General features: G+C 34.6%; 1 long non-coding RNA gene across 1 annotated transcript; it reads right to left on the bottom strand.

Moving 5' to 3' along the window:
- Positions 1 to 54,738: 54,738 nt before the first annotated feature.
- LOC149537571 (uncharacterized) lies at positions 54,739 to 62,152 on the bottom strand. The gene is made up of 3 exons (XR_016356351.1): positions 62,038 to 62,152; positions 55,922 to 56,012; positions 54,739 to 55,828 (listed from the first exon to the last, which is right to left on the bottom strand). It is a non-coding gene; the product is annotated as an uncharacterized LOC149537571 (long non-coding RNA).
- Between the last annotated feature and the right edge of the window lie 9,937 nt (positions 62,153 to 72,089).

Raw genomic sequence — 72,089 nt, 5'->3', positions numbered from 1 at the left:
TATGAAGACATGAGAAAATTGCAAAGCTTGAAAGTAAACTCAGAAAACTACACATAAGAATGGACCGACTATACTCTTGAACAAAGAAAAATTGCAAAATTCTTGGACCTTTTCTCTAACCTTGGGATCTCACTTATATAGGGTGAGGTGGAACAAGCTTCAGGAATAGAGAATTGACAACTATCTTGAAGACAAAATATTTACATCATTACTATAATAAAGGAAAAAAAAATGTGCAAAAAAATGTCTTTCATTATGACTATTCTCTGGTGGGACCACTTTCTATTACATCTTTCGTAGCCAAGAAGATTTCATGATTGGCCTTGCTATTGTTGTTCACCCTCAGGATGTGTGATCACTGATTCAGCATGTGAGGGGCCTTGCTTTGGTACTTATAGGTTGAGCTAGACTTGAGATATTCCATTTGTGCCCTCTTGAACTAACAGATTGACAATCACCATTGGTTTCTCTATTTCCAAGTCATCAATTCGGGATTCTATTCTGGTAACTACAATTGGTTGATTTTCCTTGTCCTCTTCTACTTTTCGTACTGATAAGTCAATAATTTGTACTTCATCTTGTTCCATATCTTCATCATCAGTTTCAAGATCTTCTAACTACTTTGCATCAACAAATTCTACCATCCACTTGTCAAAATGTGTGTCATGTGGCCAATTAAATTGTAGAATATCATACTGCCTTCTCATAACATATTCTACAACTTTTTCAATTTTAACAAAATCTTGTCTTAAAGAATAAAAGAATAATTAAACCTTTACAATTTCTTTAGTTGTAATAGACCACCATGCATTTCCATTCTTTTTTATGACTCTATTCATCCTTATGAAAAATATGTCATCTAGTTCTTGGGCCCATTCCTCCTTATTTTTGAATATATTCTTTTTATCTAAAGCGTGTGGGAACAAATCAATTTTAACACCCTTGTATTTGTCTAGATAACTGACAATTCTCCTTTCTAGCTCAACTCTTTTATTATCAAATTTTGAAAGATCATTGGCAATATCATAATTCTTTCCTATATGTTCATGTAATAAACTAATGACATAAGTTGACAATTGGCTTCAAGGCTTCATCACTTGTCTTTTTCTCATCCCATATATTTATCATCTTTTTTAGTTACTCATAAAATGAGGCCAATCAATTTTATCAACTAGAAACATGAGGGCTTTTCTTATCTTATCCTCACATTGTACATTTAGTTCCAGATGTAATGCCCACAATTTGATCTTTTCTTCTTCAAAATCTTCTGTAGTATAATACACTGGCAATTTTGGTGTTTCTGGGATCTCAATGAGGGGAGTGGATTTCAAAGGCTCCATTAGTGGGCGAGGGTAGGTGATTCTTGACCTGGTGGATCACCCCATCAATTTATTTTCCAGTTCAATCCTCTTTTGAACTTCTTTATTTCATGCATCCAAAAGCTTCTCATACCTATCTTGTATTTCTATCCTTTCTCTTTTGTCTCTCTAGACTATAGATAAGGTGAAGTTGGCTGATTCAACACCTAGCTCTGCGGCCTCTTTAGTGGTGGTCTCTTCAACTCTTTTTACAATTAGGTTGTCTATCAAGCCAATATCATCACGTTGGGAAGAAGCAGTCCTGGATCCTTTCCTCACTAACCAAATGACCAATGTAGCATGGTCCTCATTAAATTTAGTGTCTTTGATTTCTTTATTCCCCTTTTCTTCTACACTCATTTTATGTGTAACAAAATTAAAAACCAAAGTGTCTACAATATCCCAATTAGGTAGTAACAAAACCCCTAATTCTTTTATCATTTGTCTCCCTTCTTCAAGGGTCAAACTCTTGAATTCTTGCATCATCTCTTCCTTTATTTGATTTTGCACATCTGCTTCTTCTATTTCTCGATGATCTGTTTTCAATTTATTGCATCTTTCTTCAAACATTCCAATGTTTGTCATCCAAGAAAATTGGTAAAAGGCTCTAGATTTAACAAAATTATAATCAAACATAATTTCATGGCTTGCTTGTTCCATTATAGGGTCCAACTCTCTTCCTTTTTACTTTGCCACTATTAATTAAAGGCTTGCCATTGGAGGTTCCTGAGGAGTTCCCTCTTCTAACTCTACTTGAGTAATGAACACTACCCCTTGGGATCCTAATTGTTCCACTTTCTCGCTAGTGAGCTTCTCATCTCCTATTTGTAATGGGGACTGTCTAGGTGAATATTCCTCAACTTGAGGTGTTCGTTCCTTTTCAACTCTTTGCCTCTTGGGAGTGGGCTCATCTGGTCTTTCCTCAAGAACAACACTGGTTGATCCCATTATCTATCTTCCTTTATCTATAGTCATCTTCCTATTTTGAATCACATTGTAACTAGGTCTCTTTTGAATAATTAACTACCCTAATCCCACTATAGGAGTAAATGATAACCCCCTCATAACTTCTTTGGCCTTCTTAGGAAAAGAATCAATAAAGAACAACTTCTTTTCATTCATGACCTCCATAATTTTAGGAAAAGTAGTCATTAGTTTATTCAACCTATATGCCTTTGTTTTGGCATCCTTTACAAGCTTATAGCTATTATCAAAACAATGAATGAATTCTAAAACCCTAGAATAAACCCTCGATTTCCCCTTTTTGATCTCCTACTCTTGCAAAGAGAACTCATTCCTTATTATGTCTCCAGGAAAATAAAATTGGTGGTCTTTTGCACCAACTTTCACCCTTTTTATGAACACAACAAAAAATCCTTCAGTATCAAAAAAATAGGGATGAGACATGGCCATCTTATATTGGTCCAAGAATTTATATAAGAATAACCAAACACCCTTTATGATTATGAAATGATGGGCCACAATATAGGTGCGGAAAATTGAGCCTCTGCCTCTTCTAGCCAATTGTGCTTCCTCCAATCCTCCTAGCTATGACAACATCTCAGCTATTCCTACGTTCAAAGGCACCTCGTAGGGCAGTACATTGGGAGTCCCTTGGAAATCATAAAACCAATAAACTATTGAAATAAGGTATGGTATGATATCAACCCAATTATGTGATACTTTTAAATCAGAAGGATTATGCATGGGTCTGATAAAATCCATTAGTGCCTTGGAGATTCTTGGATTGTTCCTTAATAGGAGGCATCTTAATCTAAATGCAAAATATCTATCAAACCTAAGAAAAACTTGCCTCCTTTTCATCCCAAGTCATGTCTGCACTCCACAAGTTGAGTGACAAAGCATCTTCTTCATATTTTTAGTTCAAGACCATCTCCTTTTCAAAATATGTAACCCCTTTAAAAAGGAACATATGCATTAACAATGAATAATAACCAAAAGTCTTTTCCACCTTAATCTTTACAATTCCAACTAACTCTATATGGATTTCCTTTGCTATATATGATGCAAAATCAAAAATAGTATCAACACTAAAAGAGGAGATCTAAGTCATCATATACATAAATTTTATTGGCATAAAATTATGTTCATCCACACCAAAAACCCTTCAAAGAGTCATGTATACTTCTATGGCTCTATAAGTAAAAAATTCCCTTTTAAAGGTCTCTTCAATAGATGTTGTATCCACTAAAAAATCTCCAATTGAACCCAAGTCTACCCTTAATGCACCCTGCCTAATCTTACCCCTCTTAGACAAGTATTCTTTCTCTAGTCCTGATAGGTCAATGGTTACATGATAATCTAAAAATGGTTCTAGACCAAAATTTTTTTGAATTTTTTCAACATTTATTCACACCAGGCATTCCCCATCTATTCTTCTCACTATCCTAGTTGTTGGGTCATAATTTTGGACGACAGCCATGAGTAGGTTAGAATCCATAAAGACACCAGGGACCACTAGTTTTCCTAGGTCAAAGTTCAAAAAAAAATTATGGGGAGCAAACAAATTTTTATCTAAGAACCACTTCTTAAAAAGATGGAGCCCTAGTTTAGTAGTAGTAGCATCCCTAACCCAATTCCCTCTATCATATAAGCCATTCACAATCTTGAACCTAGGGTTCATAAAAATTAGCTTTTTCATCTTTGTAGACTCATTTGTAGATTCAAGCAATAATTCAAGAAGGTCACCATGTATATTTCTACTTGCATAATCTACCTTTCCTGAGAAAACTTTCTTTGGAGGCACATTTACAAGTGACACAAAACACTAGAATTCTTTACTATCTAAAGGATTCAGATACTTGTTTGTTTATTAATCTTTCACTACAATTCTACAACACACTATGGATACTGGAAATTCTTTTACACTTTAATCACATAAGGAACAATTCTTCAATAGCTCTTAGTTCTCTGAAGTTCTAAAAATTTCTTGCATAGAGAAGAAATGGCAAAATTTTTCAATATATCTCTAGTTCTAGATTTCATAGGGAGCTTACAATTTTCATAAATAAACTCTAAGGAGAAACAAGGTGGCATCACCTTCTAATTTTGAAAACATTGGATGGCAGTCAACCCAATCAAGTTTCTCCACATAAGCTTTTCCATCCACTATTGGCAACTTATTCTGGACCCACTGACACTCATGGACATGTGTCACACTCTCGCTATGTTGCCATGCATAAATATTGAGCAACTTTTGCATGTGACATAGTGACCATTGTTGATGCATCTTTGATCAAATGATGTATATTTTTGAAGTGTTTTAATGCAACTATGGTGGTTCCCTTCCTTTGGTCGTCATGTCATGTACACTAAAGGTTAGGTAAGTTTCTATAATGACATAGCACCCACCATCGATCTAAGAAGATATGACAACGTCAATCAACATGGATCTTCTTCTGAGTGTGAATCCCATGTGGCATGTGACATTAGACCACCTTGACACACCAGCATAATCATTTGTTACAACTAGCCCTTTTGTTGCTACTTTTTGAAAATAGGTACCACTGTGTTTTTCCTTTCAGAGGAGGTCACTATGTCGCTACCAGTGAAGTTCTCACAAGTTCAAGTGGCAGCATAGTGACCACCATGATTCTGCAAAGATCTGGCATCATGAAAAGAAAAAATGGCATGTTCCTTCCTTGGTACCTCTACTACTACACCTGAAATATTTGACAATTCATCGTGTTGACAAGGCTTATGTTTGATAGAAACAATTTGCGGTGCCATATTTTAGAAATAGGTCACAACATTTTTCCCTTTTGCAAGAGGTCACCATGTCATGATTGATAAAAACATTGCATTTTCTAGTAGTGAAATAGCAACCACCGTTGATCTGGGAAGATCCAACGGTGCAGGTGCAACTCATTGAAACCATATCCAATATCAACTGGGTCCTAGGTGTAATACATACTTGGTTGCTATGTTACATGAGATAAATTGAATGCACATTTTTATAGTGACAAGATGACCACGATAGATCTCAAAAAGATCTGACAGTAAGAAACATTCCAGGGAATTATGAAGTTAAAATAAAAAATCTTTTAAAAGTTCCCAAAAAAGTATATACCTTTTCTAAATGATTTTTCCCACTTGATTTATAAAGTAAAGGCATATGACCTAAAGAGCTCACTTAGGGCATGGATTTGGTTTAATTAGGGTTTTTGTTAGGGCTAATCATTTGAAAAGGAACCAAACCCTAATTTTCTCATAAAAACCAAGAAAATTCATAAAATGACATAATCATAAAACATGAAGTAAAAACATGACCAAAAACTTAAACACCAAAAACATATTGTTCAAACATGTTTGAATGCCCCAATGGTATATTTATAATAAATTTTGATTGGGTATTTCTATGGATACTATCAATCTCCAACACTACAAGTCATCATGATCCTTCAAGTGTCCATCTCTCCTCCTTTGTTGTTGAATTACACTTCAGCTAACTACTCCAATTTGGATATGACTTTCATATTATCATTGGCTTTTGTACATTTATTTGTTGTCTTGTCCTCTAATTACCCAATGGTACCTTGACATGGCTCATGCTAATAATCAATGTAAACCTTGTAAAGCTTCCTCATTATTATTAGTAGAGAACTTTTTATTTTAATTATAGTTGTTGTCTATTTCTATGGTTGAGGACTTCATCACATCATCCCATTTTCATTTATTCATTGATTTCATATTATATGTATCTCCAAATATATCTAGCACTAGAACCTTATTTATAATTATTAGCTTATAAACTTTATTGACGCAACTCCATAGATTTCTTTGAATAGTTTATTTGTCTTTTGATTCACAATATATCTCTAACCCATATTCATTTCTTAACAAACGATATGTGTTTGTTGACCGTCAATGCATTTACACTAATAGATATTTTTCCATCATTTCTTACACACATATTCAACTCAAAAATATGTCTTTCTGAATGCTTGTTAACACCCATCTCACTTCAACCTTCCACTATATCAGATGAAATAGTAACCTTTGGGGTATGTTGTCTTCTTATTTTGAAAATCCAAGTATATAATCACATATTACCAAGTTTTAACATTGCCTCATTTGTTCCATATATCACAATGTCACATAGTCTATTCCAAATACGATGATGTTGTATGTTTCACTACAACTTTACCATTGTATATTGTTTTAGCATGTAGATTCTATTTGCTACATTCAGTGTTCAAATAAAGTTTATTGGGATTCTCTATAACATTAATCCATGTTGTTGACTCATTATCCTCATTCCATGGTCTTCTTCCATGTTATTTAATTTGAGTATTATATTTGTGTATGCTGAGAGATGTGTATCATTTGTCTATTGCTGATTTCAAATGACTAGTTGCTAGAAATGATATAAATCACAAACTAATACCATGCATTCATATGATTAGAAATGATTTCATAGATTCTATCATGTGCAAGATCAATATTGGAGTTAATTCTTATTTTAAATTTGTACTCATTTTAAATCTGCAACCTAGCTCTAATACCATGTCAAGTAACATGGATCATTTCTGCAAATGTAGAATCATAGCCATTATTATTGATGATTTCCAAATCTAGAATTGGATCTCATATAAATATGACAAGAGGATACATGTCTCATGAAGGGACATATCTCTATGGTGTAATCATCATTTAAATAATATTATGTTAACATGAATAATAGTAATTTGTATAACAATATATATATATATATATATATATATATAATATAATATACATATTATATACTATCATATATATATTATATACAATAATATATGTATGTATTATATACAATAATATATATTATTAACATGAATAAGTATATATAGGAAATGATGATTACCAATAACAATAATGTATATCAGATCAAATCAATTTGACTAAAGCTATAACTTCAACAAAGTAGACTTGTTTTGTATGAGATGCAAACTATTTGGGCATGTGGAATTTTCATTTATTTTCTCTTCAGATAAGAAGGCGGTTCTCAAAAAATTTCCAGAAAGTAAGGTTGGGATCCATGCTCTCAGTTCTTTGAAGAAGGTGGATTTCCTGTGTGAGGATCCTATGGTGGATGGGGAGATTGGGATTCCCTAGGATCCAAGTTCCAATATTTTAGTTCATGTTCTTCCTCAAGGAATATCTAGTATTGAGGCCAATTCCAATATGATTGGGGTATCCCAAGTTATATGTATATCCTTCAAATGTGGAAGGTGGAACATTGTTAACCTCAGCACAACAAAAGATTTTTAATAAGTTGGCTGGTGGTATTCATCATGTTACTTCAAACGTGTAGGGTTTATGAGCCCCTCACCCCCTCTTCTAGTCCTTGAAGAAAACTCTTGTATTTATGTAGTTATTCCTAGGATTTCTTCTTCTATAAGTGGGTCCATTGTAGGACTAGGACCCTTCTATAACCTCTCTAAGAGGTATGTTTCCTTTGGTCCTAATTTTGACCCATTTGGGGATTCTGGCAGTGATTTGTTTGAAGAGGTCAAATGGACTATGGTATACAAGAAAAACAAGAAGAAAGATAAGATAAACATTGGAAAGGACAACAAAGTGGGCATTTCCTCAGGTATTTCCATAGAATCTAAGAGAAACAAAGGCCCTCAGAAGCTTTCTGTGGGTGTTAGTGCCCCACAAGTACAATCGGCATGTTGTTATCATGTATAGGATTTTGTTTGGTCTTGAAACTAAAGTAGCTTCCCTCTTTTACCATGGTTAGAATCCTTTCTTGGAATGCCAGAGGTCTTAATTCTTTTGAAGAAACATATGCTAAAATGTGTTTTACTAGAATCTAGGGTTGATTTGGTGCTCATTCAAGAAACCAAGATGAGTAAGGAAAATCTAGACAAGCAAATGAACCACATTTGGCTAGAGTCTTCTAGAGTTTCTAAGGAGTCCTAAGGAGCTTCAAAAGGGCTAGACATAGTGTGGACTACAAATAAAATTTCAATTACTCCCCTACACTCCAATGATAACTCTAGTATTTTAACTTGTCATAATGTTATTGCTAGATTGTATTGGAATGTGGTGAATGTCTATGCTTTGAACTCTAGAGGAAAAAGGAAGCAAAAATAGGACTACTTAGAGAATACTAAATGGATAATAGATGGGGATTTCAAAACCCTCTATGATACCGAATGTCTATGGTATTATAATGGATAGAATACTAAATGGATAATAGATGGGGATTTCAACACCCTCTTCATCTATCAAAGAAATTGGAGGTCTCTAAAGATTTCTTGGATAGTATGGTTGATCTAGGTGAGTTCTTTCAATCTACTGGTGTGATAGATTTAGATGTTAATGGAGCTACGATTACTTGGTCAAATAAAAGACAAGGAATGAGGTGCATTTAGGTTAGATTGGACAAGCTTGCTCTCTTGTCTAACTAGAGTGATATTGATGACTTCTACTTGGAAGCTAAGCCTCCTACTAGGTCTAACCATAGTGTTATTCTCCTTGAAAGGAAGGTAGGAAAAGAATCTTCAGACCTGTTAGATTTCAAATTATGTGGCAATCCAATTTTAAGTTAAAGGACTTGATCTATGATTGGTTGAAATCCCCTTATAGGTCCTATCCTATGATTAATTCAAGCCTAAAGCTGGGAGTGACAAAAAAAACAAGGATAAAAAGTGGAACAAAGTTTCCTTTGGTAACATTTTTTATAGGAAAAAGGAACTTGAAGAAAAAATTGATACCTCCCAGAAGAACCTCACATTAAAACTAGATGATAGGGATACACAAAAACTTGATAGGACTTATAGAGACCAATGGCTTTCTATCTCAACTAAAGAAGAAACCTTTTGGAAGCAAAAATCAAGGGTTAAATGGGTGAAAGAAGGTGATAGAAATATGAGATTTTTCCATCAAACTATGTTGAAGCATAAGAGAAAAAATATAATTAGTTCTCTCAAATGTTCAAATGAGATGGTGGTCATTGAAGAAACTGATATTAATACTTAAGCGATAAACTACTTTCATTAGAGATGACCTAAAGATATAGGAGCTACTGATGATCCCTCTGATCTATTAGGGTGCATTCCTTTTTTGGTCTCTCCTAAGGATAATGCTTCTCTATTTAAATGGGTTAATAGATAAAAAGTGAAAAGTGTTTCCTTCTTTTTCCAAGGATTCAAGTCTCCTAGTCCTAACAAGTTCCCCTCGGCATTCTTCCATGACTACTGGGATATTGTAGGTCCCACTTCTTATGAACCATTTTTTTCTAATGGATGTGTTGTTAATTTTTTCTTAAGGTTTTTTTCCCTCTCCTTCTTTATCTAATTAACAAAAATGGAACCAATTAAAAAATCATAAATATATAAAGAATGAAAGGTCAATGAAGGGAGGAATTTTTTTAAGGAAAATTATATTGTTGAAGAAAGTAGGAGAAATGTAGATATTCTTTCTTTTTCTTTATCAAAATTTATTTTTCCTTTCCACTCCTAGTTGAGCCATATTTTATTATGATATTTAAATTATGATTCTATTTTATTTATAATATAGTATGCACCTTAATTTAGACTTGTAATGATTGCCATCTTTAAATCAGATTAATTTTATAGTTTTAACTTGTATAATTCTACATGGTATTGTCTATTACATAAAATATCTTTTAACGATTACCAATATTTAAATCAGATTAAGTTTATAGTTTTAACTTGTATAAATATACATATTGTCATCTATTACATGTTACAATAAATTTATTATGACTTAGTAGGATTTAACTATAAATTCTATATCAGATTGATTGATTTATATATCATGAATAGTAGCATACACACATGCATTTCAAAGGTATGAACTTTTAGCATAGTATGTATTACACCTAAGAAATTCTTATCTTGTTTGGAGGAAATAATTTTTTTTCAGATGTTATCCCTTGTAGCACTCCTTAAATTCAACTATCCCTAACTATAGAGTTTCCCCCAAGATCAAGTCTAGTTATGATATTATATTTTTAATGAAATATTTAGGAAGTGTTTACCTTATAAATATTTATAGATCTCCCTTAGATTAGTCATTAGTAAGTATGAATTATTTTTCATAGTATGTAAATTTATGAAATCATTTACTTGTTTAATTTGTTTACTCAAACTCATTAACCTTATTTCCTAAATATCGGTTCATATAAATTCATCTCCTTAAAACATGGGTGTTCAACTAAGCATTCATTAAATTTAACTAATTCTCATTGGGATAAAATATAACTAGTTTATAATAGGTTAAAAATTTAGTACTACAATATCAATAAGGTACAGTAAACATAGACTTCGACCACGATCTTGTTTAGCAAGCTTGATATTTTATCTTAAACTATAATTGTATGTTATGAGACATTTTTTTTAATGGTTCTATTTATCTCATCTATTCATAATTATGAAATTATTATTTTAATATGTGAAACTTTTATATTTAATCAAATATTTAATTACATTTTTTTGTCAAATTATTTGTCCCATATTTTGATGAATTGTAATGAGATCCAATAAGTGTTTAATTTTATTAATTATTCATTATAGAGACTCTTCAACTCATCCATTGATAACATGGAGATACTTTATTATGATGTTTTGATTAGGGTTCAATCAGTGTTGCCTAAATAAAATTCATTAATTGATATTCTCATACTAGTGATTCAACAAAACTAACACCACTTGATTAGGAATGACTTACTTAAACTCACTATATTTAAGTGATATCATAGGTGTGGAGCATCAAACTATCCTTAAATGTCACTTATCATAATACCACTCCTCTTAACAATGAAGCTTGGTCCAAGATTAGTCCTAGATCTTCCTATGCCATTTGTCCAACCTTTGGCAAGCTTGGTCTCTTATCAGCCAATGATTATAAAGCTCATTTAGCTTATCCATTAATAACTATGATACAATTTCTTACCATGTGAGATTATGACATTTTTAATATGATTGAATTACATGCCCTTTTTCTTTCAAAGCCATTGATCAACGTATCTGGAGTAGTGTTTTACATGAACCCATAACTCATGATTATTTAGTTGAGATTTATTACATTTAGGTGATGTTTTTGAAATATAAAGTGACCAAAACAAGGGAGTTGGCCCTTAAAAAAAAAATTTCTAACCAACACACTACCAAAAAACACCTACTAAAGTAACAAGGGGCAACCCAGCCACATAGACTAAATCAACCAAAAAGCACCAGCAAGAAGGAAGAAAAACTAGCAAAGTCTAAAACAATCTAACCAACTAATGTTGAAGATCATATAACCAATAACAGTAGCCAAAAAATATAGTACTAAACAAATTATAAAGTTCAAAATAAAAAATTGTTGGCACAAACAAGCCAAACCAAGTCTTAGTAATAGCTATGAAGCAGCAACTATGTCGCAGCAAAAAATAAACAAAATAACTATGATCTTTAAATCCCTTATAAACAGTCAAATTATTTCTCATATTTTTCTTTTCCTTTCTCAACCACAAGGACCTAGGCCCAGTCATCAACAAGAAACTTGTAGAGGAACTTATCATCTTCCATGTCCATCCTTGAATCATCTTTCTCATGTGCTAGCAACTGGAAGGTGGTAGCCGTTGCACGAGTGACCTTCAGTGCAAATTTAGAGAAAGTATGAAATCCCTCCTCCAAGGTTTTGACTCTTTTTTCCAGAAATGTAGTCATTTCATTTCATTCCTCCTTTTTTTCATTTCCATCTTTATCAACCTTTCTAGGTCCCTCATTAGTCTTTGTCAATTGATACTCATCTTTCAAAACTTAAGGTTTAGTAAAAACATTACATTTTTCTTTAACTAGGGAGGAAATTGTGATGGGGGAAGTGTCCACTTTGTTACTATCTTCACAAAAAGTAATAAGATGAAGGGGGAAGCTAGCTGATACATGAATCTTAGTGGTAATATCTTTACCAGCTGACACAAGGGTATTACTAGTAGATGCCTGGGTATTATCCACTGAGTTTTTACTTTTTCTTTTTTCCCTTCCTCATTATCTCTCTTGGAGTTAGAGATATTTTCCTCCTCTAGCTCCCTTTCCTTGCTTTCAAAACTCTCCTCTTCCTCCTCTTCCAACCTATATCTTTTGGACTTTTTCTTGTACTTAGCCTGGGGTTATCAACCACTATAACCCTAGGGGTACAAAAGGAAAGGTTGAACTGATAAAGCCTAAAAATCAGGCCTTGGTGGATAATGGTAAAATTTAGACCCTTATTCCTTTTTTGCCTAACATCATTAACCATATCCTCCAAACAATGTAAGAGAAAAAATGGAATAGAAATGAAATCCCTTTTTCTAAAATGATTGACCAATGGAAATTGATAGTAGTAGCAAACTCCTAACCTACCTTCAAGAATAAGGTATTTCATAATCACTAGGAAGACTTCATCCCACAGAGCTGGAAGCTTGTCCCTTTTCAATCCTCCCCTATACCACATTGATTCTTCATTCTCCTCAAAAAAACTGATCATACTAGCCTCGTCCATAGTTTTTGTGACCTTACACCATTTCCCCCCCCTCATGGATAGCCTAGTAACCATTGCAATCACTTCCTCATTAACCTGGAATGTAATGCTATTTATTGTGACCTTGCGCTTATTCCACATGTTCACAAATTGGAGTGCACAATTTTCATCATATCCTGCCATGGCCTGCATAGAGGGAAGAAATCTGCCCTCCTTTAATAGAAACTAGGTTGCCATTCTATCTTTAAAATTTTCAATCTTTGAGGGTTCCAGTCTATTCAAATCTCTACCCATATCCTCCTCACCATCAGGGTTCTTGTAACCATCGAGGTTCTTGTAATATTCATCACCAATATCACAACAATTCTATGATTAACACCAATAGGGGTTTTAATCATCTCCCAAACTGATTTTTAGGTTGCTTCAAAATCCTAATCAAAATTATGATGGGATTCAAACATACTTAGCATTATTAATCTTACATCCCTTAATTTACTAAAAACCTTGGTAGTAAAAGCTTTCATACTTTCGAAAAGGAAGTAGTTCAAGTTTTATGTTGTGTTACCATAATGTCAAAATAACTGTCACCTCAAATCACCTCCATTTATTATCCAATTAGTATGGTACTATCTTATCAACTTCCCCTTAAACTTTCAATTAAATTTAGTGCATTTCATCTTCCTAAGTATAATGTTGCCAAAATTGGTACGGACTTTTATTTGCCAAATCATGCTCAATTTTTGTTCCCCTCCTTTTCCTTGCCGATCAAGGCCTTCATTACCTCCTTTGGATTTTCTAAGTTTCTCCAACATCTCAATTTCCTTAATTTGAATCCCATGCCAGTAGCAGCATCTACCACCATATTTCCTTCTCTATAACTATGCCATAATTGGATTTTATCCATCCCATCAACAATATGTCTTATATCCATGATAACATTTATGATATTCCAGCCAAGTTTAGAAACTCCCTTCACCAAATCAATGATTAATTTGGAATCCCCTTCTATGGTTATTTCCTTTATCTGCATTTCCCTTATCAATTGTAAGCCTCAAAGAAAATTCATTGCCTCAGCCAGATTATTATTTCTTCCTCCAACATTCTCACAATATACTAGTAGCACATCTCCATTTCTATCTCTCAGCACACCACCAGCTGATCCTATACCCCCTTTTGCAGCACCATCAAAATTTAGTTTAAGCAGTGTTAAGGTTGGTGGTTCCCATTTTTTTTCTATCTCTTTAAAACCTTGGAGTTATCAAAATGATTGAAACCCTTCTAGATACCCCATCTATTTGCTATTTGTGTTTCTTTTCCACCCAGTTCTTCCTTTGTTAGCTTGCATTTAACAATCATTATATTTTCCTTCATCAATTTTTGCTTAATTCCCATGACAACCTCCTTTAGTTTTTCCTCCTCCCAAAAGATTCTATTGTTTCTTTCCTTCTAGATGTGCTAGCAAATATAAGGTGGAACACTTTCCCATAGAAGTATTAGTTTAGGGTGATAGAAGGGACAATCCCAGTTTTCCACTAATTGACTTAAGTTATCCTTCAACACCCAACATAATCCCAATTTCTCCCAAACAAACTCCCATATCTTTAAAGTATATGGACATTTTAGAAATAGGTGGGAGATATTCTCCTCTTCTCCTTTGCAAAGATAACATCTATTTGGTACAATAAAATCTCTCTTTTTAGATTGTCCAATGTTAGAATTTTTCCATGCTGAATAGTCCACCAAAAAAAATTTAATTTTGGGGAGGAGATTACTTATCCAAACCTTACGCCATATTAGGGGGTACAATTTTTTACTCCATAGATATTTGTAAGCCAAATTGACTATAAAGTTGCCACTAGGAGTTAAGTCCCATACCACTTTATCCTCTTGAATTACAATTGGGATTCTTTGTGCTTCCATCAATTCTTCCAGTTCTTTAAGGAGTTGAATATCCTCTTGAGAGTATGTATCATTTTGCAATTTCTTCCACCTTCTTCCCTGGTCAATATAATCTACCACTCATTGTCCCATCATCTCCTTCAATTTCTCCATTAGTCTTCTAAATTTGTTGTAAATCAATGGTTTCCCTCCCATCCAGCTATCTTCCCAAAACCTTATTTTGTGCCCATTAACCAAGATCCATCTTATCCCTTCCCTCAACACCCCCCTACTCATAATAATATTCATCCAAATTTTGGAACCAATTAGAAGATCATTATTAAACAAATTATGGGAGAATACGGAGTTTGAGAGATATTTAGCTTTCATGATATTGCTCCAATCAATATTTCCTTCTCCCAATCTCCATCCAACTTTTGCAAGGAGAGCCTTATTTAGGTCTCGAAGTCTTCTAACTCTTAATTCCCCCTTTTCCTTTGGTTTACAAACCTCCTCCTAGTTAACTGGGTTTAATTTGTTCTTATCTTCCATTCTTGACCATAGAAAGTTCCTCTCTATTTTCTCTATTTTGTCAGCCATGTTTCGATTAATCTTAAAAAGGGACAAAAAATAGATTGGAATGCCCTGGAGGGCTGCAAAGAGTAATTGTAATTTACTAGCATTACTCAAAATCATCCCTCTCCATCCTACCAACTTCCTTTGGGTTCTTTCAACAATAGTGTTCCAAAATTCATTGGTCACCTCCCTAGTGGTTAATGGTAGTCCAAGATATGTGTTTGGGAGGTTGGCTAACTGACAACCTAACATGTTCCTTATCCTCCTTTGCATAATAGCCTCAGTATTAAAAAATAAAGCTTACTCTTAGAGTAATATACTTGCTGCCCTAAGCTTTCTTTATAATTTCTAAGTGTACTTTTCCAAGCCTGAGCTTCCTTAATAAAGGATTCACCAAACAAAAATGTATCATCCACAAATTGTTGTAACACCTCAGTATCAGTAGTAGTTGCAGTTTTTATTCCTTTCACACATCCTGTATTAACCAATTTAGAAAATGATCTACCCAACACCTCTGCCACCATAATAAAAGATAAGGAGATAGTGGATCACCCTGTCTTAGTTCTCTTTCCAACACCTCTACCACCATAATAAAAAGATTAGGAGATAGGTGATGTTGATAAGGTTGTAACACTAAGTTTTCTTGAAAAATTTCCAAAGTCAATTCTATTCTATTTCAAACGCACTTAACCAACTTCCTTATTTGTAAAACTTTCAGCATAAGTTATCTCATGAACCATTCATTAAAGAAAGCTTTTAGTATATTTAAGGACTCCGTGAATTTTTGTGTACACTAAGATATTATATTTGCATTCAACTATAACTTGTAAATTATTATCATGAACTAATATTTCATAAATAATGTTTAGAAAACTCTTTTTGAATAAAATAAACACAAATGACTCACACAATAATTGTATTATTTGACGGCTTTGCACTTGGCTGTTATGGCCCGTGCTGTGCTAGTTCGCTGCTTAATTGTGATGCAACAGGATGCTATTAACTGTTTGTGTGGTGCTCTTATTCGAATTCAAGACCCTTTCCCACCTTCTTTATCAAAAATAATTATTATATCTAGACAATATTCATATTAGTGAGACAATAGAACTTCTAAATTCTGGTCACATTAAATTCCATCCCAAAATAGAGTTCAAAACGTATTGTCAAATACGTTCAATGTGTCCATATCCCAACAATCGTGGTCTTGACAAGTGGGTCTTGTCTCCACTATCTACATATTGGTAACAGTATTCAATCCTTACAATTGATAACAAGCACTCGTTAATGACCAATGGCTGGCATGGATGTTGCAATATTCTCAACGTTTACCATTGTTAAAGATTTATGATTGTGAACGTTCAAACCTAAGAGCCTGCGGTTGATATAAGTCGCAACTCTCAAAATAACATCTTCTCTGGTCAATATTAAAATCTGATTTGACGGATATTCAAACCTAACATTTTAGATGAAGGATTCATATGATGAATTGACTTCAAACCTAACATTTTCCAACGACTTTACTTCGTTGCTTTGTCAAGCATAAGATTTTTAAAAGGATGACATCATTTTTCTGGACTACACAAACAAATACTGTGGCACATTCGGTGAAGCTTCATAATGAACGGTAGACGTTCAAGGCATTTTAAAACTCTCATTTTGTTTCTGTTTTATTGAAATGGTAATACTGTAGTATGGTGATGATATCGATTAGAATCGTTTATTTAGTCGATTTGAATATTCAGTATATATGGATTTTATTTTATTTTTTCATTTTTATTTTAACTGAATAAAAAATTGGGTGCATTTTTCATGTATAAATTCTAATTTAATCTGAATGATGATTTTATTTTATTTAAGTGATAATAGCATGAAGATTATAAAGTTTGTTGAAACTTATTCTTAAGTATAATTGTGGGTTATAATGAAGTTGTAACTTGTATCTATTCTTGTTTTAATGGTGTGAGTGTTTTTGTATAAATATATATTCTTTTTTATGCAAGAAATGAGTAACTTTTTATTTGTTGTGTTTCTAAAGATGTCACCTCAAAAGATATTAGTTAATATAGGTTAAATATTTGATATTAATTCTAGAATTTTACAATTAATATAGATGACTTCTTGAGAAATCTCTAGGCTTCATTTTTGGGAGCATTGCTTAGATGCAATGTTCACGCTAAATGTTCCATTCCTTCTCATGAGAGATGGATTCTAGTGAGCCACCACTCCTAAAAAATAGGTCAATAAGTTCACTCAAAAACTAAATAGCTATACCTTGATGACAAAATCATAATTTTGCTTGTAGAAATATTTCCTACTTATAAATAAAAACCTATTTTGAAGAAAAACTCTTTGATGACCACCTTCTCATTGTGGGATGTAGTGGTGTTTATGAATTGGAACTATATCATTCTTCCTCCTCCTAGAGCTTTTACCTTTGGCCACCAATACAAAAACCAATAGAAAGGAAATCTATTGGTGTGCACCCCATAACCCTTACCACAAATTGAATTTTGGTACAACATCATGTAGTAACCTAGGAGTGTTAGCTGCAAGATTCACTACCAGGGATAATAATGGCATCTAATTCAGGGGTATGCAATTCTTTTTCACCCCACAAAAGAAAATATAGTAGAAGCATTTGCTTTGTTATATAGTCTTTGAGAAATTTTATCCCATGGCATACTATAGCTAGTCATTGAAGGGAATTCAACAATTATCTTTCAAGCAATGGAGATCAAGAAATCCCCAAATTAGAGACTTTGTTACATTATGATGTAGGTATGGAGTATTTTATCAAAAATTGAAAATACATTTATTGTTCATACATATAGTGATCACAACTTGTTGACCAGTGTATTTTCCAACTTTTAATGTGATGACAACAAGTTAGTAGTTAATGAGACATCACTAACCTTGGAGGACTTTCAAATCATAAAAGACATGTTGGCCAAAGCTCATGTCAATTCTCATAAATGAGTGTGGATTGCTTGTGGCTCTTCCTATTTCTATTTCATACTGCCACATATTTTTTTAAACTTCAGCAAATAATGTAGGGGGAAGATTGGACTATAAACATCAGAAGAGGATGAGGAACTTATCCAATACATACAGATGCATGGTCACACTTATAGATAATCTAGTATGCCTAGCTTTGATGCTAGACCTTAATCCTTTGTGATCTGCATGCCAATCAAATGATGCCTCTATTGTAGAAATAAATTTCTGCATCGAGCAACAATAGAAATAACTCGTAGGATCAATGGCATACAATGCCCATAACTTAGACCTTGCTTCTTAGTCAACATGTTCTCTTTGTCTCTTGGCTACACACATCCAACTATGGATTAAATTGACATTTCTCTTCCAAGTGATTCATGCTTAACTTGCAATGAGTAGTACAATTACCTAGTTCTATTCTCTATTATTTTCTTTAGCTTTTTTCTAGTCTCATTCTCTATTATACTCTTTACCCTTTTTGACATATTTTGTAAACTATTATTTTATTTTAATATATACAAAAAAATTCATTTTGTTTTAAAAAACCTTGCTTTGAAACCCTAAAAGTATTCAATTAATACTAATAACAACCATTTTAAAACCTAAAAAACATTCATCCTAAAATCTAAAATGTTTTAAAACATTCAACTGAAAACCTGAAAAATAAATTTCCCTAAACTATACAACTATTTTGAAATGCTTAAACCCTCTACTAAAGCCCTTAATATCCCTAGTCATATGCTTGATATAATTGGAAAGGGGATATTTTATATAAGAATCATAAATCTAGGCTTTTAATTCTTAAATTCCTACCTACAATACATCTTGACATATGTTGTTTGAGAGTGGATTAGAGACCAACACATTTTTATTTAGAGCCATGTATTTTTCATTACCACCATTAAGTAATATATTATTAAGCTTTTCTTTCTTTTAGGTCATGGTGTACCTATACCTAGGCCCATTAGTATTACCTTACTACACATCATAAATATGGTTATTGGTTTTGAGATTGTCTTACAAATTTGTGAAGGATTGGATTATCAATTAAGTAAAATTAACTTAATTCTTGTGATAGATCATAACAAATGAGTAGCCATCTACATGAGTTGCATTACAAGTGTCAATAAATCTACACCTTTTTCACTGTCATCATAGTTTTCTATATTCAAAAGTAGCAAAAAATGGGGGTTGACACCGACAACAAAATGTTGTAAAATATATGTAAGTTAGAAAAAACATAGTCTTAGCCAATTCATTTTCTTAATTTAAAATTAAAAAACCCCAAACTAGAGTATTTCATAATCTATGCCTAATCCTAACCATAATGACTAATAATTAAAAAGTGTCATTAAGATGTATAGTCAAAATAAGCAACATTAATAGAGCCCCCTTGGGCCAAGTGCATAAGCCAAAAACATTAAGAAACAAATTTTTAAAAAATAGAAACTATAAAATATAGAGCTAACTCTATTTATCCTTCTTCTTCCCCTCTAGTTTTTCCAACAGCACCTAGAGCCAATCATCACCTAGAATTCTATATAGTGAGCCAGTAATATCAACCCCTACCACAGTTGCAAGTCACTCCTTTTTTGCATGGAGAAGGTGTAGGGTAGAAGCCATAAAGTGTATGACTAGAAAAAAAAACAAATATGACAACCTTGTTGAACCTCAATTTCATAATATCCTATCTCTCTTGGAGTTTCTTGATACTCTTTTCCAAAGTAGGGAAGTCCTCCTTTTGGCCTTGAGTATCACCAATGGGGGCCACCTAGGGGTCATTAACCATCTTCTTCATACCCTTATCCTTTTGATGGGAAGGGGAGGTGATGATATCTCCCTTATCCTCCTCAAATTTGGTCTTTATAGGGGTATCAAGCTCAATCTTGAAGGTATATGAGACATGGGACAACATGGGGCTCAAGTCACTATCGATTGGTCTAATCTCCCCCAATTGTTAGTTTGTGGTGACTAATCAGAGAACTACTGTATATCATAATTCTTTGGGCCATATTTAATTGGGGCCTATTTTATCATTAATATTTTATTAGTAACTTTGTGTCGACATATTGTAATTAACTATAACCTCAATGTCTACCGTTGTTAAAGATTTATGATTGTGAACGTTCAAACCTAAGCGCTTGCAGTTGATGTAAGTCGCAACTCTCAAAATAACATCTTCTCTGGTCAATATTAAAATTTGATTTGATGGATATTCAAACCTAACATTTTAGATGGAGGATTCATATGATGAGTTGACTTCAAACCTAACATTTTCCAATGACTTGACTTCGTTGCTTTGTCAAGCATAAGATTTTTAAAAGGATGACATCATTTTTTTGGACTACACAAACAAGTATTGTGGCATATTCGATGAAGCTTCATAATGAACGGTAGACGTTCTGTTGGTCTGAATTTTTGTGTAACAGAAGTTTTTTGTTCAATTATAGAAAAATCAAATTTTCTATTCCTAAGTGAAACATAGGGTTTCTGGATAATCCATCCATTGAAAAAATCATGAAAATCGTATGTTCTCTCTATTCATAAGTTGTTGGGCACAAAATTTTAAATTTTCAAATGAGACGAATATTCTGTCACTTTTTATCTTTTGTTCCCCCGAGACACCTTTTTCTCTTTTCCCCAGCCATCAGATCCAAGTAGATCTACCGCTGTCATTACCTCGCTATGCAAAATTGCATGCTTTTTAAGTATGGTGAGGTAGCGAATGCTGAACATTTTATGAAGCGGGACCACAAAGTGAAGATATAGCGGTCAGAGCTTTATTTTTTGAATGATTTATTATGCAGGTACACGTTGCAACTACCATCAAAATAGGAAAGGGGACCCAGTAGAATATCTGAAATCAGAGCTGGAATGATGATTTTTTTGACGCTTTGCCACTTCGCTATCAGAAAAATCAGACACTTCTCCATTAGCGAAGTAGCGAGGCCCGTGAAATCTGAAGGGGTGGTGACATTGCATTTTGCCGGTACCGTGACTACACCAGGTGGCGTGACAAGTAATAAATGCCATTGTCAGAAGCAGTTTAAATAACAGAAATAATTATCCACTACCCCTTGCATTTTCTGGTACAAAATTCATTAAAGTGTTGGAGCTCGCTACCTCGCTATCGAAAAAATTAGATACTTTTTTGTTAGCGAAGTAGCGAGGCCCCATGAAATCTGAAGGTCGACAGGACCTTAGGTGACGTGGAATGATAATTAGGACTACAGTAAAATCTTGACAGGCGCCAACTATGCAGAAATCTATATTTCATTAATGCCTTTCTAATCGAATGTACAAAGAGATCTTGAACGTCAAATTGGAACCGAATCAATAGTCCTCGCTACCTCACTTTGAAAAATTGCATTCTTTTTAAGCCATGTGACATAGCGAATATGAATCAGAAGACCTCATGCAGTTTCCTCACCCTTGATTGAGTATATGATCAATGGCTATCGTCTTCTCGCTATGAAGAGTTGCGAGGGAGATAATTATAGCGACATAGCGAATAGGGCCCACCATTTTCTTTCTAAGAAAACCCAATAACATATCATTTGATCAATTTCGGATCAGATCGACGATTGTCACTGCTTCGCTATGGCAAGGTGCTCGTTCTTTATGCATAACGAAGTAGCGACACGCTGACACGTGTCCTCAATTGTCAATGGGTCCAGATACAAGCACCATCAAGGAAAGAATTATATACGTGGTAAGTTCTCATTGGGTAAATTGACTGACATGTCAAATGCAACTCCTAGTTGTTCTCTCCGTATCACATGATCGTAGGATCTTTGAAAATCGATGGCGCAGTTTTAAACGAAAAATGTAGTGCCACTCTCTATATTAATTAGACATGAAAGCATCATCCGTGAGAAAAAATAGAGTATAATACAGAGAGATTTCATCAGTTTCATCTTACGCGAGCAAAGATTTGGAGCCATTCTTGTGCAGAAGCAATTACTAAAGGAAATTGTGTCGAAGCCTGGTAGAAATTGTGAAGTTGTCTATTTGCGAAAAGTTTACGAAAATACAGAGGAAAACTAAGACAGAATTCAAGTGAGTAGTAATACCATAATCCTTGTAAGGTTTTTCAATTCTGTAAAGAATAAGTCCAAGATACCTCCGAAGAAGGGATTTTCAGGTGCAGTAAATTATTTGGATAGGAATGTGCATGATGATTTGCTTGAGTTGCTTCTTGAGTCTACTGTAGAGACAGTACAAGTTAAAAGGTTAACCTCATTGAACCCTAGGCTAAGGATAGCTGATGGATTGTATAATAAGGGTAATTGGGTTCAGGATGCTCAGACTTCTCAAACTGGTTTGAGTTTGTTCAAAAAATGGTTCGCAGAAAGGAAATTATATGCCCCTCATGCCAATATATGGAATTTTGATCTTGGAAAACTTGTTGTTCCCAGTGTGTTTATGGATTATGACCTTCTTGAAACTGTAGTGAAAAGCTATGATCCAACCACTAAGGTAGTGAGAGGAATGGATGGTGAGGTTTTAATTACCATCAGTCCAGAAGAAATTAGGAAGGTTTTCGGTCTGGGACCTCTCACTATGTATCATGTGCCCATTAATTTGATAGAGTTAGAAAAAGATTATATGTCGAAAAGGGATGTAGTTAGACAAGATGCACTAAAAGCCCACATAGGCAGAATTGGAAACCTACCAGCAATAACATCATCTTCTAAAGAACCTTTCAAGAAATCATGCTTTAATGCCAAGGCAGTAGAGATATACAGGACCCTGTTTAGAGTCTTCGGAGAGGGTGAAGATGACTTTATTCTGGTGAGCTTCATGTATATGATCACCCAAATCTCTTCTTTCGGTGTAGAAATAATTTTTGATTTTGCATCTTACCTGGCTAATGAGATTCACAATGGATTGGTGGGGAACAAGAGGGGGAGGCACTACCAGTTCAATTATGGAGTGCAGACATGACTGGGGAAGCAGAAAATGCTAGTTTTGTTAGATTTGATAGGCATTTTGCTTCTAAACTAAGATGCCTCATGTTGAGTGACAATCCCAGAATTCCTAAGGCACTAATGCATCTTGTTAGGCCTATGGACAAACCCCATAGTTTAAAATTTTCACATAATTGGGGAGATATCATCCCATATCCAGTCTCAACTCTCATTAGGGTCTATGGGTTCAAAGGGACACCCCATGTACTACCCTATCAGGTACCTTTAAAGGTACGAGTAGCTAAATTTTTATGGCAGTTGGGAGGAGTGAAGGAGACCTTTTTGCACAAAAGGGGAACAGGATCAATTTTTCCTACCTGCACTGTAACTCACCAGTTTATAATAACTAAAGAAGGGTGGATCTTCCTCTACAAATTTTTGGATCGGTATAAGATGGCAGTATCTCATGCTCATTTTTGTGACACAGAAGATTTCTTTAATTCTGCTCTTAGACATAGGATAAAGCTTCGTCCAAATCAGCATGAATTCTATTTCCTTGAAGACATAATAAGGAATGAATATTCTCTCCAGGAACAAAAAACAAAGAAAGAAAAATGGAGAGTCTATAAAAAAGTTTTAAAGTTTTATAATTGTTTTGACAAAGATTACAGTCCTCTTAGTAATGTTGCAACTAATGCAGATAGGATAAATAAGCTCATGAGTACATTCTCAGAAATAATGGAGGTAATGAATGAAAAGAAACAATATTTTATTGATTCTTTTCCAGATAAAGCCAGAGAAGTTATGAGGAAATTGGGTTTCACCCCTAACATAGGAGTAGGTCCACTGGTTGTGCGAAAGAGGACAGGATATATTGTTATTCGGGATCACATGCCCATTGTAAACAAAGAAAAATAGGTAATTGAATCTACTAATACTATCCTTGAAGAAAGACCCACTGAACCTTCTCCCAAAAGAAGAAAAATAATAAGGGAAGAGGAATCCCATGATGAAGGTTACTCACCTTCCCAAACTCCAATGAGAATTGAGGAAGAGCAGCTCACCAATGATAAAATTGAACAAATGGGGTTGCAAGGAGGAGTTTTTGTTACTCAAGAAGAAATTGATGAAGGGAACCCCCAGGAGCCTCCTGTGCCAAGTTTTGAATTAACTGTAGCAGATTTCAGAGGAAGGGAATTAGACCCTATTTTGGAAAAAGCTAGTTAGCAATTTTTGTCTGATAACAGTTTTGTAAAATCTAGGGCTTTCCATCAGTTTGCATGGAGGGCAAACATGCATATTTCTGAACAAAGGTGTAGGAATATGAAAGCAGAGCACCTAGAAATGGATGAAGCCTCCATTCAGAATCAAATAAAGGAACAAATGATACAAGAATTCTAGAATATAACCCCTAACGAGGGTAGACAGATGGTGAAAAATGCAAATATTTTATTATTGCCCAATTGGGATATTGTTGATGCCTTAATTTTTAATTCTGTGTCAAATAATTTAGGATTACAGGATCTAGATAAAAAAGAATTCTTGGGAACAACATTCAGTAATGATCAAGTTTCCCTTGTTATGTGGTCACTAAGAAGAGGATCCAGGACTACTCCATTACAGCCTGATGATTCAGGACTAATAGGGAGTATCATTGTGAGGAGGGTCGCTGATACTTCAAATGTACAGGCAGCCTACATGAATGTGGATTATTCTATATTTTCCTTGGCCACTATAGAAAGAGAAGAAAAGGAAAGGACTGATTTGCAGGGTAAGTATGAAATAGTGGTGGATGCCTACAATCAAGAAGTAAAAAAGAGAATTGAGCTGGAAAACAGGGTATCTCAATTGGAGAAGATACTTGGGAAAAGAAAGGTGGGAGAATCTAGTACACTTAGAATTACGTACCCTTCACAGTCATTTTTTGGATCAACCCCTATCATCGAAATACCTGACACCCTTGAAAGGCCACAATTCTATACTGCAGAGGAATTTGAAGAAGAAAAAATAAAATTGCATGAGTTGCAGATAAAATTGAGAAATCAATATGAAGAAAAGTTAAAGTAGGGTTTAATATATTTGAGGGATAAAATACAATGGTCAACTTTTTATGATCAGGTGATAAGAATTATAACCCTTATGGATGAGTTGAATAAAGAAAAGGATAGACTGACTTCTCTTGCACAGAAATGGAGGGAGAGAAATAATGATATTACAATCATATGTATATCTGCAGTCCAAATGCCTTATCATCAAGTTGAGAAGATTTTTGATTTGTTAAATAAGCTAGAGAATTTTGGTAATGAAAGAGATTCTTTACAGAGAAGATTAACACTCTGTTTTTCAAAATATATTGCTGAAAAATTCACCCTATTTTCTTGTGCTTTAGAATCTATTGATACAGTAAAGGAAAAGGAAAAATGGAAAAGGGAGATGGATGAGTTATTCAATGAAAGAATAATAAATATCATGAGTGAGGCTGGCCACTGGTTCTGGGCAAAGACAAATGAAGAGCTAGTAAAAATACAGTTGTTTTATACTGCTATGAAGAAAGAATTTGATGATTTAGAAGAAAGTGCAAATTCTTTAATAAAGATACAAAGAGAAGCTCTAAGTTTTGATTGGCCAGATGATGATGTTTTTAATAAATGGAAAAATTAGTTTATGGAACAGATGTCGGGAGACAATGAGGAGGAAGATGCGAAAGTAACAGTTACCCTTGTAATTAATAATGAAGACATGGAAGATCCCCAGATTAAAGTGAGTTTGCAGGTAACTGAAGATGATACATCACTTTTAGACCTCATGGCTATGTACTCCGAAGATGAAGAATGATTGTAAGATCATATCATATTTTCTTGTCTCAACAAATGAGAAGCATAACAGAAAGGGACCCACCAAGAAATGTTTGTTGTAATTAGCCTTTTTGTTATTTTGTTCTTGTCTTTAGAGGGACACCTGTCATTTGTTTAGCCTGAAGCTTGTTACATCTCACACTATTTAAGTGAGATCCCAAGGCCAAAAATGGGGTCCAAATTCTTTTTCTTCTAAGTATTGTGCTTAGTCTACTTTTTTGCCCAAATTTTGAAGGCAAATTTGTAATGTATTTTTCTGTTGAATTTTTTGAAAATACATGAAGATAGAATGAACTATGTTTCTTTCTGAAGGCTTTTTTGAGTTTATTATAAAAGATATACCATTTTCAAAGGAAATGAATACAAACTATGAACTGTCCCCATATTAGTTCTTTCTGAATTTTGTCTCCTTCTCAATACTTAGCTACCTTGATGTTGTATGAGTAAAAGCTTGTACAATTGAATGCAATCTAGTTAGGTTGTATATCCATCTATCATTGTTGTCAATTCAATGGATTAAATAAAAGCTTTGATGAATGTGATAAGATTCCTTAAGTATTGAAAAGGATTTTGAATGATAAATTCTGATAAGAATTACTGATAAAATTTGTTGTAAGGCAACAAATTAGATCTTAGATTTTGCTATAGACTCTGAACCCCAATGGATTAGGCACTGATCAAGTTATTTCAACTTAAGGAGAAATATCTTACAAATGGTTTTTCAAATGCATCATCAAATAAAATTTTACTTTTATTCCCTGTAGATCTTCAAAGTTGGCCAACACTTGTCTGCATGGAATGTTTTAGCTTCAGTTAGCCATTGTTGTTAAAAAAATCTGCAGATCTATAGAAGAATTCTTGACCATATCTATTTATGGGATGTATTTATCAAGTTAGTAAAAATTATGTATATGATCAAGGATCTTGAAATAAGAATCAAAATGAAACTAAGAACAATCCTCACACACTTGTTTCAATTTTGAACCATCCCTGGGTATACCCACCCTGGTTTTGCAGAGCCAAAAGAGTAGAAAACTATCTGTGGTTTTTTTGAAGTTGGGTCCTAGTAATTTGCATATACAATTGTTAATAAGGATTGGCTAATCTTTAGGTTGTGTATGTACTATTATCCAGGTATTAAGCCTTTTGTCGCTTAGTAGTTTTAGTACCATTTAAAACACCAACAAAATGGTGACTCTACTGGGGAGTTGTCCGACACCTCTGTGAAAAGTACTATAGTTTCTTTGGTCCTATTGTGTACGTGTGTGTCATGTGATCTATGTCTTGCCTGTGGTTATAAAGGAATCTGTTAGTGTCAAACCTTGAGAATTTAAAGAAGATAGAGCCCAAGTACCATTGCTACACGCTGACGTATCCAGCCTATCCAAGTGTCTTATCTAACAAGCAAGAGTTGCAATCTTATGACATCAGTGATTGGTCTGTCTATGCCATTTATTTTAGTTCCTACTTGTGTATCATTTTCTTTTGATCAGCTAAAAGTGTCATTATATATTTTCCCGAAATAGGGTGGTGACTCAGTCAAGGTTTTGAAGCTAGTGCTTATTGTAACAAAAGGTGAATATGGCTGACAAGAGAAAAAACACAAGAGCTTACATAAGAGCGAATCCTGATGTATCAATGTATACTGATTTACCCCAAGGTGGTAGGAAGAACCAAAATAAGAAAAAGATGGATCCAAATCCCACTTGGAAACCCAGAGGTAATGCATCCGTCAATTCTCATTATCAACTAGTAATAGGAAGAGAATCTTCTTCGCTTAGCTCTGAATCCGAAACTACAAGACTCTTAGGAGGCATTTTCAGTACCCCATTACCAGATGAGAGAGTTTTTCAAGACAAGGACATGTCTACTATGAGAATTGCTTCATTAAGACCAGATCTTGTAGCCGATATAAATTATAGGCTAGGATTTAGGAGTTCATCTGATAATCCTTTTAATCCCAGAGCAGCCCCATATGTAGAACCAAACCTAATAGATCTGGATGACCCTACTAATTCTATGAAAACTTCTGCAGATCCTAAAGAAGTGCACTCTAAGATAGAATTTTTGAAGAAATGGATTGCTGAGGAAGAAGCTAAACGCATTCGTCTTGAAAAGGAGAAGGAGCAGGCCACCTTAGATGCCATAATAGAAAGAGATACTCTGTTAAGAAGGATGGTTGCTTTGAAAGAGAAAAATAAAAAATTAGAAGAGAATACCACAACTCTCCATAAGGATGTTTTTGGAGATGTTGATAACCTGAGAGCTAAAGTGCAAGAATAGGAGAAACACCTAAATCGAAGGCAAAAACCAATTATTTCTCAAGCTCAAGCCTATAAACCTGTTCAATTTGATCCTATAAAGCCCACTGCAAAGGCTCCAGATAAAGGGAAAGGCAAGGCTATAGGAATCCAAATAAATGAGCCTCAAGCTATACCAAGCAAACCTATACAACCCTCCATGTCAAAGTTAGATCTAGATCTTGACAAGGCTCGAAAAGAGAGGGAAGATCTTGCAAAAGAGCTTGAGAAGGTTGAGAATGAAGCTCAAGCTGTAGAAACTAGAAGGAAAATCCAATTCATAAAATCTAATTCTGCATTGGCTTCATGGCCCAATTTTTTTATCCCACCTACAAATACTATACCAGTTAGTGCTCCCAGAATTTCAACTCAAGGAATACCCCAATCTGCCCCTACCTCATCCTCCAATATTGGCACCCAAGTCCCATTTTTCCCACCACAACAGTCCCAAGCTGCTCCACTGAGTCAAGCTAATATAGCTAGTACCTCAAATGTCCCTGGTTTCCAGAAGAAACCTACATACCTAGAAAAATATAGACAGATATCATTTTCTGGTATTCCTGGTGCCCCCCATCCCATATCTTTTGATTTAAGGGATAAAGTGGTTAAGTTTTTTGGAAATAATGCTATTACTGGTGAAGAGCATTTGAGGATTTTCATTGACATGTTGAATGATTATGAAGTTGAACACGAAGACATGGTAATGAAATTGTTTGTGCATTCACTAACAGAGGATGCAAGGGATTGGTTCAGGAGGTTGCCTGATGACAGTATTACCTCATGGAGTGATCTGGAGAAGTTGTTCAAAGAGCAGTATGGGGACAATACCAATGCAGGATTCATGTTGAATGAGTTCAACAATATCAAGAAGAATCCAAATGAGTCCACATTTGATTTCAATGTGAGATTCTAAAAGGGTATGTACAAAATTTTTCAATTCATGAGGTTAAATGAAGACGTCTGTCTCACAACCTATTGCAATGCTTTTGATAGCAAAATGGCTTATCAATTAAGGGATAAAGATCCTAAAACTTTGACAGATGCCTATAGAGTTGCAGTAAATATAGAGAATAATAGAAAGACATCTGGAAAACTAGGTAGGAGGGATGATCCTAAGCTTTTTAATTCTAAAAACAATAATAAAAGGGAGGGTGACAAAACTCCTATAGAAAAAAAGCCCGAAGAACCTACTATAGGCCAGGTTTTAGAAATGCTCAAGAAAATGAATCCCATTAATTTCAATAAGCCGAATGTTGTTGAAAGACCCCCTATGAATAACAACAACTTTAATAGATAGCCTAGGATGAAAAATTACCCTTATACCACTCAGTGGAAAGATGGTAAACTAGTTTCCAACCAGACCCAAAATGTGAAGGATAAGGGTACTCCAGACCCCTTGCAAAGGAACACTGTAAATATGAATGATGATGTACCATGGTGAATTATATGCCAATCACCTCATTCTACTGATTATTGTGCTATTGCTCAGTCATTTACCCAAGCCCAAGGAGTGCAAGCTGAAGAAGAAACTGAAGAGAAAAGCCATGACGATATAAGCTACAATATGGTGAGCATGTGTGATGATTTGATAGATTCTGATTTAGAAGAGCCTGAAAATGATGTTACTAGCCAAAGAATTGCTTACCAGCTACATCATCAGCAAGTACTCTCAGATGATGAAGGGTATGATGCAGATAAGGTATGCAGTACATTTTTTGATGTAGGTCTCACAAGTCTAAGAATGCCCTCCAAGGAGGAAATAGATAGAATTACAGCTGAAATGATTTCACAAGTCCATAGCAATTATAATTTGAGAAATAGAGCAATAAAAAATGATGCAAGAAATCCATCTAGTTTCTTCATCAACGACATCACTCATAAGATAAATGATCAAGACAAGAAAGTCCATGTAGATGTGCCTAAAATCAAGGAGAACAAGGGTAAGAAATGGGAACCAAAGAAGAAGGCTCAATTTCAGATAAGTGAAGCAACAAAACTAGTTGTGCAACCAAAGAAGTTAGAACTGGATGTTGTCAAGCAAAATGTGGTGCCTACTGCTCAAAAGACTCTGACTCCAGGTACTATTGCAAAACCTACGGTGGTTGAACCTATTGATATGATATCCATGTTATCTCAAATTACTGTAAAAGTGCCCCTATCTGAACTTTTTAGAATTGAAGAACATAAGAATAAGGCTTTGTCATGGTTGGGTGGAATAGAAAACAATAATATTATTGTTGACCAAACTATACCCCAACAGACCCCATTAGTGATAGAGGACAGTGGTATTATATCCTAGATTCCTCAAATGTTTCTAGATGATTCCTCAGTGGCATTCATAGAAGATATTGATCCTTTTTTCCTCAGTCTAATCATAAAAGGGAAGACCTTAAAAAACTGCATGATAGACTCAAGAGCTTCCAACACTATAATGCCTTTCAAGGTAATGGAAGCCTTAGGATTGAAGGTAGATACCAAGCAAGGCAGATGCAGAGGGATGGATGCTAGAGAAGTCCCAGTCATAGGTACTATAAATGCCCTACCATTCAAATTGGTTGCATATCCTAAAGTAGAATTGACCATGTATGTCCTTGTGGTAGATATACCTCCACACTACAGGATGTTACTCTCCAAAAAATGGAGTGTTGCCATGGGGGGAAGCCTACAATGTGATCTTACTTATGCCACTTTTCATATAGGGGACAAAGCTATCAAGGTAAATAGGGAACCAAGGGTTAACCACATCTTAGGTGAAGAAATTGATAAAGATACCACTTGTTTCCTAGATACTGGGATTAATGCTTTTAGGGCTGAATTAATTATTCAAGAAGTTGAAAATTTACCTACTATCATCAAAAATGAGGTTGAATGTTGCATGAATTCACCAAAATTATGGACAATGTTCTTTGATGGGGCCAGTTCTAAAGAGGGTGCAGGGGCAGGTGTAGTCTTTGTGTCCCCTGAAAATAACACTTTTAGGTATTCATTCACCTTGAAGTTTGCCTGCACTAATAATATTGCAGAATACGAAGCATTGCTGCTAGGACTCAAAGTTTCCATACATCATAAAATTAAGAAATTATGTGTCATAGGGGATTCTGAACTAATTATCTCTCAAATCAAAGGAACCTACTCATCCAAAAATAGGAGATTGAAACAATATAGAAACGCAGTCTGGGATCAGATAGAACTCTTGATGCATTCGGGATCTCATGGAGATATAGGACACAAAATAAGTGTAAGGAAACTTGGCAACAAAGAATATAACCGTTTCCACATAACCCATAATAGATCTAAAATAAACACAGAATTAAAATCCACATGCAAGAGAATAGACAACATACCCATAAAATTGTGACACAAGATATACCCTGGGAAACCCTCATTGAGGGAAAAATCCAGCCTCCAAAAGCATCCATCATCATGTATTATTCAGCAAAAAATACCATTTCCATACAACCATGGAAGCCTTCATGGCCATAGCCACAACCGAGGAAACTATGTGAACAAGCATGAATCCACACATCCCATGCCATGCTTTCAACCTTCACAAATGCTCCCTTGGCTAACCTGTCAAGCCTTGTCCCCCTCAACTCTTGCCTTTTGTCTTCTCCTTGTCACTCTTTCTCACTATACAACAACTACCCTTGTGGCTGCTTATATAGTAGCAAGTCGCACAAAACCACTAAGTGGTACTACATAAACCATGTGCTAAAACCATGTGCTACCTAACCCACTGACCCCCCATTTAATATTGGGCATTTAATTCTTTTCCCCAATATTAAATAATTACATGAAATATTATCACAATGTTACAATACAACTCATCAAGAATATTCCATGGGAATCTTTACATGTTGCACGTCCATCTAGGTACAACATTACATAATAAAATAAAATATAACAATATTATGCAATGTGTGCAACACCCATTATCTCAACAATAAGATGGTTGATCTGTTGGCAAATGTAGCCATCAAGCCAAAAGAAATATCATTTGCAGGAATCTCCCAGATTGAGGTGCAAAACAGGCCTTCCATACCTGACAACATTAAAAATTGGCAGGTTTTTGAAGATGATAAGGATATTACAATTTTTTTGTTAAATGAAGACAAGTATCACGGTCAAGAGATGGATTGCAGTGGACTGATTGAAACCATAAATGGGAAGGAAACCATTTTTGGTCAAGAAATAATGCAATTGAAAACAAATAAGATGCCAAAGGGGTTAGTAGTCTTGGAAAATATTTTTGATAATCTAGACAGAGTAAAATTTGGAGTAAATGACCCCAAACCCCAAGAGTTAGAAGAAATAAACTTGGCTACTGATGAAGTTCCTAAAAGGGTTTATATTGGCCAACATTTTCCTGTTGAAATCAGGAAAACATTGATTGACCTACTTAGAAAATACAGACATGTTTTTGCTTGGTCATATGATGACCTTAAGGCTTACAGGGAGGATCTTTTCCAGCATGTCATACCATTGAAGGAAAATGTAAGACCTTTTAGGCAAAAACAGAGACCAATCAATCCTACCCTTGCCCCAAAAATGCAAGAAGAACTAACAAAACTGAGAGATGGTGGAATAATCAAACCAATTAGGCATTCCACCTGGGTTTCAAACCTGGTTCCTGTTAGGAAGAAGAATGGAGATATTAGGCTTTGTGTTGGTTTTAGAAATTTAAACGTTGCATCTCTGAAAGACAATTATGGCTTACCTAATATGGAAGCCATGTTACAACAAGTGACTGGCTCTGAATTGATGTCAATGATGGATGGTTTTTCTAGATATAATCAAGTTCTAGTAAAAGAAAGTGAACAGTTCAAGATAGCCTTCACAACCCCTTGGTGTATGTGAGGATTCCTTTTGGCTTGATTAATGTAGGAGCTACCTTCCAAAGAGCCATGGATGTAGCATTTCATGAGTATATTGACAAATTTATGGTTGTGTATGAGGATGATCTCACAGCATATTCTAATAAGGTTGAAGATCACTACAAACATTTAGAAAAAATCTTTGTAAAAGCCTTGGAATATGGAGTATCTTTGAACCCAAGGAAATGCACATTCGGGGTCACAGAAGGAAAATTATTAGGACACATAGTGTCTAAGGATGGGGTAAAAATAGATCGTGAAAGGGTAGTAGCTATTGACAAAGTCCCCAAACCAAAAAATGTGAAAGGAATTCAGTCCTTTTTTGGCCAGGTCAATTTTTTGAGGAGATTTGTTACCAATTTTGCTGAAATCAATAGACCCATCTCAAAGATGCTCAAGAAAGGAGTCGTTATAGATTGGAATGGTGAACCCTCACAAGCATTCCAAGATATAAAAACTGCAATAAACAATCCTTCAGTATTGAGGACCCCAGATTATGCAAAGCCCATGCATAGTTTCTCTTTTGCATCATTCCATACTGTAGTTGGAGTCTTATTACAAAAAAATCAAGAAGGATATGAGCAACCTATTGCCTTTTTCAGCAAGTCACTACAGCCTGCTGAATTGAAGTATGAAATAAATGAAAAGCAAGCATATGCTTTGGTAAATGCTTTAAAAGCTTTTAGAAGTTACTTGGTAGGTGCTACTGTTATCGCTTTTGTACCTAGTGTTGCAGTCAAGGATATATTCTCGCAACAAGAAGTGTCAGGCAGGAGGTGCAGATGGATCAATAGAATCTAGGAATTTAACATTGACATACAAATAACAAAGTTAGTAAGAGGTCAAGGTTTGGCCAAACTCATGGCCGAAACTAATCTAGAAGCTAATCAGATAAATCAGGAAAATGATGATCTCAGAGCTGACTTATGTGACATGGACCAATGTGACTGATACACCAATGTCATATATTACTTGCAACATATGGAAGTTTCTCCCCATCTACCTAACAATGAAAAGAGGAATACTAAATTGCAAGCCATCAGGTTTATAACTGTCCAAAATAATTTATGGTGGAGAAACTTTGAGGGAGTTCTGTTGAAGTGTGTTGATAAAGAAAGGGCAAAAGAGGTTTTGAAAGAAATGCATGCTGGAGTATGTGGAGGACATTACATGGCCAAAACTACTGCACATAAGATAATGAGAGTTGGATTCTGGTGGCCTTCTCTGTTCAAGGATGCTCAAGTTATGGTTAGAAAATGTGATCCTTGTCAGAGGTTTGCTGGAAAGCTGAAATTCTCAAGAAATACTCCATTGAAGCCAGTTGAGACTCAAGCACCTTTTCAACAATGGGGTCTAGACTTCATAGGAGATATTTTCTCCGAGTCTAGCACTGGCTATTCTTGGATTCTGGTTGCTACTGACTACTTTACAAAATGGGTAGAGGCTATCCCCACAAGAAATGCGACAAGTAAAGTGGTATATAATTTCCTCTTGAATAATATTATTTCTAGATTTGGATGTCCATAGAGAATTGTCACAGATAATGCTATGTGTTTCAGATCTTAGGAGTTCATCAAATTTTGTGATAAATATGGAATGACAAGATCATCATCTGCTCCATATCATCCACAAGGGAATGGACAAGATGAGTCCACAAATAAGAGCTTGTTGAAGGTCATTAAGAGAACCTTGGATGATAATAAAAAGGCATGGGATTCCAAGTTACAGTTGGCAATATGGGCTGACAGAGTAACTGTAAAGAAAGCAATTGGTGTAGCTCCATTTGATTTAGTGTATGGGATTCAAGCCAGAATGCCTCAGAACAACTTGATGGGACTATACAATTACATCTAGTTATATGATGAAGACACTACAGATGAAATGCAAGAAAGAATGGATGAATTGGTAGGATTGACCGAAACTAGAAGAGAAGCATCTTTGAGGAACCAAAAGTTGCAATTGCAAGTCAAGACACTCTATGATAAAAGAACTGTAAGCAGAAAATTTGAAAATGGAGATCTAGTCTTAATGTGGAATGCCAGAATTGAAGATAAAGGAAAACATGGAAAATTTGATCCTATTTGGTTAGGCCCATATCTCATTGAGAATACTTGGGGTGAAGATTCTTATATAATTAAAGATATATCTGACAATATTCTTGAATTGCCAGTTCATGGACAGTTCTCGAAGAGGTATTTTTCTTGAAAAATACTTATTTTCTTCCATGAACAGTAGTTTTAGGGTTTCCTGTCATTTTGTTTTTTATAAAATCCTTGTAAGTATCCTTGTGCAGTCTGGTTCTTTGTTTTGTGTGTTGCTTTGTTCTCTCTGAAGAAGTTGTCATTTTACCAAATGTGTGGTCTGCTCTCCCATAGATTCTGAATTCTTGCATAGACTCAAGTAGTCTATCATCCCTAGACAGAGCCACTGTTGGTCTAACTTTTTGTGTAATAAAAGTTTTTTGTTCAATTGTAGAAAAATTAGATTTTCTATTCCTAAGTGAAACATAGCATTTCTGGATAATCCATCCATTGAAAAACTCATGAAAACCCTATATTCTCTCTATTCATAAATTGTCGCACGAAATTTTAAATTTTCAAATGAGACGAATATTCTGTCACTTTTTATCTTATGTTCCCTCGAGACACCTTTTTCTCATTTTTCCCAGCCGTCAGATCCAAGTAGATCTACCGCTGTCGTTACCTCGCTATGCAAAATTGCATGCTTTTTAAGTACGGCGAGGTAGCGAATGCTGAGTATTTTATGAGGCAAGAACGCAAAGTGAAGATACGACAATCGGAGCTTTGTTTTTTGAATGATTTATTGTGCAGGTACACGTTGCAACTTCCGTCAAAACAGGAAAGGGGACCCAGTAGAATATCTGAAATCAAAGCCAGAATGATGATTTTTTTGACACTTTCCCACTTCGCTATCAGAAAAATTAGACAGTTCTCCGTTAGCGAAGTAGCGAGGCTCGTGAAATCTAAAGGGGAAGTGACATTGCATTTTGCCGGTACAGTGACTACACCAGGTGGCGTGACAAGTCATAAATGTCGTTGTCAGAAGCAGTTTAAATAACAGAAATACTTATCTGTTGCCCCTTGAATTTTTTGGTACGAAATTCATTAAAGTGTTAGAGCTCGCTACCTCACTATCGAAAAAATTAGATACTTCGCCGTTAGCGAAGTAGCGAGGCCTTGTGAAATCTGAAGGTTGGTAGGACCTTTGGTGACGTGGAATGATAATTAGGACTACAGTAAAATCTTGACAGGTGCCAACTATGCAAAAATCTGTATTTCATTAATGCCTTTCTGATCGAATGTACAAAGAGATCTCGAACATCCAATTGGAACGGAATCAACAGTCCTTGCTACCTCGCTTTGAAAAATTGCATGCTTTTTAAGCCATGCGACATAGGGAATATGAATCAGAAGACCCCGTGTAGTTTCCTCACCCTTGATTGAGTATATGATCAACAGATGTTGTCTTCTCGCTATGAAGAGTTGCGAGGGAGATAATTATAGTGACATAGCGAATAGGGCCCACCGTTTTCTTTCTGAGCAAACCTAGTAACATATCATTTGATCAATTTCAGATCAGATTGACGATTGTCGCTGCTTCGCTATGGAAAGGTGCTCATTCTTTATGCATAATGAAGTAGCGACATGCTGACACATGTCCTCAATTGTCAATGGGTCCAGATATAAGTGCCATCATGGAAAGAATTATATACGTGGTAAGTTCTCATTGGGTAAATTGACTGACATGTCAAATGCAACTCCTAGTTGTTCTCTCTGTATCACATGATAGTAGGATCTTTGAAAATCGATGGCGCAGTTTTAAACGCAAAATGTAGTCCCACTCTCCATATTAATTAGACATGAAAGCATCGTCCCTGAGAAAAAAAAAAGTATAATACAGAGATATTTCATCAGTTTCATCTTACGCGAGCAAATATTTGGAGCCATTCTTGTGCTGAAGCAATTACTGAAGGAAATTGTGCCGAAGCCTGGTAGAAATTGTGAAGTTGTCTGTTTGCAAAAAGTTTGCGGAAATACAGAGGAAAACTAAGATAGAATTCAAGTAAGTAGTACTACCATAATCCTCGTAAGTTTTTTCAGTTCTGTAAAAAATAAGTCCAAGATGCCTCCGAAGAAGGGATTTTCAGGTGCAGTAAATTATTTGGATAGGAATGTGCATGATGATTTGCTTGAGTTGCTTCCTGAGTCTACTATAGAGACAATACAAGTTAAAAGGTCAACCTCATTGAACCCTAGGCTAAGGATAGCTGATGGATTGTATGATAAGGGTAATTGGGTTCAGGATGCTCAGACTTCTCAAACTAGTTTGAGTTTGTTCAAAAAATGGTTCGCAAAAAGGAAATTATATGCCCCTCATGCCAATATATGGAATTTTGATCTTGGAAAACTTGTTGTTCCCAATGTGTTTATGGATTATGACCTGCTTGAAACTGTAGCGAAAAGCTATGATCCAGCCACTAAGGTAGTGAGAAGAATGGATGGTGAGGTTTTAATTACCATCAGTCTAGAAGAAATTAGGAAGGTTTTCAATCTGGGACCTCTCACTATGTATCGTGTGCCCATTAATTTGATAGAGTTAGAAAAAGAATATATGTCGAAAAGGGATGTAGTTAGACAAGGTGCATTGAAAGCCCACATAGGCAGAATTGGAAACCTACCAGCAATAACATCATCTTCTAAAGAACCTTTCAAGAAATCATGCTTTAATGCCAGGGCAGTAGAGGTATACAAGACCCTGTGTAGAGTCTTCGGAGAGGGTGAAGAAGACTTTATTCCGGTGAGCTTCATGTATATGATCACCTAAATCTCTTCTTTCGGTGTAGAAATAATTTTTGATTTTGCATCTTACCTAGCTAATGAGATTCACAATGGATTGGTGGAGATTGCAAAGGGCAAGGTGGAAAAGGTTTGGGGTCAGTACTCCCTATTGATGGATATGTTTCTTTTTAAAGGGGTTACATATTTCGGTAAAGAAATGGTTTTAAATAGGGAACAAGAGGGGAGGCACTACCAGTTCAATTATGGAGTGCAGACATGACTGGGGAAGCAAAAAATGCTAGTTTTGTTAGATTTGATAGGCATTTTGCTTCTAAACTAAGATGCCTCATGTTGAGTGACAATCCCAAAATTCCTAAGGCACTAATGCATCTTGTTAGGCCTATGGACAGACCCCATAGTTTAAAAGTTCCACATAATTGGGGAGATATCATCCCATATCCAGTCTCAACTGTCATTAGGATCTATGGGTTCAAAGGGACACCCCATGTACTACCCTATTAGGTCCCTTTAATGGTAGGGGTAGCTGAATTTTTATGGCAATTGGGAGGAGTGGAGGAGACCTTTTTGCACAAAAGGGGAATAGGATCAATTTTTCCTACCTGCACTGTAGCTCACCAGTTTGTAATAACTAAAGAAGGGTGGATCTTCCTCTACAAATTTTTGGATCGGTATAAGATGGCAGTATCTCATGCTCATTTTTGTGACACAGAAGATTTCTTTAATTCTGCTCTTAGACATAGGATCAAGCTTCGTCCAAATCAGCATGAACTCTATTTCCCTGAAGATATAATAAGGAATGAATATTCTCTCCAGGAACAAGAAACAAAGAAAGAAAAATGGAGAGTCTATTCAAAAGTTTTGGAGTTTATTAATTATTTTGACAAAGATTACAGTCCTCTTAGTAATGTTGTAACTAATGCAGATAGGATAAATAAGCTCATGAGTACATTCTAAGAAATAATGGAGGTAATGAATGAAAAGAAATAATATTTTATTGATTCTTTTTCAGATAAAGCCAGAGAAATTATGACGAAATTGGGTTTCACCCCTAACATAGGAGTAGGTCCACTGGTTGTGCGAAAGAGGACAGGATATATTGTTATTCGAAATCAGATGCCCATTGTAAACAAAGAAAAATAGGTAATTGAATCTACTAATACTGTCCTTGAAGAAAGACCCCCTGAACCTTCTTCCAAAAGAAGAAAAATAATAAGGGAAGAGGAATCCCATTATGAAGGTTACTCACCTTCCCAAACTCCAATGAGAATTGAGGAAGAGCAGCTCACCAATGATAAAATTGAACAAATGGGGTCGCAAGGAGGAGTTTTTGTTACTCAAGCAGAAATTGATGAAGGGAACCCCCAGGAGCCTCCTGTGCCAAGTTTTGAATTAATGGTAGAAGATTTCAGAGGAAGGGAATTAGACCCTGTTTTGGAACAAGCTAGTCAACAATTTTTGTCTGATAACAGTTTTGTATAATCTAGGGCTTTCCATCAGTTTGCATGGAGGGCAAACATGCATATTTCTGAACAAAGGTGTAGGAATACGAAAGCAGAGCACCTAGAAATGGATGAAGCCTCCATTCAGAATCAAATAAAGGAACAAATGATACAAGAATTCTAGAATATAACCCCTGATGAGGGTAGACAGATGGTGAAAAATGCAAAGATTTTATTATTGCCCAATTGGGATATTACTGATGCCTTAATTTTTAATTCTGTGTCAAATAATTTAGGATTACAGGATCCAGATAAAAAGGAATTCTTGGGAACAACATTCAGTAATGATCAAGTTGCCCTTGTTATGTGGTCACTAAGAAGAAGATCCAGGACTACTCCATTACAGCCTGATGATTCAGGACTAACAGGGAGTATCATTGCGAGGAGGGTCGCTGATACTTCAAATGTACAGGCAGCCTACATGAATGTGGATTATTCTATATTTTCCTTGGCCACTGCAGAAAGAGAAGAAAAGGAAAGGACTGATTTGCAGGGTAAGTATGAAATAGTGGTGGATGCCTACAATCAAGAAGTAAAAAAGAGAATTGAGCTGGAAAACAGGGTATCTCAATTGGAGAAGATACTTGGGAAAAGAAAGGTGGGAGAATCCAGTACACTTAGAATTACATACCCTTCACAGTCATTTTTTGGATCAACCCCTATCATCGAAATACCTGACACCCCTGAAAGGCCACAATTCTATACTACAGAGGAATTTGAAGAAGAAAAAATAAAATTGCATGAGTTGCAAATAAAATTGAGAAATCAATATGAAGAAAAGTTAAAGTAGGGTGTAATATATTTGAGGGATAAAATACAATGGTCAACTTTTTATGATCAGTTGACAAGAATTATAACCCTTATGGATGAGTTGAATAAAGAAAAGGATAGACTGACTTCTCTTGCGCAGAAATGGAGGGAGAGAAATAATGATATTACAATCATATGTATATCTGCAGTCCAAATGCCTTATCATCAAGTTGAGAAGATTTTTGATTTGTTAAATAAGCTAGAGAATTTTGGTAATGAAAGAGATTCTTTACAGAGAAGATTAACACTCTGTTTTTCCAAATATATTGCTGAAAAATTCACCCTATTTTCTTGTGCTTTAGAATCTATTGATACAGTAAAGGAAAAGAAAAAATGGAAAAGGGAGATGGATGAGTTATTCAATGAAAGAATAATAAACATCATGAGTGAGGCTAGCCACTGGTTCTGGGCAAAGACAAATGAAGAGCTAGTAAAAATACAGTTGTTTTATACTGCTATGAAGAAAGAATTTGATGATTTAGAAGAAAGTGCAAATTCTTTAATAAAGATACAAAGAGAAGCTCTAAGTTTTGATTGGCCAGATGATGATGTTTTTAATAAATGGAAAAATTAGTTTATGGAACAGATGTCAGGCGACAATGAGGAGGAAGAAGCGAAAGTAACAGTTACCCTTGTAATTAATAATGAAGATATGGAAGATCCCCAGATTAAAGTGAGTTTGCAGGTAACTGAAGATGATACATCACTTTTAGACCTCATGGCTATGTACTCCGAAGATGAAGAATGATTGTAAGATCAGATCATATTTTCTTGTCTCAACAAATGAGAAGCATAACAGAAAGGGACCCACCAAGAAATGTTTGTTGTAATTAGCCTTTCTATTATTTTGTTCTTGTCTTTAGAGGGACACCTGTCATTTGTTTAGCCTGAAGCTTGTTACATCTCACACTATTTTAGTGAGATCCCAAGGCTAAAAATGGGGTCTAAATTCTTTTTCTTCTAAGTATTGTGCTTAGTCTAGTTTTTGGCCCAAATTTTGAAGGCAAGTTTGTAATGTATTTTTCTGTCGAATTTTCTGAAAATACATGAAGATAGAATGAACTATGTTTCTTTCTGAAGGCTTTTCTGAGTTTATTGTAAAAGATATACCATTTTCAAACGAAATGAATACAAACTATGAACTGTCCCCATATCAGTTCTTTCTAAATTTTGTCTCCTTCTCAATACTTAGCTACCTTGATGTTGTATGAGTAAAAGCTTATACAATTGAATGCAATCTAGTTAGGTTGTATATCCATCTATCATTGTTGTTAATTCAATGGATTAAATAAAAGCTTTGATGAATGTGATAAGATTCCTTAAGTATTGAAAAGTATTTTGAATGATAAATTCTGATAAGAATTGCTGATAAAATTTGTTGTAAGGCAACAAATTAGATCTTAGATTTTGCTATAGACTCTGAACCCCAATGGATTAGGCACTGATCAAGTTATTTCAACTGGAGGAGAAATATCTTACAAATGGTTTTTCAAATGCATCATCAAATCAAATTTTACTTTTATTCCCTGTAGATCTTCAAAGTTGGCCAGCACTTGTCTGCATGGAATGTTTTAGCTTCAGTTAGCCAATGTTGTTAAAAAACTCTGCAGATCTATAGAAGAATTCTTGACCATATCTGTTTATGGGATGTATTTATCAAGTTAGTAAAAATTATGTATATGATCAAGGATCTTGAAATAAGAATCAGAATGAAACTAAGAACAATCCTCACACACTTGTTTCAATTTTGAACCATCCCTGGGTATACCCACCCTGGTTTTGCAGAGCCAAAAGAGTAGAAAACCATCTGTGGTTTTTTTGAAGTTGGGTCCTAGTAATTTGCATATACAATTGTTAATGAGAATTGGCTAATCTTTAGGTTGTGTATGTACTATTATCCAGGTATTAAGCCTTTTGTCGCTTAGTAGTTTTAGTACCATTTAAAACACCAACACGTTCAAGGTATTTTTAAAACTTTCATTTTGTTTTTGTTTTATTGAAATGGTAATACTATAGTATGGTGATGGTATCAATTGGAATCATTTATTTAGTCGATTTGAATAATCAGTATATATGGATTTTATTTTATTTTTTCATTTTTATTTTAATTGAATAAAAAATTTGGTGCATTCTTCATATATAAAGTCTAATTTAATCTAAATGATGATTTTATTTTATTTAAGTGATAATAGGATGAAGATTATAAAGTTTGCTGAAACTTATTCTTAATTATAATTGTGGGTTATAATGAAGATGTAACTTGTATCTATTCATGTTTGAATGGTGTGGGTATTTTTGTATAAATATATATTCTTTTTTATGCAAGAAATGAATAAGTTATTTTTTTTTGTGTTTCTAAAAATGTCACCTCAAAAGATATTAGTTAACATAGGTTAAATATTTGATATTAATTCTAGAATTATACAATTAAGATAGATGACCTCTTGATAAATCTCTAGGCTTCATTTTTGTGAGGATTGCTTAGATGCAATGCTTATGCAAAATGTTATATTCCTTCTCATCAGAGATGGGTTCTAGTGAGCCCCTACTCCTAAAACATGGGTCAATAAGTTCAATCAAAAACTAAATAGTTATATCTTGATGACAAAATCATAATTTTACTTGTAGAAATATTTCCTACTCATAAATAAAAACCTATTTTGAAGACAAACTCATTGATGACCACCTTCTCATTGTGGGATGTAGTGGTGTTTATGAATTGGAACTATATCATTCTTCCTCCTCTTGGAGCTTTTACCATTGGCCACCAATAGAAAACCAATAGAAAAGAAATCTAGTGGTGTGCACCCCATAACCCTTACCACAAATTGAATTTTTGTATAGCATCATGTGGTAACCCAGGAGCATTAGGTGCAAGATTCACTACTAGGGATTATAACAGCATTCGATTCAAGGGTATGCAATTCCTTTTCACCCCACAAAAAATAATATAGTAGAAGCATTTGCCTTTTTATATGGTCTTCGAGAAGTTTTATCCCATGGCATACTGAAGCTAGTCATTGAATGGAATTCAACAGTTATCTTTCAAGAAAGGAAGATCAAAAAATCCCCAAATCAGAGACTCTATTATATTATGATGTACGTATGGAGTATTTTATCAAAAACTAAAAATACATTTATTGTTCATACATATAGTGAGCGCAACTTGTTGGCCGGTGTATTTTCCAACTTTCATTATGATGATAACAAGTTAGTAGTTAATGAGACATCACCAACCTCTGAGGAATTTCAAATCATAAAAGACATGTTGGCCAAAGATCATGTCAATTCTCATAAATGAGTGTGGATTGCTTGTGTCTCTTGCTATTTCTATTTCATACTGCCACATCTTTTTAAAAACTTTAGCAAATACTGTTGGGGGAAGATTGGGCTAAAGATTGGACTATAAACATCAGAAGAGGATGAGGAAATTATCCAATACATACAGATGCATGGCCATGCTTATAGATCATATGGCATGCCTAACTTTGATGCTAGACCTTAATCATTTGTGATCTACATGCCAATCAAATGATACCTCTATTGTAGCAATAACTTTCTGCACCGAGCAATAATAGAAATAACTCGTAAGATCAATGGGATACAATACCCATAACTTAGACTTTGCTTCTTAGTCAACATGTGCTCTTTGTCTCTTGGCTACACACATTCAACTATGGATTAAATTGGCATTTCTCTTCCAAATCATTCATTCTTAACTCACAATGAGTAGTACAATTACCTAGTTCTATACTCTATTATTTTCTTCAACTTTTCTCTAGTCTCATTCTCTATTATTCACTTTAGCCTTTTTGACATATTTTCTAAACTATTATTTTATTTTAATAAATAAAAAAAATTTCATTTTGTTTAAAAAAACTTGTTTTGAAACCCTAAAATTACTCAATTAATACTAATAACAACCATCTTAAAACCTAAAAAACATTCATCCAAAAATGTAAAATATTTAAAAGCATTCAATTGTAAACCTAAAAAATAAATTTCCCTAAACTATCCAACTATTTCGAAATACCTAAACCCTCTACTAAAGCCCTTAATATCCTTAGTCATATGCTTGACATAATCACAAAGGGGATATTTTATATAAGAATCGTAAATCTAGTTTTTTAATTCTTAAATTCCTACCTATAATACAACCTAACATATGTTGGTTGTGAGTGGATTAGAGACCAACACATTTTTATTTAGAGCCATTTATTTTTCATTACCACCATAAAGCAATTGATTATTAAGTTTTTCTTGTTTTTAGGTCATGGTGTATCTATATCTAGGCTCATTAGTATTACCTTACTGCATATCATAAATATTCTTATTGATTTTGAGATTTCCTTACAAATTTTTGAAGGATTGGATTATCAATTAAGTAAAATTAACTTAATTCTTGTGACAGATCATAACAAATGGGTAGCCATATACATGAGTTGCATTACAAGTGCCAATAGATTTCCAGTTTTTTCACCATTGTCATAGTTTTTTATATTTAAAAGTAGCCAAAAAGGGGGGCTAAACTAGAGAACAAAAATGTTGTAAAATATATGTAAGTCAGAAACAACACAGTCTTAGCCTATTCCCTTTCTTAATATTGAAAAAAACCCAAAGTAGACTATTTCATAATCTATGCCTAATCCTAACCATAATTACTAATGTATAAAAAGTGTCATTAAAGATGTATAGTGAAAATAAGCACCATTAATAGAGCCCTCTTGGGCTGAGTGCATAAGCCAAAGACATTTAAAAAATAGAGACTATAAAATAAAGAGCTAACTATATTTATCCTTCTTCTTCCCCTCTAATTTTTTCAACAACACCTAGAGCCAATTGTCACCAAGAATTCTATATAGCAAGCCAATAATATCAACCCCTACCACAGTTGCAAGTCACTCCTTTTTTGCATGGAGCAAGTGTAAGGTAGAAGCCATAAAGTGTATGACTAAAAAAGAAAAACACAAATATGACAACCTTATTGAACCTCAACTCCATAATATTCTATCTCTCTTGGATTTTCTTGATACTCTTCTCTAGAGTATGGAAATCCTCCTTTTGACCTTAAGTATCACCAATGGGGGCCACCTAGGGGTCATTACCCATCTTCTTCTTACACTTATCCTTTTGGTGGGAAGGGAAGGTGATGGTATCTCTCTTATTCTCCTCAAATTTGGTCTTTATAGGTGTATCAACCTCAATCTTGAAGGTATATGAGACATGGGATGACATGGGGCTCAATTCACTATTGATTGGTCTAATCTTCCCCACCTGTTAGTTTGTGGTGATTGATCAAGGAAGTACTATACATACTTCATAATTCTTTGGGCCCTATTTTATTTGGGCCTATTTTATCAATAATTTTGGGCTGACATATTGTAATTAACTATAACCTGAAACTGGCAAAAATACTTGTATAAAAAGGCTTAGGGTTAGGGTTTTCTTCATAAGGTGTGATGCAAAAATTGCTTCTTGTGGCAGTATTGAGTTGTAAGGGATTACAAATTGTAATCATATTGTAATCACTAGATCGTAATAATATTGGACTTGTTGTTTGGTGGATGTAGCCCACGGTTTGGGTGAACCACATTAAATCTCGTTTCTTGTTTTCTCTTCTATTTGATCTATTATTTTTTATCTTGTTTATATTTGCATGTAATTGTTATTTCTATTTGAGGTTAATCCTAGCAAGTGGTATTAGAGCAAGGTTATTTTTTCAGTTATTCTCTACAAGAAAGTATCACGGTTGAGTGGGAGTGATGGCAGACAAGGGTAAGCTAAAGATTGACAAATTTAATGAGAAAAACTTTCAGTTATGGAAAATGCAAATGGAGGACTATCTTTATCAAAAGGATTTATGGAATTCATTGCAAGGAAATACCAAGAACTAGGGAACTATGAAAAATGAGGACTGGGATCTTTTAGATAGAAAGGAACTTAGAAGCATCCGATTATTCTTGGCACCATCAGTGACATTTAACATTACAAAAATGAAGACAATGGAATAGTTGATGAAAACCCTAGCGACACTGTATGAAAACCCTCTGCTTCAATTAAGTATTTTTCATGAAGCATTCATTTAATATAAAAATGGTAGAAGGTGGATATGTTGTGGATCATTTAAATGAGTTTAATACTATTACTAGTTAGTTATCTTTTATGGGTATTAACTTTGATGAAGAAATTAAGGCTCTCTTGAGTTTTTGTTCTTTGCCTAAAAGTTGGAATGGCTTGGTAATGGATGCAAGTAATTCTATCTTTGGGTATAATACCCTATAATATGATGATGTGATTGGTGTTATTTTGAGTGAGGAAACTTATAGAAAAACCTTAGGTGGATCTACATCCAAAAGTACTTTGAACACACAAAGCAGAGGCAAAATGACTGAGAGAGGAAATAATTTGTGAAATCATGGGAAATCAAGAGGAAAGTCAAAGGGGAAGAGGTCTTAATTGTGAGGAAAAAATCACTACTAGTACTATGAGAAACCAAGGCATAAGAAGAAAGATTGTTGGACTCAACAGAAAAATGAAGGAGATAAACTAGAAGGAAACAAGGAAGCGAATGTGGTAAGTAAAAAATCTAGAGAGGACGTTTTTCTTCTATCTTTAGGAAGTATTGATGAATCATGAGTTTTAGATTCTGATGCTTCATTTCATGCTAGACCTCATAGAGCTTATTTCATTGATTACATCCAAGGGGATTTTTGGATTGTTTATTTGTGAGATAAAGAACCCTGTCAGATTGTTGGAAAGGGAAAAGTTAAGATTCAGTTGCAAAATAGGAATCATTGGCTACTACATGAGGTAAGACATGTTCCAAGGCTGAGTAGGAATTTAATTTCAACAAGGAAACTTAGTGATGAAGGTGGTGTAGTTACTTTTAATGATAAAAGTTGCAAGGTTTCAAAAGGCTCCTCTTGTAGTAGTAAAAGGTGTGAAAGTAGGCACCTTATATCTTTGTACAGGTCATAATGTTCCTTCTACTTTGATTATTTCAAAGAAAAATGAATGTTCAAGAATAGTTGTTAGAGTTGAGCATGAAGAACAATTATCTGATGTAGATTTTGATATAGTGTTGTGACACAAAAAATTTGGGCACATGAGTGAGAAAGGTATGAAAGTACTTTATTAAAAAAAAAAAATCCAGGTCTAAAATGTGTTAATATAAATTTCTGTGAAAGTTGTGTGTATGGAAAATAAAAGAGAGTGAGTTTTCTTAAGAGTGGTAAGGAAAATAAAACTGAGAGATTAGAGCTTGTGCATATAGATGTATGGGGACCAAATCAAGTATCTTCCCTTGGTGGCTCTCATTATTATGTTACATTTATTGATGATGAAACTAGAAAACTATGGATGTATTTCCTTAGACAGAAATCTAATGTATTTCAAACTTTTAAGAAATGGAAATTCTTGCTTGAAAATGAGACTGGTAAGAAATTAAAACATTTCAGATCTAATAATGGTGGTGAGTATTGCGATTATGAAATTGAGGATTATTGCTCCACTAATGGTATTCATAGATAGAAAATTGTTCCAAGGAATTTATAGGAAAATGGACTGGCTAAACACATGAACAAGACAATAATGGAGCATGAAAGGAGCATGAGGTTACATGTCAGATTGCCCTTAAACATGTGGGTAGAGGCTATCAATACTACTATATATTTCATCAATAGAGGTCTCTCTACTCCTTTGAGTTATGGTATTCTAGAGGAAGCATGGATTGGTAAGAAGGTGACTTATTCTTTTCTCAAAACCTTTGATTGTGAAGCATTTTCTCATATAGATTCTGAAAATAGACCCATGCTGGAAGCTAAGTAAAAGAAATGTGTATTTGTTGGATATGGCATTGATGAATTTGGTTATAGAATTTGGGATTTTAAAAATCGTAAAATTGTAAGAAGTGGGACTATCATATTCAATGATAAAGTGTTGTACAAAGACCTATTGCAACAACATGAGAAGAAAGAAGATGATTATGTAGTGTTGGATGATACTCCAAAAGATGATGTTCCAAAAATTCCTCATGATGTGCAACATCCATAAAAAATTACTACATAAACTAGTGAATATTAAATGATCAACAAGTCTAAGTAGAGCTCTAGAAAGATTTTCCTCCTATTTATATTCTATTTTACTTACTAATGTTGGTGAACTAGAATGTTATGATGAAGTTGTGTAGGTGGATACTAAGACTCAGTGGGAGCATGCAATAATAGACACAATGTGTTATGATAAACTTCAAACATAAATAATAGTTACATGTATGCAAATATAACCAATATCATAATATAATAAAGCACACATAAGAGAACACAAGACACCAAGATTTAACATGGTTCACCCAATCCCTAGGCTATATCCACCAAAAACAAGTTCAATATTATTATTATCCAGTGATTACAATAGGGAATCCCTTATAGCTCTACCACTACAAGAAGCTACAATATCACCATTACATTATGAAATCCCTAACCCTAAGCCTTTTTATACATTTTCTTGCCACTTACAAAATTAGGGCCAGAATAAGTTGTCCAATAGGAAAAATAGTAGCCAACACCTTTTACAATATAAGGTCATTTTGGCTTCGAGGGCACTCCCCCCAAAAATAGCCATAGGTGCATTGCCCCTCAACCCCACCTTGTACTCTAGGAGAGAGCTCACCAGGGGTGCTACCCCTTGACCTCGGAGGGGTGCTACCCCTTGACTTTGTTTATGGGGCATTGCCCCCAAACTCTTGTAGAAATAATATGGGTAGAAAACTATGTTGAATAAACCTCTGATTCTGATTAGGCTCCACATCACAACAATCTCCCACTTGGAAACTAACCAAGCTCTACAATAATAACCTCCCACTTGGAGACTAATCATAGCACTATTAAACCTATAGCTTCCACTAGAATATCAAACCATCATAGACTTTGCTATTCTTTTATTCTGTTCACTCTAGAAGACCAACTGAAGTTGAAGAGTAGTTTAGCTTCTCCTTTGACACCACCTTTGTAAACATATCTACTAGATTATTATCTATATACATCTTTACTAGCTTTATCTATCCATGATCCAAAATTGACAAAATAAAATGGTACCACAATTGAACGTGTTTTGTCTTTGAATGTAGTGCTGAATTCTTTGCAAGATGAATGACACTCTAGCTATCTATGAGAAAATAATTATCCCTCTATGAATGTCCCAACTCTTCCATGAAGAACTAAAGCCATATCATCTCCTTGGCTAAATCTATTGCAACAACATACTCTACCTCTATAGTGGATAAAGCATTGACCTTTTGTAACCTAGAAACTATTGAGTTGTCATTTCGCATGATGCTTAACGATAGGAATCCTTTCGAACTCCTCTGTTAGTCTAGGATCAACTCCAAGGTTCTAGGAAATCTTGTGAGCTACTAGAATATACTCAATAGAAGATAAATGTGAGGGTTCATGAGGAGGCCTTTTCTAGTTTTGACCAATTTTAGATAAGATGTTGAATTTTCTTACTATCTCAAAAGAATAACCACACAAAAAGAGACATATTTTTGTATTTTTCTATCTATAATGAATGCAGTTTTAACTATGCAATTATGTGAATTCCTAAATTAACCAAGTGTTTGTAAAAGCAAACAACAAAGATAGAATAACAAGAAGTTTAAGCAAATGACTTTAAAAAAAAAATCTCTAATGGACATAAGCCACGAAAATAACATGTCTACAAGTTAAGCCTTTGGAAAGATCAGTAGGTAACTGATGAAAATAGGAGAAATGCTTCCTTGATTCCACTAATTCAATCATCGATGGGAATTTAGTACCCTTAACATGTTTCAGTTTTCATCAGATCACAAGGCCATGGAAAGTGTGCTTATATAAGACAAAAAGCTATGCTGGAACAATAGGATTATCTCTTTTCCAACTCAATATGTCAGCAAAATTTGTAAACATGTAGGAAATACAAGAATTAAAAGATTTCTCAATCAAAATAATGTAATAAAACTATTGGTTTGGTTACACTCTATGAACATACATTCACAAAATATAACACAATCTGACAAGAATGACTACCTTCTGAATGAGAGCACCAATAACATATATTATTGCATTAAAATAATGGACAGAAATACATATTACATTTCTCAATTTATAGGAAATCTTCTTCTCAATTTGTGTTGAGAGTAATAGATTCCTTCATGCAAATATATACTTAAAACTAATAAAACAAATCTAAATATATACAAACTAACTCTCTAACTGGTGCTAAGTAGGACTCCACCCTTGTTTATATGAGCCTTTACATGTCTTAAAACAAAGAAAGCATGAGAAAATAAGAAGAAGAAATTCATTAGATGATGTGGGAGACTCTAGAGATGCCAAAAATAGAAGCTCAACCTTCTTTAAATGCACTAGTATGAAAACAACAATATATCACTAAATAAACTGCTAGAAACTCTAGATATATGACCAATTTTGATGATGTGACCATTGGTAGTTTATTGCCGGTCATTACTCTAGCAACCAAATTTATGACTAAATTATTTTTAATTATTAATTTGGTTGTTGATTTGATCATTGATTTGGTTGATTGTTATCGTTTCTTGGTAGTTTATTTGGTAATTTTGGTAATATATTTGCTAGTTTATTTGGTGTTATATTTAGTAATTGATTTGGTAATAGATTTGATATTTGATTTGATAGTTTATTCAATAGTTTATTTGGTAATTTATTGAGTACTATATTTGGTAGTTTATTTAATCATGAGTTTATTCAGATTAGGACACGATGGAATTGAACCACCATCCTCCTACTTGTAAAGTAGGTGCTCTTCCATTGAGCTAGTACCCTTTGAAGAATAATACACAAGATTGTCAAAGTTGCAATAACTATCACTTTGTTAACAACTACTATACATGTATAAAAAAGAGACATTCCTATTGAGGCATGTGTGGGCCCGTATCGGGTACCTCAAAAGTCTTTGTGGATGACCCCCATCAAAAAAAAAAAGCTCTTCAATATGGTTTTTATGGGAAAACTTAAATAGCTTAAAAAACCAAATGCATGTGCCTGAAATTGTATTAGTCATATATTAGTTCTAGCAATAAGTTAAACTTATTACTCAATTATTAACAAACATCATTTATATGAGATCTAAACTTGATAGCTATTGGAAATATCATTTTTGTGGCTATTCGAACTATTCCTAATTTAGTAGATTGGCTATAGTATAACATGCATCTTATCATATTTGAAAATTACTAAGTTATAAAGGTAATTGCATTTTTTATGCTTTCTTGAGAGCAATGGTACATACAAAGCATTTTTGCAAACAGAAAGAAACACTAAATAAAAATCAGGAGAATAAACTTGGAAACTCGGAGAGGATAGTGAAAATGGGATTTGAAGCATATCCATCACCAAGAAAGAGATATTTGTTAAAATAACATTCCTTAATAGATTTGATAGAAGAAAGTGCATGGACAACAATGTATTGTTGAACCTTGATCACACCCCTAAGTATTATTTATGCATAGAAAAGGGGCTTTCATTGCCATCGAGATGAGCTTAAACCAATTACTTGGATCATAGTATTCAAAATGTGGCTAGTAAGATGTGTCCATTTACAAACAGTCTTCTATGTTTAAAAAAGTAAATTCAAATACATATGAAATTGACATATAACTGCATAGTAGTTTTTTTATGGGATGAATAATAAGTGTTTGGATATATAGTTAGGAGCTAGAGCTTCCCTCAACCTCTCACACACTATGAAGAAAAAAATGGAACAAGAAATCTGCAAGAAACACAATAAGCACATAAAATAAAAATTGTAAAATTACCAATAATTCAGCTTTTGATCCTATATAATTTATTTATTTTTTAAAGAAACACTTAGTAAGCAATACTCCAAGACTTACCATGAAAGACAAGTGACAAAAGTTTTAAAATCCCAATAGTATTACAAAATCTTAAAAGACAATAGAAGTTAAAAAGTAGCACCAACAACAAAAACAACACCATCAAAATATAGCCATTTTATGCATACTCATTGTCGATCATTGGAGAAGCTAGAAATGATGACCTTCCTACCACTTTCTTTGCATCTTCCTAATAATTAAAAACACCATTTCTACAAGTTACCCACTATTAATAGATGAATAACATTTGAAGTAGTGAGGTGCAAAGGCATAGCCATGGATAGCCATGCAGTGATTAAAATATAGAGGTGGATAGCCTGTTAAAAGATTACAGACTGAGTTGGAGCTAGCATAGAGTAGAACATATTAGTCTGATAGGACAAGTCAGTCTACATTGTCATGTTCAATTTCCTTGATCTCAAGAAGAGTACACTAGCAACATTTTTTGTTTTTAGATGTCTTCTTGCACTATATCATCAATAAATTGAGGGACTAAGTTCATTTCGAGTGATGGGGTATGCCAAGGAATCTCCTAATTGTCTGAAGATGATTTATAAGATTTCTGCTAGTATAACTGGGCTGCCAAATGATTACCTTCTAAGAGTTCAATATGGATCGCATATTGCTAAACATTATCATGTAAAATATGTAAAGGTTAGGAGTTAACAAAAAGATTATTTATTTTTGTTTGTTGTGAAAGTTGTGTGTTTGCATTTGGATGTCTACAATGAAAAATGAAAAATGAAAGCTTTTAATTGGTGCAGAAATTGAGTTGTTCTAGGGCCTATCAACTACTTGTTTGCTTCCATTCTACAATTTATGGATTCATTTGAAGTTCTGTGGGTATTAAAAATAATAATAATAATAGGCAGTGGATCTCAGCTAATTTTACTTTTCTGAGGCACAATGGAAACTCATTTAAGAGACCTTAGCTTGAACAATTGGAATTTGCTATGTATTAGAACCTCTTTTAGTATTTATCAATGTTTCAATGAGCATACACTTGACTCAAAGAAATTGTACGCCACTAGCAGCAATTTGTAATTGTAATTTTTTTCTAGTTTTGTAGTAGGAGCAACAACAATTGGTAGTTATGAAGACCCTCCATTTTATATAAGAAATACAATTGGTGTAAAATAGACACTATGAAGTTATTAAAAAAATATGGATGTTTCAAATATCAACAAGAAAGTTTGGAAACAACCATAAGATTTTAGTGTGGCTGGTAAACAAGATGGATTGTAGAGAAATCCTACTAAACTGCATAAAAAAAAGAGGGCATGAAGAGCATGACATCGGTATTAAGAGGACAAAAGAAAAAAAAATTGTTGTTATGAAAGAGAAAATAAAGAACTTGCATGAAGTGGAGTTAGAAAAAAAATGACTTTATAATTCATCCCATTAGATCATAGTAAACTATAAAAATATCTTCCACAACCCATTTTTAAATACTTTGGAATATATTCTACCACTTTCACATACTTTGTGATGTTGTCAAGTTGTTAGACACCAAATTACAATTGCAATTTTTTTTTGATAAAATTTGACCTGTTGCCTTTTTAATAATCATAAATCTCTCAAGAAAAGTTCAAAATAAATAGCTCATCTATAAAACCTATAGAATATAATATGAAGGTCACTGTAATGGAAAATATTTGATAGATTATTTGCCCAAACTCAATTGAAGCCAGCAAGTTTCCCATTTATTTGTGGATAGTAATCAATAAGATATGTCAAATGTAATGGAGCTTCTAGAAACACACGTCACAAGAGATTAAGTGGGATTCAAATTAATAGATTTCATAAATGGTGGCTCTAAACACGAGTTCATGTTCTATTTCAAACCAATTTTCCTTATTCTAATTATCCCCGAATAAGATGGTAGTAAATCTGGCTCAAAATGTTGAAATCAAAAATCAAAATACATGTGTTTTTATCTTTTTAAGAACATTTCAAATCATATTTAGTTGAGATAGTATTCAACAATACACTACCATAAAGAAATGTGATCCAAAAGATAAGAAATATTCAGTCATAAACAATACTCAAATTATCACAAATTGCAAAAGCATAAGCTGAAAAAATTCATTTCATTACTAAGAGTCATAGAAGTGACAAAAGAGAAGCAAAAAAACTCACGTGAGTTCTAATACTTTATGAAACCCTTGTTTGCTCTTGCCGGACCCTACAACCTATACAGTGGAAGTCATCATGTCTTCCAATAGTCCCAAACATGAATTTATCAGTACCAAAAAGAGCACAGACACAAAACTGTGAGACCATAAATAAACTGAACTTCTAGCCAATGACAATTATTGCATAAATCAACACTTAGAAAGGAATAAAGAAACAATTGAAGAAAGTATTAATGTCATTGCCAAAGGTTCTTACCAATTGATTACAGATGCTACTCACTACCCATTTCATGACAAATGTTTCTCTTCTCCATATTCTCAATCAGATGGCCTTTATGAGTTCTAAGCAGTCATAATTAATTTCCAGAATATCTCATTGTAATAGGGCAAAGGGTATGAAAAACTAACTATAAAGCATGCATAATTCAGCCAAATCGTTTGAATTTCTGCTTCTCTACTCAGAAAAACCTCCATCCAGGTCAGAAAGACCGAGAACATGAGATAATGGTTTGATTGAAGCTTGGAAAAATAAGGAGAGAATATGAGAAGGTAGGCATATGTAGAGGAAAGATGTGCAGTAAAAGACATGAAGGGGAAGCATGTTCACAAGTCAACAAGCATGAAGCTGGATTACTGGGTCGATGGATCATGGACAGTGGACAGGGGCATCAATTATGACGATGAAGAAGAAATAGTGAGCTAAGACAAGTGTGGCATTTGGGTTCACACGAAATGCTCCAGCTTTGTAAAGACAAGCACGGGAAGAAAAAGGTGAAAGATTGATTTGTCTGCAATTGCAAACTGAGGAAGATGCTGAGGGTAGAGACTTTGTTAATGAAGATGATCAAGCCACTAGAAGGTTAATAAAGTTTCATGATGTAGGTAGCAAGGAAAAGAAATGCAATAAACTAATGATTACTTTTGGAGCATGGGTTTATCTGAAGAAGTTGGTAGAACTGGAGGTTTTGGGGGCAAAGAAATTATTACAGCAGCTTGAGAAGAGAAAATTTAGGGGACTTCTCTCTAATAGAAAGTAAGTAAATGGTTTTTTTGGTGCTCTTTTGCATGAAATTATTGGCTTAACTTGAGGAAATCCATCTTCAGTGTTTGTGGCTTTCATTCATCCAGTGAAAACTGTGTTTTGTTGAGTATTGTGACAATCTGATAGAATTGTAATAGTGTTTTGTTGAGCATTGTTGAAATAATCTAGTAAAACTATAAGGCGTGCTGACAATCATGCATGGGTGTACATTTCGGGGATAAGTAAACATTCAAGGCATCACAAGTCACAAATTAGTTAATATCATATGGGAATCAATCTGTTGATAGAAAACCATCAAATCATCTTACTTGGAAGAGTTAATATACAAATCTTTGACCTCACTCTTCAGCTCCTGATTGGTGTTCTCCAAATCAAATAAGGCCTGTTGTATAGAATGAAGGTAGTTAAAACTAGAAATAAACCTAATACATATTACATCAAAGATAAGATACACGTTACAAGATTTGATCCTGACCTGTGCCACAGACTCCTTAAAGTCATTGGGTTTTGCACCCTTTTCTTTTTGAATTTTCCTCCTAGCAGTATACATGATTGCTAAAGCTTACCTGCGAACAAGCACAATAAAATTTGGGAAATCTTAGAGAAGTTTTGTATTATAAAAAGAAATATAGCAAACAAAAAGATATGATCTGGGCCAGCCAAAAAAAATTAAGTAATAAATAGCCTTCAATTCAGAGCTGATGTAGAGAACTGACAGTAGGCTAAACACTCTACTTGTCCATTCTTCTTGTAAGTTTTGATAAGCAGACTGCTTATAATATATTATTTCATTCATCACCTCAAGAGACAGTGCATATCTCTGTCTATGGATTTTACAATCTCAAAAAATATTATTGAACTGGAACACCTAGACCACAAAACACTAAATAGCCTTCAATTTGTCCATTCTTCTTGTAAGTTTTGATAAAAAGAACTTCTTATAATATATTATTTCATTCATTACCACAAGAGACAGTGCATATCTCTGTCTATTGATTTTACAATCTCAAAAAATATAATTGAACTGGAACTACTATACCACAAAACACTAAATAGTCAATACCAAGCCACATATAATATAAAACAGTTTTCAACTCTTTTGAAACTAGGAAAAGGCCGTGTGGGGCACATTTACTGGCTTCTTGAATACCTTGCCCAAGAACCTTTAAGAGTACATATCCAAAAATGCTGCCACAAAATAAATGCAAGCATTCCTTTAAGACTAAGCATATCACGAATTGTGCTGTGAAATCTAACTACCAATGAAATGACAGATGCTATCTGTTATAGTCATCTTAAAGGGCCCAGTGGTCATCTTCGAAACCCTTATGGCCATTGTGTCAAATGAGTTGCACAGATTTCCTCATCCTTGGATATAATGATGACACCAAAATTAATTGGCAGCCTTTACAATAAGATGGAACCAGAGTAGTTCAAATGAATGGTCATGTAGCATCATCAAACACTTTAGATTCTATTAAGAGTCTCGATGTTCCAAATAAGAGTTCCATTGATAAAAGTCCCTCGTAATGAAAAAGGCGACAGAGAACCCATGAAATTCGTCCACAAAATAATTATATGCAGAGTTCAATAATAATGTTCTATGGAAAGTATATAGCTAGATTGTAACAGCTGATACATTTTACAAGGGTTCATAGAACAACTCATACATTTTACAAGGGTTCATGTGGCATCTGGGAAATCTATCAAAACTGAGTTTGTTGTGAGTCCATGTGAGCATGTAAGCACTTTAGGAGAGGACAGTAGAATTTTCGCTATTGGACTTCACACTTTGAACATAGGAGATTCCCAACTCAATCTTTCTCATGACACACATTGACAAATGGAAACAGGAGTTGCAGGGCAGCTTAGTTCCTGCCAGAGTTGGGGTAGGGCAGGTGTTGGCTATAGCAAAGCTTGTTACAAGGAGGAACTAGGAGTCTTCGTGGGCTAGGCATCATGGTTAGCTTCTGTGGATGTAGCCATACTAGTGATTCACATAGCCTAAATTGTTTATCTTTCCTTCAAATCTAAAACATGAAATGATAAAATGAATGCACAAAAAAATATCACAATTTTCCTTGCAGAATATCAACTTAGCTGAAACCTCGTCAGATTCATAGCCTCATTTGTGTGAACAAAGTGCCATTTAATGTTAGTAATTGATCACAGGAGGAGCCACAGTTTAGTTGACAGAACACTACAGCAGCAATGTAAAAGATCTTATATTTAAATTCTAACTAGTCTATACAAATTGAACTACAGAGGGATGAATTATAAGTAATTGTTTGCCCACTACATGTTAAAATAGAGGACATCTATCTTAACCAGACCATGAAGAATGAATATAATATTTATCCTATATCCATTTATCCTTAGAAGAAATATAAGAAGGAATTCAAAGACAAAATGAAGCTTACATGAAAGGTTTCATCAGCTTAGCTGCTGCCAATTTTTTTTTCATATCTATGTAATCTTCTTATCAATCTGAGTCATGTCAGGTGAAATTCTAAAAGTTATCAAGCAGTAGCCTAAACCAAAATATTCAGTCCGAAGCTCTCAACCAGCCTATACATGATATCTTTTACAAATTGTCTGAATACTTAATCATTGAGAAGTTTAGAGTCCTAATTAAGCAAGATTCCCGTAACAATCTTATAGTGTGTTGAAATTCAGTGAATGAAAATAGCTGAAATGGGTCACTTAATAGTTGAATGTTGTGTATTATTTAGACAAGTCAAATATATACCTTCAAATGAAGTTCTTAAAGTGAGTAGTGTGCTCTATTGTTTGGGAAGATAACTTACAATTTGTTCTCCATCCAAGAATGTTCTTCTTGAAAAGTTGGGACAAATAGAAATGCCCTTATCAAAATTGGACCAATCTGACTTCAATGGTTTGAAGTGTGTAAAAAACACTCTTGTGGTTTCTTTAGTTCAGTCTCAAATGATGAGGCATTCAGATGAAGATCTGAGCCTTGCAGTTAGCATTATCTTAGTGGCATTATCAAGATGTCAGCTCCTGTTGAAACTTATAAAGATGACATAATGAGGGAGATTCTACAACTGATCATTGATATAGTTTTCATGGGCTACAAGATACTAGAGGCTCTTCTTATGCTAGGAGGATGAAGGTTTTAGAATTAATGGCTCCTATCAGGATTTATGTTCCTATGATTGACTTGGATTGTGATGATCTGATTTAAAAAATTCAGTAAGGAACATGAAGAAAAAAATATTCTCTATACAAGTGAAATCTGCACATAACTAAGACAGACCGAGGAGCCCAAATCTTCTAAGATAGAGGAGTACTTCAATCTATCCAAGTGAAATCTTCTAATAGCTATTACCCATTTAGTCCACAGTTAATTTATTATTAAAACCAGTAGAAAAGTTATTTGGTTCCCAAATATTTGAATTCAAATCTGTCTCAAATCTTTGTTTGGGGATGGAAATCTGTGTATAAATTGTAAATGCTTGTTGAAAATTGTGAGTTGACGAGACAACCAAAAACTGCTTTGATAAGGCAGAAGATGACAATCTTTTTATCTCTATGCATATTATCATTTACTTGTTCTGTTGACACAAAATATTGGTGTGCCTCGTCATTTTTGTCTTTTTGTAAACAAAGAGCTATATGCAGCTTACTTTTAGAGGATTTATTTCCGAGCAACTCAGATGATTGAAGTGAGATATCTTCCAAGCTAAGAGGAAATCCAAAAAGGAAAATAACAGAAAAGCTCACCTACCCAAATACTGAGACAAGCTTCCTAATAACCCAAATTTGGAGTACACAACTTCTCAAACATTCAAATCATAACTACATTAATTCCAAAAAGAGTAGATCAAACTGAATAAGGTAAACAGGAAACCAACATGATTTCTCACCAGCCCAACAACAATACCAAAAATGATTCTTCACTTACCTAGTTTCGGCAACAGAAAATGTTAGGATCTTAGCAACAGAGATGAAAATGACATGATTACTAAGGGAAGTAGGACCCTAAAAAGGGGAAGAGCAATTAGAAAATTAGATCGTAAACATTATGAAAAACACAATTTCTGCATAATCCAATTTTAAAAATAGAAGTTTTGAAATCCCGATTGGAATAATACAACAGATACCCTCATGATTTTAAACTTATCTAAACTTCGTTGACAGGAAAATTGACCCCCTGATTGGGGGATTTGACGTCTACAACAATGGTCTATAACCTTATTGTGATGCTAGGAAAATACAACAAACTGAACTTTCTCTTAAGATTTCTGATTATGAAATGGATCTCTCAGTTCTAATTTTGAATAACAATAGCTCAAATGAGTGAAATAAAACAGTACAAATCAGATGCTCCAATCGTGCATACAAATGTCATATCTTCTACATTGGGTTTCAGAATCAAGCAATGTGCTGAGATATACAAGGGTTCAAGAGATCAAGCTTACATTTACACCAGACTTTCTCAGCCGAGAAATAATGTTGTCCAATTTTGCACAACAGATCTCTTAATGTCTTGACATGGAATGGATCTTTTCATGAATATTGGTCAATGTTTTTCTAAGACGAAAAAACAGCAACATAATTTATTTAGAATTATTGATTATAAAACATATATTTTATCGTGAAATATATAGAGTACAAGAACAGCTATATAATGCCATTTGAACCAAATGCTTTGATTTGGCACACCTTGCTTAGTGCTTGTAGGGTCCATGGAAATATGCAACTTGGAAAGAAGACAACCAAACATCTTATTGAATTGGAAACACAAGATTCTGCAACATATGTATTGCTATCAAATATCTACACTGCTGCTGGAAGATGGGATAGTGCAAGAAAGGTAAGAAGAATAATGGAGCAGAGACAGGTGAAAAATGGAACCACGTTGCAGCTGGACTGAACTCAAGAATAGAGTCCATAAATTTGTTGTTGAACATAGATCACATGAGCAAACAGACGAGATATATATAAAATCTTTGGACCTAACTATGCAGATCTAAGCAAAAAGATATTTGTCTGACAGAAAATTTGTGCTCCATGATGTAGAAGATGAACAGAGGGGACGTTTTCTTTGTTATCACAGTGAGAGGTTAGGCATTGCCTTTGGGCTTCAGATACAGGAAGACAGGGGGAAATTGAATTATAATGAATAACCCGGAAAATTCACATCATACTTCATTTGAGAAATACATAGAAGACTATAAATCCACAATATTAAATTTAGAACACAGACGATTCCTACACTGACTTCATAAAAACAGATACACAGGGAAGTGCCAACGGAATCAGGTTGTAGATAGACTGAGAAGACTGAAAAACCCTAGATTAAGAAGAGGGGATGTCAGACAGCAATGATCGTGTACCACTTTTTGAATCAGCATGCAGAATGAAATGACATTTGATGCCATACCTCAGAGGGGCAGAGAGAATGATCTGGTCAAATGAAGATATAAAACAATCAATACAAGAAACTAAACTCTATGATCCTATGGCTAAACTGAAGAAGCCATCAGGATTCAACTAAGTGTAGTAAGCAACAAATACAATTAAAAAATACAAGCATCCTACTATACAGAGCATAAATACTGAACTCTACTATGCTTATCAGATGATTGAACTAATGCAGAAGACATAAATTGTTTAAAGCAGAAACATTGTGGGGCAATTCATTTTCAAGACTTTCATCAGATGTGCGAAATCTGGAGAATCTCTAGCTTATTTTGAATGATGATGTTTTTCTGACACGTAAATAAGGATATCAAACATCATGTTCTGTATCTACCTCATGGGCAATGCACAAAGATGAATCAACAATTTTTTTTTTAAGAATATGGATATTAACAGCATATAAAAGGATATACAGATGTTCAATTTCGCCATCATTGTTTGTGCTTGCAGATGATCTGACCATAGAACCTATATCATGTGGATCATTAAATATTCAGTATGATCACAGGGGTTCAAGATCATAGCTCTGAGCATATTGTTTTCTCGGTCTAAGACAAAGTAGGAGCGTGATCGCTTATCTCCCGGATAATCTTCGGTCTAACTCTGTATCATTCAGTAATACTGTGTCCTAAAAAAAATTGCTCTCCTATGGTTGCAGATTATATAGTTTTAATGAACCGCTAAATAGAGATATTCGTGGTTGTCTATTCTGGATTCAATTATGTTGATGGTGTGCAATTCTGTTCATAGCACCTTTTCCATTATTGTGGTAATTAAACTGGCAGACCCCAATAAGTGGATTTGGAGAAGTTTAAAAAATTAGCAGGGTTCTCGAGACGTATGCAAGAGAAGGGCATTTCAAGAATTTCCATCGTACCTTCTTAATTTCAGCGCTCAATGACTTGTTTGGGATTTTATTCTTCATCCGGAGAAATTCTCAAGAAATTTTTTACGTTTTTTGCTATAAAGTATTTCATATTTCATTCAGAAAGTCTTATTATGCTTTGTAATTGGTGCAGGTTTGTAGAATATGTGTTTGGGAAGTAGCAGATTGTACAAAGAAACCATTATGCGTAACGCATCGGAAAGATGAGTGTCATTGAGGATCCTGATATTTGTCATGGATAAAGGAATATGATTATTTACCATTCTGAAGATGCACGATGCAGGTAAAGATCTTCACGTGAAATGTCCCGAACACAGAAGGATATGCGGCACCAAACCTTTTCACAATTTCCTTGCATAAACGATGTTCTGTTACTACCAATGATGAAAACAAAATTATCAAAATAGCTTCATGGAAATACGCATGGAAAAGGAAGGATTTGTGTGGATGTATGTCACAGAATCTCCAACGTCCTCATAAATTCTGGGACAAGTAGCTAAAATGAAGGTATAAAAGATTTATCAATTACATATCAGTAGATTTAATAAGTTTTAATAAAATGCTGAAATATGTACCTTAGATCTACATACCCTGTTCGAAAGCTCCCATTTTGGCGCATATTGGGAGGATGCTGGCAAAGGTTGTCCAGTTTGGCTTTACATCTTCCAATTTTTTTTTCTTAAAATCCTTGTCAAGAAACCCATTTCTGCATATCCTATGAGCATCGCATTCCATGAGATCAGATTTCTTTGAACCATTTTGTCAAACAGTTGACGCGCCTTGTGTATGCTTCCACATTTTGCATACATGTCTACCATACATGTAGCAAATACAACATCTGACAAATTTTATCTATCCCTCATGCTTTGATGGACGTTCGAGAGTTCTCATTTGGCACGGGCTGGGAGGATTCTCGCCAAAGTATGGAGAGTCTGTCTTCACACCAGCTAGTACATTAGCTTGACATTTCAAAAGCCTTTTACAATAAATGTGTGTTGTTTATATATCCAACAATAATGGCATTCGATCAAAGAACTCATCGGCCTTGTCTATGCTGACACATTTTTGAAGATTTGTGAGAAAATCCCACTATATTTTTTGTTTAAGAGATCCTGTGATGCAATATACTAGCAAATGTGAACTTTGCGACTATGACATTTCATCTGACCAAAAAGTTAACAACATCTACCATTAATTTTGCAGCAGCGGATTGTGGCATTTTGTCAAATAATTCAGGTGTCTTATCTAATGCTTCTACATTCCGCATACATGTCTACCAGAGAGCTTGCTACAATAACATCTTCTATGCTCTGATATATGTAAATAGATTTTTGTAGATGTCCCAGTTTGGCACAGGCTCGGATAATGCTTATGAAGTTTGGCTCTACCCCAACCAATTGCATTTGCTTCAAAGTTCTCTGGCTTTTTCAAAAAACCATTTTGCGCATACCCTACAATCACTGCAGGCGATGAGAACATTTAGGCATTTTATAATTTTTTCAATTATGTTGTCTTTCATATGAAATTTCTAATTTTTTTGAGGCATTCATCTTTTAGTAATCTTTGTACCATATAATTTCTTTGATTCTATGATAGTCAAATTTTGTGGTTTTATTCCACGAAGTGCAAAAGGAGGAAATATTTTATTGTTTTGTATTTTTTGTTTTGAAGAAATAATTAAAGTATATGTAAAATTCTAAAGTAGAATATCAATAGATATATTATGATATTAACTCTTACAAAGTATATGTTAATATGATACTAAAAGTAAAATTAAAATAGATTTATACTTTCTATAATAAGTTATATAATTATAGCTATTAAAGTTATTATATTAATATTTTATAGTAAATAGAACAAAACTATGTTGAAATGTTATATAACTTTGGGGTACAAAAAATATTGTAATCATTTTAGTACGAATACTATGTATTAAGTTCAAATTTTTATAATCATATTATTGTTATAATTGGACACATCAATTAAAGAAATCATAAAACAAAAATAATAATAAAATAATCTAAACAAGTCACTTGATCACACTATAGTGAATGAAATATTTTAAGATCATTTTATATTTTGTAGAATGAGATTAAAAGTAAAGATCACAAGGAGATATATGATACCAATATGTACATAATTTTATTTTTAAATATTCCTTGCGAGTCCTTTCTAACAATCATTCGCAAGATACATCAATTGAAAATCATATACCATTGTGTTTCATAGAAGTTATATGATTTCTATTGGTTTTCAATGTTGGATAACCTATGTTGTACATGGTATGAAGATGCTTGTAGATTTTATCTCTATGCATTTTGTCCTCTTTTAGCTTCGTGCATTTTGAAATTGTTACCTTTCTTTCTAGCACACAAATTTTTCACTATAAATTAACAAGATATATAGAATACTTAGATTTATTAATAATTTTTTATTATTTGAAGGCTATAAAGTGTATGATAATTTTTCAAAAAAAAAAATTGTTGCATATTTTTGTTAACTTTTGAATTTGGAGCTATCATAATTTTGATAGAGGTGTATGATGTTATGCATAATCTTTTCTATATGAATATGTTCACTAACTTCTTTTATGCTAAAAATGAAAAATATCAATACCTAGGAAAAAATATCATTTCACAATATTTTTTCTCTATTTTCCTATTTTTTAAAGAAAGACTCCATAAAGGTGTTATTAGAGAGGGAACAATTATGAAGTCCATAAGCTTTTCGTATTATATTTAAAACATCCATTACTATCCTTGCTAGTGAAGATGCTCATCTCTATTAGTCATTTGTTTTTTTATCTATATATGGTTATAGTAATATGAAACTACCATGTACTCCTTGTAAGAGGCACCAAATTATGCTACACACAAGTTATACATACCTTATGCCTCCTTAGATTTGAAATTGTTATGTTTCTTTCAATTGTACAAATTTTCCACTATTAATTAACAAGATATATATATATATATATAATACTTAGATTTTGTAATAATCTATTTTAAATTTTAAGGCTACAAAGTATATGATAACTTTTCAAAACTTTTTTTTTTCACGCATTCTTTTAATAATTTAGTAAATTTAAAATTTTACAATACAAAAATAGAAAGGGTATGTTTTCCTTTTGAAGAGGAATTGAAATGCAATTTTTTTTTTAGACGTGCATTAGAAGAAATTTGTAAAAAAAGGAAGTTGATTTATATTTTTGAATGCACATAATTGAGGGAGAGGATTTTTTTCTTTTTTAATTGTTGAGAGGAGTCCCGTGTCATTTTTAAGACAAATTGTCATCACTTAGTGTTTTTTCAACTCATCATCAATTGGTATCTTTTTGAATTAATTATTGAATGTAATAGGTACTTTTTGTGCACCAAGAAACCTAGGTGGCCAAATGGCTTGTTGTAGGGTTCTCATGAGGGGCCTTAATCTCTATGCATTGTGATGAAATTAAAAAGAAAAAAAGAGTATATGAGTAATAGTCATTTATACTTGTAAATTACAAAAATTAAGTAACATCATTATAATATATTAATATGATAAAAAATTCATTGATCATTCAATTAGTCATTTGTTTAGGTGACTAATTATTAGTGACCAATTGTTTAATCATTTATTTAGTCACTTATCTTTGTCTAACCTTGAGATTTTATCCAATGATCAAATTAGTCATTTACTCAGTAACTTATACTTATAAATTACAAATCATTACTAGAATTTGATCACTTTTAGTCACGTGACTAAAAAATTTAATACTGTGACTAAAAGTTTTAGCCATGTAGTCATTTATTTCCCAAAATTCTACTAGTGATGTTTGTAGTAGTTCAACTACTGTCAGAATGTATTTTTGGTGCATGGAAAGCTCTAAATTTGGAATTGGTAGTTAATTGTCGGTGCACCTCTAAATTATTCAAAAAAATCTAGCACACCTTAGGAGAAGCACACCTTGGAAGAAGTGCACCTTGGAACCTTGTGAACCTTGGGAGAAGCGCACCTTGGAAGACATGTCCAAAAAATACAAAATTCTACCAAGTGTCAAAACTAAAATGCTAGCATCTGGGTTTTGTTCCCCTTCATACCAGAGCTATGTATCTAGGTATTTGCTCTTGAATTTATCTATAATTTATGTCACTTCGGTTGCATCTGGAAAATCTAAAGCATCATATTTATCCTTTACATTTTTTCGATAGTTTCTCACCTGTATGCAAGTCTCTACAAAATCTCCCAATTTTAAATCCAATTCTAGAAATGTCTCTTCATTCTTAAATGTATGTTTGATATCCTCATCAGTGGAAGCTCCTTTAAATGTCTTCCAAAATTGTTCAACAACTACTTGCATAGTCATTATTTTATCCCTTGAATCATCTTCAAAAATGTCTAGGCAAGCATCACTGTAATGTCTCTCTACCTCCAAAATCTACTCTTGGGCCTGATCCTTGAGCTTATGAATATCTACATATAATACTTCAATTACTTTATTACCATCTACAATCTTCTCTATCCAGTCATCTATCTTATCTAACTCATCTATAGTATATACATCCATCAACATATGACTCATCTAACCTTTTACTAATTGTGTAAGAATTTGCCTAAAGGCAAAATTTACCCAGGAACTATGAACTCAAACACAAGCACAACTATAAACCAAGAGAGAGAGAGAGAGAGAGTATGATCAGAGTGACAATATATTCAATATGCCATGGTGAGAGTACACTAGGAGTGCCTGTATATAAAGGCCTCTGAGATACATCTAGAATGCCTCGTAATCAACAATATGATAAGTCATACAACCAAGCACATGTCCACCAAATATGGGTTATCCTCCATTAAGCATGGAAGTAAGTATAGTGATGAGAAGATAATCCTACAAGGGTGTGACACACAAATCAGTGTTATAGACACCATGTGCTAAAATAGAGTTGTGAACTCCTGTGTTGTCAACATGATAACTCAAAAAGGTGTGCAAACTCCTAAGTGTCTCACAAATAAAAATAATAAAATAATGCAAAATATTAAAATAATGCATTAACTTAAGTAAACTTAAGTAATTGTAAATAGTGAATACTTATTTACACTAACACCCCCCCTTAAGTGCAACTTAGGGGAATGCCCTTAAGTTTACAAAAACTAGGATGCATAATGGGTCCCGGATACTAGGCCATGTTAGGTACCCATGTACATAATTCAAATGCAATCTCTCATAAAGTGGAGAAAGAGGGACAACCTCATGGGAAAAACCCTCCCCCAAAAAGAGAGATGAAAGGGGATGCATGGATGGATGAAGTAATAAAGACCCCCCGCCATTACAACACACATCTAGTATATACAAAAGAGAAGATTAAGAGAAGGAAGAGAGACATAATAGGCTCCCTACCCTGAAAGAAGAATGTATTTAAGTGAAAGACACTTTGACAAAGAAGATGGTCCAAGAATGCAGAATGATGTTCCTCCCCTTAAGAAGAAAAAAAGGAAAAGGTACAGTCCTGAAGATGTATGATGGCCCTAAAACCTACTCAAGTATCCCTATGCTGATGCTGGTGTTCACCCCTTCCAACTGTGCTGAAAAGAATGAATGCAAATCAAGCAAGGATGTTTGTTGAACCTGTTCCAGTGAACCATTTGTCTCCTCTATTGACAAAGATATCTCCACTAATTGCTATACATAAGGATCCACAATCATGCCAACCTATGAAGATTGATCATGTAGAGAATGGACATGAGGGTTAGAGTGAGCCGTTACAACAACTATAGAAGGATTACCTTCATTAATGAGAAGATGTAAGTCCTCAAGTCTATCTCCCAAGTCAACTGAAACTGGAGCTGAAAGACAAGATGTACCATGCTGTGATGGACCTTTCACTATGGCAATATAAGCATGCAGACTAGACTAATGTGACCTAACACTATAACTGTCAATAGAACCCCACGTGTTTGAACCTGTTGAAGCACTATCACATGTGTCACTATCAGTTTCCACTGTGTATGATGTGCAGAGTGGGGTAGAGGATAAGTTGGGTGAACTTTCCTCAAAGTGAACATCCTTCTCCACAAAGATTGTGTGAGTCTCTAGATCCATCAGTCTATAGGCCTTCACATTGTCTTCATAACCGATGAAGGTACAAGGCCTAGGTGTTGGTGCCTTGCAACTCCTAAAATATAGGTTTTCCCATGTTGGACAACCAAAGACTCTAAAGTGACTCACAACTGGTTTTTTTTTGCACCATGCCTCAAAAGGAGTCTTCCCGTCTAAGGCATTATGAGGAGACCTATTAAGTATGTGAGTAGCACTGTTAATGGCTTCAACTTCAAATGTAGGATTGAGAGACTTGGCCTTTATCATGCAACTTGCCATGTCTTGAGAGTCCTAATCCTTATAGTTGCAACATTTGTCTTGTGCGAACTGAATCCTAGTGGGTTCTGAAGATCAATCCCCTCAATTTTGCAAAAATTCTTAAGTCTTCTATCCACATATCTATTCTCATTGTTCACCCTTACTACCTTGATGGCTTTCATTGACTTGTGTTCAACATGAGTCTTGAAGTCTTGAAGCTTATGAACCACTTCATTCTTATGATGAAGGAAGTAGACCCAAGTGAATCTTGAAAATTCATCAACAAATGTGAGTATGTAGTGACCTTAGCTGACTAAATTCATTGCAAAGGAACCTGCTAAAACCATGTGAACTAGCTGAAGAACAACTGGAGCTCATGAAGACTTCCCTTTATCATACTTCTCCTTCAGATTCATATCCACTGAACATGATGAACATTCTCCCTTAGAAAAGTTGATGTTAGGTAGATCTTTGACCATATGTTTTGAGCAAAGTTGTTGAAGAGAGTGGAAGTTAAGGTGAACAAACCGCTCATGCCATAAGTTGATGTTTGAAGTAGAGTGACTCAACAAGGCTTGAGAAGGACTCTTAGGCACACAGTGGGAGAAGAAATAAATCCTCTTGTCATTATTGACTTTCCCCACTACAACCAATGAATCATCTTGTAGACTTTGCACCATTACTGAATCTAGAAGGAATTTAACTTTGTGACCATCTCCTAGGTGAGTGATTTGATAAATTAATAGGAGATTGGAGCTAAGGTTTAGAACGTAGAGAACATCTTTGAATTCCCCATTTTCCATTTCCAAATGTCCTTTCCCTTCAACTTCCATTTTAGTGTCATCTCCCACAAAGATGTATGGTACCTTTGACTACTTCAATGAAGAAAAGTATTATTTTGAAGAATCCATATGGTAAGAGGCACCTGAGTCAAGTATCCATTCTAAAGAAGAACTTGAGTTTTCCATAAGGGTAAGTGCACAAAGTTGTGGTGCCAAAAGGGGGGTATAAGTGGACACCTTTTTCGTAAAATGTGCAAATTTTGAACTTCAACAAGAATTTGAAGATAGTTACGCTCAAAATTTTCAGATATGACAAAAAAAAAGTCGTAGTCCTTTAAATCTAGTTTCTAAACTACTAATTTTTTTTCAAAATGGTTTAGTTTTAGGTCCTCCAAAAAGGGGGCCACAAAAAGTTGTATTTTTTATTCCAAAAAAACATAGCATAGTACAAAGTGTGACCCCCCTAAAATTTTAACTTTTTGTTTGAAATTTTTTAATCACTCTGGTCAAAACTTACTTAACACTATGTAGTTTATCCCAGATTTTTCGAGTAATTTTATAATGTCTATTTTTTTTTAACGAATTTTTTAACTAGACACATCCCAAAAATGTGAAATATCTGTGTGCTCCCCCTAGAAATAATTGAAAACTAATCTAAAATCAAAACTTTTTTTTTTCAAAGTGTGTAGAATGGAGTCTAGTTTCTAAAAAACTAAGTTGTTACAAAATTTGATGAACGAGCTAAAATCTATAGCCCAATTAGTACATGGTGGTTTTTGACAAAAAATGAACATACATTCAAAAGAAATTATAGATGAAAGGCTTGAAATAGTTCAAATTAAAAATAAATTATATCGTTAGATAGCTAACACAAAGATCTATAATGCTATGTAACCTGATCTTATTAATACCCAACCATGAGAAATCTTGAAGGGGAGCATAGAAGAAAAAATAATCATTTTTTGTATATTTGTTGGAAAACACATCTCAGGCATGTTCATCAAATCCAAACCTTTGGGTTGGATCCCCAAGGCAAAACCAAGCCTTAGGCTTGGGTTTGATTAAGGTTTAAATAGCACGTGGGCCCTATAGTGTGCACACGCTATAGCATGCACATGCTATTTAAACCTCAGCTCTAAATAGTGCATGTGCACTATAGGGCGCAAGCACTATAGTGCGCATGCACTATTAAGATGTAAGTTGAAAAAGAGAACTAGGTGGGGGAAAAGGGGAATGGATATGTGTGTGCATGAAAGAGATAGAGAGAAAGTAGAGGATAGGAGAGGGGAGAGAGTATAGGATGGGAGAGAGAAAGTGAGAAAGAGTAGGGGTGGCAAAGAGAGTATAGGATGAGAGAGAGAAAGTAGGGGTGGCAAAGAGAGGAAGTGTGAGAGAGAGTAGGGGTGGGAAAGAGAGAGTGTGGGATAGGGGAAAGAGATTTAAAGTAGGGGATGGGAGAGAGAGGAAGTGTGAGAGAGAGTATAGGTTGGGAGAGAGAGATTAAGAGTAGGGGATGGAGGAGAGAGAGAGTAGGTGATGGGAGACGAAGTGGGAGAGGAAGAACTTGAGAGAGAGGAGGATGGGAGTGGATGTGTGTGAAAGAGAGGGAGTATGGAATGGGAGAGGGGGAAGAAAAAGTAGCTCAAGAGAGAGTAGGGGATGGAAGAGAGAGTAGGCGATGGGAGAGGGAGTGGGATAGGGGGAGACAGGGGGGAATAGAAATGTGTGTGTGTGTGTGTGTGTGTGTGTGTGTGTGAGAGAGAGAGAGAGAGAGAGAGAGAGAGAGAGAGAGAGAGAGAGAGAGAGAGAGAGAGAGGAGGGGATAGGAGAGAGTGTGAAAATTTAAGAGAGACTAGAGGGTAGCAGAGAGAGAGAGTGGAGAGGGAGAGAGTGAGAGTGAGAGTGAGAGAGAGAGTAGGCAGTGGGAGAGGGAGTGGGAGAGGGAGAGAAAGTGAGAGAAAAAGTAGGGGATGGAAGAGGAGAGAGGTGGGATGGGTGTGTGTGTGTCAAAGAGAGAGAGTCAAGAATGAGAGAGGGGAGAGAGAGATAGAGAGAGTAGGCAATGGTAGAGGGATGGGAGAGAGAGGGAGAGAGTGAGTGAGTGAGAGAGATAGTAGGTGGTGGGAGAGGGAGTGGGAGGGAGAGAGAGGTGGAATGGAAGCATTTAAGAGAGATAGAGTAGGGGATGGGAGAGAGTAGGTAGTGGGACAAGGATTGAGAGAGAGAGAGGGGGGGGGAATGGGAATGTGTATTTATTTATAAGAGAGATGGAGTAAAGGATGGGAGAGAGTGTGAGAGTTTGAGAGAAAGTAGTAGGGGATGGGAGAGAGAGTGAGAGTAAGGGATGGGAGAGGTAGGGAGAGAGAGAGAGAGAGAGAGAGAGAGAGAGAGAGAGAGAGAGAACTTGAGAGAGATAGACAGTAGGCAGTAGGAGAGGGAGTGGAAGAGGGAGAGGGAGAGGGAGAGAAATAGGGGGATGGGAGTGTGTGTGATAGATGTAGAGAGTAGGATATGGGAGAGAAGAAGAAGAGTGGGGGGAATAAGAGTGTGTGTATCTATGAAAGTGAGAGAGTAGGGGATGGGAGAGAGTGTGAAAGTGTGAAAGTAGGGGGTGGCAGAGAGAGAGTACGATGATGGGGGAGAGAAAGTAGGCGATGGGAGAGGAAAAGAGAGAGAGGGGATGGGAGTGTGTGTGTGTAAGAGAGATAGAGCAGGGGATGGGAGAGAGTGTGAGAGTGTGAGAGTAGGGGGTGGATGAGAGAGAGAGAGTACGCCAATGGGGGAGAGAAAGTAGGTGGTGGGAGAGGGAAAGAGAGAGGGAGGATGGGGGTGTATGTGTAAGAGAGATAGAGTAGGGGATGGGAGAGAGTGAGAGTGTGAGAGAGTAGGGGATGGGGGAGAGTGTCAGAGTGTGAGAGAGTAGGGGATGGGAGATGAGAGAGAGAGCAAGGGATGGGGGAGAGAAAGTAGGTGATGGGGGAGAGAGTGGGAGAGGCAGAGAGAGCTTGTACAAGATGGGAGAGAGAGAGAGTAGAGAGGGAGAGAGAGAACTTGAGAGAGAGATAGTAGGTAGTAGTAGTGTGAGTGTGAGAGAGAGTAGGGGGTGGTAGAGAGAGTACGATGATGGGGGAGAGAAAGTAGGCAGTGGGAGAGGGAGAGAGAGGGGGAATGGGAATGTGTATAAGAGTGACAAATT

The sequence above is a fragment of the Cupressus sempervirens genome, chromosome 9 (genome assembly GCF_028749045.1).
Source record: "Cupressus sempervirens isolate cs-2001-9-10 chromosome 9, ASM2874904v1, whole genome shotgun sequence".
In the NCBI taxonomy this organism is placed as follows: domain Eukaryota; kingdom Viridiplantae; phylum Streptophyta; class Pinopsida; order Cupressales; family Cupressaceae; genus Cupressus; species Cupressus sempervirens.
The sequence above is the reverse complement of the archived record's forward strand: the minus strand, read 5'-3'. Positions and strand labels throughout refer to the sequence as shown.